This window comes from Vidua chalybeata, assembly GCF_026979565.1.
Source record: "Vidua chalybeata isolate OUT-0048 chromosome W unlocalized genomic scaffold, bVidCha1 merged haplotype SUPER_W_unloc_6, whole genome shotgun sequence".
Taxonomy (NCBI): Eukaryota; Metazoa; Chordata; class Aves; order Passeriformes; family Viduidae; genus Vidua; species Vidua chalybeata.
In genome coordinates this window covers 751,971-824,059 of record NW_026530341.1, presented here as the reverse complement: position 1 = coordinate 824,059, position 72,089 = coordinate 751,971, and positions in this window count along the sequence as shown.

The window sequence follows — 72,089 nt, the reverse complement described above, 5'->3', positions numbered from 1 at the left end:
TCTCGGGTCTGGTCTATTACGGCTTGGTGGTCCCCGGGGGTCCGTCTGGCCCCCAGGGCAGCAGCTGCCGTAGGTGTCCCGGATAGCACTGTGCTGATGAGGCGCAGCCTGTCTGGGCCCTTGGGCTAGCTCCGAACCGCTGGCTACCTTGCGAGCACTTGTGGAGTGATTTCAGCTCTTAGTGATTTCAACTCTGTGCTCGCAAAGTGCCTCAGCAGAAGCAGGGAAGGAGAGAGGTGAAGGCTGTGTGGAGTTCTGCGGAGATGTCTTTATTGGCAGCTTCTGCAAAGGGTTCCAGTGACAGCTCTTCCGTCTGAACTGGGCAATGGTATGGTTTTATATAGGCTGTTGAGGGATCAGGATTTGTCCTATGGCTGAGGTCGAGGAGAATACAACCTATAGCCTTACAGAGAGATAACAGGGGTCTGAGTGCAGAAGAGGGGCAGCTCTGTTCCACTCATCATGACTCTGCATTTCTTATCTTAGGCTAGTGACCGCCATGGAGGCCTTGCAAGGCCTCTGACTGCTACAACTCCACTTTCTGTATTTAGTAAAAATGCATGTCCTATAGTTTTTTTGAAACAGTGGACAAGGCATGAGAACATAGTTAACACAATGACAGTTACAACAAAAATCCACAAAATTCCCTTAACCAAAGATGCAACCCATCCTGTTAATCCCCATTGACCGAAAAGGTCATTGACCCAGTCTGGGTTGTTTTCTACTTTTAAGTCCTTCACAAGTTCCTTCAGTTTCTGGATGTTTGCGTGGATGGATTCCGAGCATGAAGAGAGGTTGAAACAACACATCCCTTCAAAGTCTTCGCAGCCATGTCCGTGGGCTAGCAGTAGGAAGTCGATCGCTGCTCGATTTTGAAGTGATGCATGTCTCGTGGTTTCTTCTTCCTTTAAAAGATCGCTTAGGGCTGGCAGAGGTAGCATTGGCTTGCTTGCTGAGCCAGCACCCTAAGTGATTTATTTCCCCAAGAGATTTAGCTGCAGCTACCCAGGGTAGGAATAGGGAGACTGCAATCTTTTTTGTTTTGTTCCAATTGTATGATTTTGGATCATAATTTTCATCAAATTCTGTGTAGGATCTTTTGTGGTGTTTTAATTAGCTTTCTTTTTTCCAATTATGTAACAAAATATTTGGAGTGAGGGTGGAAAGTTTTCCAAGGCTACAGGGACCTCCCTGAAGGCAGGAGGAAATCCCAGCCCATACTCTGTCACCACAGATGAGAAACGTTCCCTTGGGTAATACTTTGGGGTGGAGAGAGGATACAGAGATCACCCGAGCGGTGTAATTGCACCAATCCGGATAGTTATAGGCTTTGTTAATGGGTGATACATCCTTTCTGTATGTGTTTTTTGTCTTGTCAATTTCTGGCCAATTGCTCTTTGGACGTCTAAAGTAAAATTTGACGCAGTATGTTGCCTTGGAGGACCCCAACAGGTCCAATTCTTGGGGTTCCTCTTGAGCATTGGGCAACATTTTTGTCCACTCGTCCCAAGTATCTACCATGTTGGGTCTCTTACCTGTGGTGTGGAGAAGCTCTGAATTGTAGGCGGGCCAATCGTCTGCTACGAATGGAATCCCTACTAAACATGTGGAAAGTGGGTTATCAATGCTTCCCATGGATAAGCACATGTTATCCTGTTTTAATGTTTTCGCTAAGGTTACCCAAACATTGTGGCTAGGCTGTGGGCTAATCCAGCTGAAGGCATACGGTATGTTGAAGAACATCCAGGCAGCGGTGAGGACAGCACCGATGGAGATAATTTTCATCTTTGGATAAGGATGGGGCTTCTGATAGGGAATATAAGCAACATTTGTTATCTTTATGGTGGTAGGAGAAGGTTTTCTCCCTTGTTCCTTTCCTCCTTTCCTTCCCTCCCCCCTTTTTTTTTTTTTTTTTTTTTTCTTTCTATAAGCTAAGGATGGGGGAGTGGGTGTAAGGTTAGAGGTTTTTGGTAAGAGTTAACATGTTAGGAAGGGAAAGCAATAGGGATTTTTAGGGTAAACAAAGGGTAATAACATATCATTCAGAGAACAATTTGTGTTCAGGCTGTTTCTAGCTTATGGCTTAACTACTACAGCAGAATGTTTTTCCACTTTCTGTTTTGTCTGCTGTCGCGTAATGGGATGGTCTTTTCTTCTGTATGTGGACATTCGGCGACATCTTCGTCTCCAGGCAGAGCTTGTCTGATTTTGAGGAGGTCTTGTATTTGACTCCGGGGGATTCTTGTCACTGCTTGTGGGAGTAGTGTTTGCAGTGCCTAGGTATGGTTTTATGTTTTTTCCTGGGTACCATCTTGGACCAGATGGTAGTAGAACACGCACATACCCTCTACCCCAAGTAATCAACTGGAAAGGCCCAGAAATTTGATGTGTTTCCGGGTCCTTCACTAGCACTGGTAGTTTCTCAGTGAGCTTTGCTTGGATGGTATTTGCAAAATGGCGAAGTATTGGCGGGTCAGGCTCTGATGTTGTGCAATTTAGGAAACTGATGACGTAGAGAGCCTTGCAAAGTCTCTCAACTGGAGATATGATTTTTGTCTCTCTTTGCTGCTGATTGAGGACTCTTTTGAGGGTTTGATGTGTCCTTTCCACGATCGATTGTCCTGTGGGATTTGCTGGTATACCTCTCTTGTGTTCTATTCCCCATTCACTGAAAAACTCTCTTAATTTTCGAGAGGTATAGGCAGGTCCATTGTCCGTTCTGATTTGTTTCGGTACTCCCAGGGTGGCTGTCATGGTTGGACACTGGTGCAATGCCAACGTCCCCATGAAAATGCACCTTCCCTAAATAAATGCCGTGAGATGTTATCAGGAACAGAGCAGAGCAGGCCCAAGCTTAATAACAAAGAAAAAAGAAACTTTATTAAACTACTACTAATACAGAAAACACATAAACTAAATCCAGGATGAAGACCTTTTAAAACACCCCTCCTCCTCCCAATTTCCAAAAACACCTAGCTATGAAACATCACCCGGGATTCTTGATCAAATTACCACCCTTCAGGTAATCCATACTCAAACTATCAAGAGAGACAGAAGTCTCTCTTGCACCACAGACCCCTCAGGAAACACAGCTGCCACCCTGTGTTTCCCTGTCACACATGGCAACCGCCCGGAAAAAAAAAATCTGCCAGTGTGACACTCTCCATTCCATGTCACAGTGCTCTCACCACTGTGCATGGACAGACTGCTCATAGGGCTCCTTTAAGGATGCTTTGCCATGGACCCAAAGATACAACAGTTCAGTTTCTCATCCTGGGACTACAGTCCCCCCCATTTTCCCCTGGGGCCGAGGGGTCCAAAACCAGGACTCATCTTCTTCCCGAAGACAGAGGGTATCACCATTCCCTCCTCAGCTTTCTTTGGTTCTTGCCACTCCTGTGCTGCTTGAAGCTCAAACAGGTCTCCCTGGGTGGTGTTTCCGCCCAGTCTGGGTCACCACTGCATCCCCCTAAAATGCAGTCTCTATTGCAGGAGATTTTGGTTCAGTCTATGGCTAACAAGAAAAGTCCAGCCAAAAGCTACTTCATCATCGTCTCCCACCTAAATATTTCTTCTTCTAACATCTCAGGTCCCGGACCATCTCTCTTCCACTACAAATCAAGGAGGGGTAATACTTTTAAAAAGCCCTCATTTCTTGGAAAGGGTTAAACGTTCAGACTCCCTGGACGGCTGATATGTCGGTCCGGTGTTCCGTCTCCCATGCTGGACATTCCCCCCCCCCTTCTCCTTCTCTTCTGCCGGCAAATTTCCAGGTGCTGCCAGGCTCTCTGTCTCTTTCCCTCTTGGGGGGGGAAGGGGGGGGGGCAAAGGTATCTCCACTTCTCTCCACCCTTCTGTCCAGGAGCTGGCTTGGTTCCAGACCCTCAGCCCCCTTGGCCTACCTGGACAAGGCCGCGTGGCTTCCCCTCCCCCACCCAGCCTAAGGCTGGGCAGGGGAGCGTCTGCACTCTCTGACGACCGGAACCAAAAGAGACAGTTCCCCTGGGAGTTCTTGCTTTTAACCCCCTGTGTTCTCAGAGGCGTGTCCATACTTTCAGTGGTCACTCCAGGTGCCAATATCCAAACCTGACCACTGATTGGTTTGACCCAACTTCCTGGAAAAAATTCACTTCCATGTCAAACCACGACAGTGGTGAATGCAAGGAGGAAGTGCTTTATGGTGTGCTGTGTAGTTTCTCCTGGATGAGGTGATGCAAATATTGCTCCCGAAAACGTGTTGACCGATACATGCACGTATTTTGACCTTCCAAAAGGTGTGAAGTGAGTTACGTCCATCTGCCACAGCTGGCAGCTGTTCAGTCCTCGGGGGTTGACTCCTGTCCCCATCGAGGGTGTCTGGTAATTTTGACAGTTTGGACATGTGGCGACAATAGATTTTGCTTGACCTTTTGGAAGCTTGAACATTCTAATAAGGGCAGGTACATTTTGATGTTAGAATGCGTGTGACAACTTTGCCTGGGCAAAGATGTCAGGAACGTTAGCAGTTTCTATTGCCATGGCCAATGCGTCCGCTTTCCTATTCCCTTCTGTGATGAAACCTGGGAGATCAGTGTGCGACCTCACATGCATTATATGGTAAGGCTTCTTTCTGTGAGAGATTAAACGTGTTAATGCCAAAATCATATGATGTAACTTTGGATAGGAAACCTCTTTGAGAAGAGCATGTTCTGCTCTCATAGCTATACCTGCAACATATGCAGAATCTGTGACCAGAATAAAAGGTTCGTCTTTGAATTTCTCAAAGGCTCTGACAACTGCAGCTAATTCTGCAATCTGTGGAGATCCCTCCACTATTTGGATATCAGACTCCCAATTTTGAGTCTTAGGGTCCTTCCAAGTCAATACAGATTTATGGGATGACCCTGAGCCATCTGTAAAGATTGTTAGAGCTTTGAGAGGTGTTTTACTTTGGACTAATTTTGGGGTCAGATTAAAGACTGCATTAAAAAGTTTGTGTTTTGGGATATGGATGGAAATTTGGCCTGTATAGCTGTCTAGGGCAAATTGGAGGTTTTCATTGGTCTGGAGCAAATGTTCCAGGTCGCCAGTTGTTAGTGGCAAATATATGCATGTGAACTCACACCCAGCAAGGGAGCAGAGGCGAGTTCTGGCCTTTTTTATTAAATGTCCCATGATTTCCAGGAAGGTGGTAATTGTCTTTGAAGGTTGGTTGTTTGTAAAGATCAATTCCAGTATCAATAAAGGGTCTCGGAGTTGAAGATCCCATTGAAAGATCAGTCCATAGAACCGAGGTGCTTTTCTGAGGATGACGAACTGGAAAGGCAGCTTGGGCTCAAAGCGATGGGCTTGGCGTGAAGACAGGGCATCTTGGACCTTGGCAATGATGTCTTGGGCTTCTGTTGTAAGCATGCGTGGAGAATCTAGATCCTCATTGCCACGGAGAAGGTTGAACAGGGGAGCGAGGTCCTCTGTTGTAATTCCTAGCAAGGGGCGTACCCAGTTGATGGATCCGCATAGATTGTGTAAGTCTCTCAAGGTTTTTGTGTCATCTCGGATAGCAAGCTGCTGGGGTACGATTGTCCTTTCTCGGATCAGGAATCCAAGATAAGTCCATGGGTTGGTGTATTGTATTTTGTCCTCACGGATCTCGAACCCTGCTTTTTCTATCGTTTAGATTGTCCCTTTAACTGCTTTTTCTAAGTAGTTTTTTTCTGATGCACAGACCAGGATATCATCCATATAGTGGTAGATGATTGCATCTGGAAATAGGTTCCAAACAGGAGACAGGATGTGAGAGACATACCACTGGCATATGGTGGGTGAGACTTTTAGTCCTTGGGGGAGATACAACCAATGGTATCTTTTGAGTGGACCCTCTCTGTTAAGAGAGGGAATGGAAAAAGTGAACCGTGAAGTGTCCTGGGGGTGCAACGGAATGCTGAAGAAGCAGTCCTTAATGTCTATGATGGCAAGTGTCCAGTCTCGGGGCAGCATCGATGGTGAAGGCAGGACAGGCTGGAGGGCACCCATATCCTCAATGACCTCACTGATTTTGCGAAGGTCATGGAGAAGCCTCCACCTGTGCGCCCCAGGTTTTTGCAGTACGAAGACTGGAGAATTCCAAGGGCTGGTGGTCTCGACGATGTGACCTTTGGCGAGCTGTTCTTCCACAAGGGCTTGTAGTGCGCGCAGTTTTACTTTAGAGAGGGGCCACTGTTCAGTCCAGATTGGATCTTGGCATTTCCAGGTGAGCCGAGGGGTATCTGGTAGTGCGCGCTCCTCAGTGGCCCCAGTCAGAAATCCTGACTGGGAATACGTAGGGAGGCCCCCCATTGGGATAGAACATCCCTTCCCCAAAGGGTGATGGGGGCTCTTACCAGGAATGGGCGGACGGTTGCCAGCTTGCCTTCAGGCCCTTCGACGAGGATGTTGTGCTTGCTTCGCATGGATACTGTGGCTCCACCGATCCCTGATATCATTCCTGCTACCGGTTGTAGTCCCCAGTGTGCTGGCCATTCCGAGTGAGCGATGATGGTCACGTCCGCACCGGTGTCCAGCATCCCTGGTAGGTGGAACTTTTCTCCTCTGTAGGATAGACCGCACTCGATGGTAGGTTTACTTGATCCCACTACTTGTGCCCACATTACTGTCAGATTGAGAGGAAGCTGTTCCCTGTGATTTTTTGTGAGTAGAAAGGCTTGTGCGATAGGAGTTCCCTTTGAAAGAAAAAATGGTAAGTCCGTGCAACACAGCTGAACAGAGATTTCTTGTCCTGGGTGCACTGTTTGTACCTCTGGAATGACCAAGATTTCCTCTGGGCCATGGAGAGTGTCCCCTATAATTAAGATGTCAAAAGGACCACCTTTTGGCCCATGCTTGCCTGTGGGAACACGATAGACAGCCTTATTCTTAAAGTCAATAGATAAAGCAGTTACCAACTGGCACCGGGTTCCCATCTGTATCGCTCTGTGTGTTGGATCCTCTTCATGTGGCCTGGAATCTGCTGGGATGATGCGTGACTGGATCTGGGTGGCTTTTGATTTGCTGTCTTTGCGCGGGGCCTGGCCGTGCTCTGCTGGAAGTTTCCCGAACGCTGCTGGTATCGCTGCTGGTTCTGGGGTCTTTGGTAGGTGTTACGGGTGTTTCGGGTCGGTGACCTGTCTGGGCAGTCCTTCATGAAATGTCCAAATTCCCCACAGTAATAGCAGTAGTCCTGGTCTGTCGAAGTTACTACTGCATACGCACCAGAAACTCCTTCTGCAATTCCCTTAGAGACTTCTTGGGCCACTGTGTTTTCAGTGGACAGATGACGTGTGCAGCTTTCCACCATTTGCTCTATGGTGGGTTCTGTATCCAAGGGTAAGGCCCTCAGAATTGTTTTACATTGTTCGTTTGCATTTGACAAAGCAAGCTTGCACAACAGTTCTTTTCTTGCTTCTGTGCTCTCTATCTGTTTTTCCAGAGCATCTTTAATTCTGTCTATGAACTTGATAAAACTTTCATCTATTCCTTGTTTAATACTAGAGAAGTGCTGGGTAGGAATAGAGTCATCTGGGGTAAGAAGCAATGAGGTTTTTGCTGCAATAGCCAAATCTTGTAGTGCTGCCTTAGGTAAGGTGTTAGCTTGGTCAGTGGGTTTCTGTAAATCCCCTTCTCCGGCCAGCTGTTGGACTGTAAAATCTGGCTTTTTTGCATCTTGAGTATAGGTGTCTGATAATGTTTTTAATTGCCTTTTCCATTGTCTTTCCCATAGCATATATTCTGCCGGGGAAAGAAGGCAGTTGGCAATGTTTTTAAGGTCATGAGGGACCAGAATATGCGCCGAAAAAAGCGCTTCAAGGAAATTTCTGAAAATATGTAAACTTCTAGCATGTTCTTTGGCTATATTTCGTAGTTGCATCAATTCTTTATTTGTGTTAGGTTCCCACGTTGTTCTAGTAGTGCCCCTCCCTCTTTTCCCCTTTATATAATTTACTGGGAAGGCAGTAATTCTCTGAGCTAGTTCCCAATCTCCTGCCTGAGTCGCTTCCATTTTAATTAAAGGCCATGGATCAATTTTGTCTGTGTCAGATTCAGACTCACTGTCCTCTGATGAGGTGTGGTCAGGAGGTGCTCTATGCTTTTTTGGGCGTGTTAGAGCGACCTTTTGCAGGGGTGTGGGAAACTGGACAGAGTGTGGGCGGTTGCCGTTAGGTGGGCATTGAGGGTGGGTGGGTGGATGCATCGCTTCGGAATGCAGGCAGGGGAGAAGCGGGGGAGAGGAGGCGGTGGGGGGGGGGTGGCTGCTGCTGCGGCTGGCACCACGGCAGGCAGGCAGGTAGGGATGGTTGCGGCAGCAGGGAGAGTCGCGGCAGCAGGGGGGAGAGGAGGGGGCGCGGTGGGCTGCGCGGCGGGCTGCAGGGCGGTGTTGGGGCAGGGCGGGGCTGACCCGATCGAGACCGACGCAATTGTACCCGAGTGTGAGGAGGGGGTGCAGTGCCAGCACCGTGCTGTGCATTGCGTGACCGAAGGAGCTGAGTTCTGGCTTGCCGCATCCGGAATGGGGGCGGAGGGATGGGAGATGGAGGGACGGGTGGGCTCTGCGGACCCCGCGGGTGCAGGGAGGGTGGGTGGGAGCGGCGCGGTTCCCCTGTTCCCCATCTCAGGAAGAAGTGAGCGGACAGAGAGAGGACTGTTATCTGAGAGATTAGAATTTGGAGGATCTGCTGTAGGAGATAAGTTTGGAATTTCCTCAGCTGCTGTTAAGCTGCTTGTGTTAGCTTTTTCCACCGCTTTTGTGATATAGTGAAAGAAAGGCAGAAATTTAGTAACAGAAAAGTCTTCCTTGGTTTGGAAAATATATAGTTTTGTCCCCACTGAATCCCAAAAGGGGTCTGAATTAATCATGCTTATGTTAGCATCTGGAAACTGAGAAAGGATCCATATTATAAATTTTTTCAAGTTAGTTTTTGAAATATTGCCTTTTCAGAAAGAAAAGTTGTTAGCATTTAGGATTTCTAGGATTTGTAAATATGTATATCTCTCATTCTGGGATTGTTTTAATTTACTAGAGTTTGATCCCATTAATGTAAGTTCCCTCCCTCCCCCCCCCCCCCCAATGAAAAAGAGAAAAAAAGGAAAAAAAACCAAAAAGAGGACCCAAGTTAAAAGCGCGCAGAAAGGCTGTTTTAAACTTACACTTTTTTCAGCTGAAACTGGGTCAGAGACTGCTGGGTGGGTGGTCTGCTCTGTCCAACTCCTGAGGACTTTCGTCCCAGATAGCTTCTTCTATAACGGAGAAGTTACCCTCAGAGGGTCATGGCGGGCCCAGACAGTAACGATCCCCGAAGGATGCTGCTCTCAGGAGTACCAGGATGTCCGTTGTCCCATTCAGGCTGCTACGTATTACAGCTTGGTGGACCCCGGGGGTCCGTCTGGCCCCCAGGGCAGCAGCTGCCGTAGGTGTCCCGGATAGCACTGTGCTGATGAGGCGCAGCCTGTCTGGGCCCTTGGGCTAGCTCCGAGCCGCTGGCTACCTTGCGAGCACTTGTGGAGTGATTTCAGCTCTTAGTGATTTCAGCTCTGTGCTCGCAAAGTGCCTCAGCAGACGCAGGGAAGGAGAGAGGTGAAGGCTGTGTGGAGTTCTGCGGAGATGTCTTTATTGGAAGCTTCTGCAAAGGGTTCCAGTGACAGCTCTTCGGTCTGAACTGGGCAATGGTATGGGTTTATATAGGCTGTTGAGGGATCAGGATTTGTCCTATGGCTGAGGTCGAGGAGAATACAACCTATAGCCTTACAGAGAGATAACCGGGGTCTGATGTGCGGAAGAGGGGTAGCTCTGGTCCACTCATCATGACTCTGCATTTCTTATCTTAGGCTAGTGACCGCCATGGAGGCCTTGCAGGGCCTCTGACTGCTACATATAGTCATATTCCGTGATTATGTGTTCCTGAACACTAACACCTCTACTATCAACTTGTGTCCTTGGTCCCCGGCCTTTTCTCATTTTGGTAGCACTTTTGAAATTTGCCACTGACTAGTTCCTAATGCTAATAAAGATGACTGCAGGGGTTGTTTTAGTTTTGTCAGATCACTTGCTGCAGTGGCCAACTCGTTCATTAATATTTCTGAGTCAATTTCATTTAAAACTCCCAATCCTATTCCTAATATCTCAGTTAAAGTCCTTTTTATTCTGTTCCTGAGGTGTATTTGTCTTTGTAACCACGTTGTCATATACCTGACTTTCATGTATTACCACAGTTGATAGGTTTAAATCTTTTACATCAGAATGTTTTCCCATGGATCTAGTGTACTGAATAAAAGCCTGGGACCAAGGCTATTTAGCATCATTTTGGATAGAGGTACCTTCTAATTCTAAGACTTCAATTGCAATTACACACAGAACAATTCTGCAAATGAAATTACTGACTACTCCCAGCCGCAATATACTCATTTTGCCCAAGTAAGTTTTAGTTTCAGTTATTTGTCTTCCGGTGTCACTTTCCATGGGCTTCTGGGGCCTTCTTCACTCGAGCGTGGTGGATCCAGGCCCTCTGCTCCTTGATCTTAATTGTGAAAGTGGTGAAAAGCACCTGGAATGGACCTTCCTACCATGGTTCCAAAGTCTTTTCTGTAAGAGACTTAACATGTACATAATCTCCTGGCTGTATGTTATGTACTGGTCCATCTAACTCCCTGCTCCAAGTTCCAGCCACATGTTTTTAAATTTTACTTAAAGCCACCATGTGTGTGGCCAGTGTCACCTCTCCAATGTGGATGGACATCCCCTTTTTTATTCCATATGGTCTTCCATAAAGCATTTCAAAGGGACTCAACCTTTCTTTGGCTTTAGGTTTAGTTCAAATTCATAACAATGCTAGTGGAAGAGCTTGGGGCCAATTTGTTGTTTAATCAAATGGTTCATTTTCTCCACCTGGCCACTCGATTGGGGATGGTATGGAGTATGAAGTTCCCAGTCCATGTCTAGGTGGGTGCTAATTTGTTGCGCTATCCTGGAAATGAAATGTGATCCTCTATCTGAGAACATCATGGCTGGAACTCTGAAGCGTGCTATTATTTCTTGTAATAATACCCTGGTCACCTCTCGAGCCTTGGTAGTCCTGGTGAGGAATGCTTCTGGCCACCCTGAAAATGTATCTGTCAATACCAATAAATACCGATACCCCCCTTTTCTTGGGAGTTCTGAAAAGTCAATTTGCCACTGCTGTCCCAGTCCATGGCCCCTCTCAATCTGACCAAGTTTTGGCGTGGGGGTATTCTTTGGGTTAGTCTGGAGGCAAAGATCACACTGTCAGGTCACTTGAGTAATAGTTGCATATAAATTCCTAGCAACAATTCTTTCAATCAGATAGGTGTTCAGGGCATCAACTCCCCAGTGTGCTTTCTGGTGCTCCTCCCTTACTAGTGAGCACAACAAATGGAAAGGGATTCTTAGTTTCTTTTTAATAGTAACCCACTCCTCTTTGTCATATATCCCTTCCTGATCTTGGATTAACTTTCTGTCTTTATTCTGGCTTACTTTCAAGGGCCATCTGGAATTAGGGCTCCCTCAGTGGGAATCTCACCTTTTGCTGCATCTTTGGCCTCTCTGTTCGCCAGACCATTTCCTTCCTCCAGTTCTGAGCTCACTTTCTGGTATGTCTTGATATGCATTCTCAGGTAGCTGGACAGCTTCTAGCAGTTTAATTCTTTCTTGTGCATCTAAATCGTTCCGTGTGCATGCACAACCCCAGATGCATACCTTGAGTTTGCCAGTTTTCAGTCTTTTGTGCAGAGCTGTTTGTAGTCCAGGCTGTATTACTTCTCTGCAAGTGGTGACAGCATACCTAGCATGTCTCTTTCTGCTGATGACATAATTGCACCCATCGGTGAAACAGGTCTTTGCATTATCGAGGGGAGTATCCTTCAAATACGGACGGTTGGAGTAGGTGGTCTCGAGAGCTTCCAGGTAATCATGGATCACTGGTTGTCCTGTATCTCCCTGAGAAAAGAAGCTGGGTTCACAAAGTTAATGACTACAATCTCTACATCATCTTGTTCTACCATTATGGCTTGGTACTTCAGGAACCTTTGTGGGGAAAGCCAGTGTCTGCCTTTTACTTCCAGCACTGCAGACACTGTATGGGACTCTAGTAGAGTCATCTTCTGGCCTAGGGTGAACTTGTGTGCTTCCTTTCGGTCTTGTCTTAGAGTCCTTTTCCTAGCATTGATCTCATAATCCAGATAGGTGACTGTTGGCTTCACTATTTGAGCCTTTTTCTGAGGTACTTTATACCCTTGTAAACCCAAAAAAGTTCAGGAGGCTTACCGTCTAATCCACACATGCCTCCTGGGTTCAGGTAGCTATCAGGAGATTGTCTACATACTGCAGCAGCTGTCTTTCCTCTGATGGAGCTTCCCAGGACTCTAGATCTCTTGCAGGTTGTTGTTCTCTGAATATCCTGGGGCTGTTGTTAAACTTTGGGGCAATACCATCTATGTGAGCTGAGTCTTACGCTCATTCTTGGGATTCTTTCATTTGAAGGCAAAAATTTTCTGTCTGGTTTCATGGAGAGGGAGGCAAAAGAAGGCATCCTTCAAATCTAAAATGGTAAACCAGGTTAGTTCAAGTGTCAAACATGTTAGCAAGGTGTATGGGTTTGCCACCACTGGGTGCAGATTAGGTTTTTCCTACCTGACCCTAACTGGTTGTTTTCCTTAACTTGCACAGAAGGTGCATTCTTTGCCCTCCCTGGTATGTTAGAGGCCCATACCGCAGGAAACACCTGATCCATTAATTTCATCCTTATTTTCAATTTTGGTCTCACTAACTGTCAAAATTAAACTTAGTATGTTTACATATTGTTGCTCCTTTACCTCCAAAATAATCTCCCCATCTTTAAATGTGATCTTTGCTTCCAGCTGCTCCAACAAATCCCTACCCCACAGTGCCTTTGGAGAGGTGGGCATATACAAAAACCTATGAATGTTTTGATGGTTTGCAAAAATATACTTTTTCAGATTGGCCAGTTGCCCCCTTACCATAACATAATTATCTGTTATAGGCATCAAGGCTTTATTTAACACTGAGTATGTTGCCCCCATGTCTACTAAAAATTCCATTTTCTTAGTCCCTATTTTTATACTCCATCCCAACTCTGTCTTAATTCAAAAGTCTTGGGGTATAAAAAATAGGCTGAGCACACTCAGTTTTAATTATTTCTTCTGGGTTTCTTAAATTACTTGAAACTCTCTTTTCTAAGTCTTTTCCAGTTTTCTTCCCGCACAATCCAATCTTCAATTAAAGCATTGTTTCCACTGACACTCACTTTGCTGCCTTGCAAAAGGCTGTCCCTGTTACAGTAAAAAACTCTGATATGCCCCCAAACACAGACACCCCCCCCAATCTCAAATTCACGAGAGTCAAGGCTTAAGTTGCTACGGGAGTGGAATTCCTGGAATTCCTTTAATTCATTCTACTACAGTTAAACATAAATCACTATACTGTAGTTTTTCTGCATAAAATGCTACACTTGTTGCAAATAAAATCCTAAAATCGCCGCAAATGCAACCATAACAGTCCCGAGAATCAAATTACCACAATGCAGGGGAAGAACCTCACAAGCCCCCCGTACCTCAAATTCACGAGAGTCAACTATAGCAAGCCGTCTCTGTTACAGGTCTAACAGAGCAACTTTGTAAACTCCACAAGGAGAAGGATCACAAAGGCACCGTGTTACAGCCAAGTCTCGCAGGTAAAGGATCAGTTAATACCCGAACACAAAGCGTTGATGAGAGACTGCTTATACTCAAACACCAGGTCTCACAGGGAATACCGTTCCCTGCAATAGAAAGTTCACACACAAAAACTCACTGGGAAAGGGGTATCTCATCAATGCTTTGTGTTCGGGTATTAAGTGCCCACTTTTCTCAACACAACACAGCATACAACACATCAGCATTGTGAAAAACGCCAATCACTTGGTTTTTAAAATTTTTAAAGTTTAATAATAATAAAATAGTTATAAAAATAGTAATACAATTAGACTAATAAAAATTTAGAGTTAGGACAATTACAAGACAATAAAAAGCAAAGAATTACGGACGTCCAGATGCTCTTGGGCACTTAAGCCCGATAAGCATGCCTTGTGAACAAAGGAATAACCTTAAGAGCAATAGCCTGTTCCATATTCATACATCTCATACATGATGCATAAATTCCTTGCAAATTAAGAGCTTTTCTGGTTTTTGTCAACTTCTTCTCCTTAATCCTGGTGGTTCCATAAAGACGGAGAGAAGGTGGAAGAATGTTTGTCTTTTCCGATAAGAAGGCCGTAACTCTTTATGGGCCCCGTCACTGCCATCTCTGTGCGAAGAATTTCTTGATTATCTCATCTCTTTCTTGAGCTAGTTAAAAAGAATCTTACATAGTATAGTTTCTATTTTAACATTGTGTTATAACCTAAAAATACATTTAACACACTACTTGAGAGAATTAATACAGCATAACTTCCTAACATTACACATATAATATTCATTGTAATATTTGCGAAAAGCCCATCATAAAATATGCATTTTTCACAAGCATCCACCCATATTAGTTTCCTCTGGCCTTCACACACTCCGGACACAATCAAAATAACAGCACACAGTAAAATTATTAACTGGATCTAGTGATTTACTGGATTCACAAATTCTTAGGGGCCAAGCTTGACTCACTGAGGCAGTAGAATCCCCTCAGTTCATCTAGTCATGGTTAAAACATGAACGATCTACACAAACATGTTAAAACACACCAGGTATCCTCACTTACACTTCTCCGCTTGCTCTGCTTCTCTCCAGCTGCCTCCCTGCAGGACGCTATCTGCCCCCACAGCCTTCCAGCTCGTGCACCCCAGCCGCCTCCCTGGGGCCCGCTTGGCCGCTTCAGATGCGGGTAGAACTCTCCCCCCCCCCCGCCCCTGTGATACCTTGGGTTTTAGCTTTCTATTTTTTTCTTTTTTTGATTTTGTGGGTCTGGGTTTCATATAAGGGGATAGTAAAGTGTGGGTTTTCATATATGGGGATAGTAAGCTCTCTTCATAGAGTAGGTAGACACAACAATTCCTTCTCTTGCCGGGGACCCAAGGACAGCTGATCCGGATCTCAGGCCTAAGAGTATAAACAACGTGGACTGAAGAGAGAAAAAACAAGAAAGATGGGACTTCATGGGCTGGGGTTGTAATTGGACAATTAGCTCCAATATGCTAATGGACCAAAACTTATAAAAATGTGAGATCTTGTGACCAAGCCCTCTTTTGCTTCCATCTTGGAGCCATCTGGGCAGAGCCAAAGCCATGGCTCTGGTACTGCCAGGGTGTGGCCTTTGAAGGCCCTTCAATAAATATCCTTTTATTCCCCTTAACTCTGTCTAGCCTCTGTTCCAGCCGTTTAAGACAGCAGTTTTGGCACCCCAGATGGGACCGTGAGGCATCTGGAAAACCCTTGGACCCAGCATTCTGGGGGAGGCCCAGCTGAGGTCCAGAGGTATCAGAGCCAAGAACCCTTGGAACGGAGGCATGTGAGTGATTGAATAAAGGGATATTCTGTTTAGCATCTGGCTTAGGTGCTAAGAGGTATTGGTAAATTGTAATTTTGTTCGGCTAACCCTAGGGTCCTGGGTGCAGCTGTTTTGCTTGTTACCCTCAGGTAAGAAGGGATGCCCTCTGAAAAGCAGAGGTTTAAATTGTAGTAGGGTTGGCCTGAAGCCAAACCGTGGTGCAACTGAGTAGCTTCTGCGCTGTGGCTCTGAAGGTTTTGAGTTCTAATCTCGATTTGGATTTGTTTGTTTGTGCCACTTTGCTTTTTATTTCTGGGCATCAGAATGGGCTGTGTATCCTCTTGTGAATATGAGAACAGTAGTATTCCAAGACATAGCCCTCTGGGGTTAATACTGAAGAACTGGGCAAATTTAACCGGAGAAGAGTCTATGTAAAAAAGACAGTTGCTTTGGGTTGGTCTCTCACGCAGTGGCCTCTTCTCCCAGCTTCTGCTGCTGCGACTGCGGTGACTGCTTTGCAGATGGAGAGGGCCTGGAGATGATGCTGGAGCTGGTTTTTCTCTGGGTCTTTGGGGATAGGGGAACTGGGGCAACAACTTTATTATAAACATGTGGACTGGGGACATAACTGGACTGAGGTAGTTGTATAGAGAATGCTATTTAGGGAGATGCCGAGTCCCTTTCCTCTCTGCGGCGCCTGCGATTGGATGCAACCCCTTGGTTGGTGGGATCATTGGTTGCATCCACTGGCACTGTATTGCTCCCACTCACTGACTGTCCTGGAATGTAAGGTTTAACGTGCCTCCTGGGGATCCACCTGACTCCTGAGGGCATGGATACGCAGGCATATCCCCGTCCCCAGGTCAAAAGTGGGAATGGACCCCGGATTTCTTTAGAGTCCGGATCCCTCACTAGTACTGGAGGCCTCTCCTCTGGCTGGAGCTCCTGATGTTGTTTGAAATGTCTCAGGGCTGGCGGTTCTGGTCTGTCAAAAGAGCAGTTTAGGAAATTGATGGTAAATAATTCCTTGCAGAGCCTCTCGTGCAGTGACAGCACCCGCACATCTCCCCGCTGTTTCTGGAGGACCTGCTTCGGCATCTGGTGTGTTCTTTCTATTATGGCCTGGCCGGTGGGGGAGTGAGGAATCCCGGTTTTATGCTGGACCCCCCATTCCTGCAAGAAGTTGCAGAACACCCTGGAAGTATAAGCTGGACCACTGTCAATTTTAATTGCGGCTGGGACCCCTAAGGTGGCAAAGGCGTGTATAAGGTGTTTTCTCACGTCTGAGGCCCTTTCCCCTATGTGGGCTGAGGCAAAAACTGCTCCCGAGAAGGTGTCCACGGTTACATGGACATTCCTGAGTTTCCCAAATTCGGGGACTTTGGTGACATCCATCTGCCATACCTCACAACTGCGGAGACCTCTGGGATTCACACCTGCTCCCAGTGTTGGTAAAGATGCCTCCTGACAGTTGGGGCATGAGGCCACAATTTCCCTGGCTTGGTCACGCCGCAGATGGAATTGGCGCACCAGACCTGGGGCATTTTGATGGAACTGCTGATGGCTAAGCCTGGCCTGCTTGACTATATTCGGCTGGCCTCCCAGCTGTACTGGGGCTGCCAGGGCGTCTGCTCTGCGGTTCCCTTCGGCAATAAAGCCTGGGAGATCCGTGTGTGATCTCACATGTACCACATAAAAGGGATGCTCACGGTTAGAAACCAGGTGTACCAATTTTGTGAGCAACCTGAAGATGACCTGATTTGGGACCTCTTTGATGACCGCATGTTCAGCTCTAGACACTGCTCCTGCTATATACGCAGAATCCATCACCAGATTAAAAGGTTGATCGAATTTTTCAAAAGCCCTCACGAGAGCACCCAACTCAGATACCTGTGGGGAACCTTCCACTACCTTAATGTCAGATTCCCACAACTGAGTCTCTGGGTCCTTCCAAGTCACCACTGACTTGTGGGACTTCCCTGACCCATCTGTGAACACTGTTAGTGCTCTGAGTGGCTTTTTACTTTGTAATTCTTTTGGCAGCAATTTGAACTCTGTGTTGAACAGATGGTGGCCAGGATGTCCAATTTGAATTTGGCCTGAGAAGCTGTCTAGAGCAAACTGCAAATTTTCATTCTGTCTTAAAAGGTGTTCAAAGGTCTCCTTTGTCATTTTCCCCGTGGATGTTTTGATGGGGAGGTGGATACATGTGAAGTCACATCCTGCTAGTACTTGCAGACGAGCCCTGGCCCCGTATTATGACCTGCGCCATCAGCTCTTGTGGCCTGGTGATGCTCTTGGACTGTCTATGGCCAAGGACTACCCACTCTATTATCAAGAGGGGGTCCCGTTGGCCCTTGTCCCACTGAAATATCATACCGTATAAATGGGATAACTCACCCAGGATGATGAAGCAGAAAGGCAGCCCTGGTTGACAGCGATGGGCTTGCCTGCATGCAATGGTGGTTTGGACCTTCTCGAGTGCGGCTCTGGCCTCCCGGGTCAGGACTCTCGGGGAACTTAAACCTTCATCCCCCTCCGTTTCTGCTAATAAGTCAAAAAGAGGGGATAGTTCCCTCATGGTGAGTCCCAGCCATGGCCTGATCCAATTTAACGATCCGCACAAGCGCTGGATGTCATTCAGCGTCTTGGGGTTGTTACTTATCTGAATTTGTTGAGGCCTAATTGTTCGGTTGTTAATTTCTAGGCCCAGGTACTTCCAGGGTGGTAGCAACTGTACCTTCTCCTTTTGCAACTCAAATCTGGCCACCGACAAGGCCCTAACAGTGTCTTCCAGAGCTTTTTGCAGGACCTCGCTGTCAGGGGCACAAATCAGCACGTCATCCATGTAGTGATAGAAAACACATGATGTCCACTTGGCACGCATTGGGGACAGAACCCTGGCGACATACCACTGGCATGTAGTGGGGGAACATTTAAGCCCCTGAGGTAGTACCATCCAGTACTAGCGCTTCATGGGGTCTTCTCTGTTGATGGAGGGTACAGAGAAGGCAAAACGGGGAGCATCATCCAGATGGAGCGGGATTTGGAAGAAGCAATCCTTAATATCAATTACGGCCAAATTATAATTTTGGGGTAGCATAGATGGAGATGGCATACCCGGTTGGAGAGAGCCCATATCTTCCACAGCTTCGTTAATTTTTCTTAAATTGTGGAGGAGTCGCCACCTGTCCTTCCCCAGTTTTTTAATTACAAACACCGGAGAGTTCCAGGGGCTGTTAGTCTCTACTATATGTCCCTTTGCCAATTCTTCCTCCACTAATTCTGTGATCGCCTGCAGTTTCTGCTTACTCAGCGGCCACTGCTCCACCCAGACAGGCTTATCTGTGAGCCATGTTAATTTCTGTGTGGGGCACTCCTCAGTGGCCGCACCTAAAAATTCTGGGGGACTGAAAATTGCAATTTGGCCCCCCACTGGGACATGGCATCTCTTCCCCAAAATGTGAATTTACAATCGATCGCGAACGGACGTACTGAGGCCAGCAGCCCGTTCGGACCCTTAATTTGGATAATATTCTTGGATTGTTTCGCTGGCTGGGGCCTGCCTAGTCCTAAGACTGGTGTGGCCACGCTTTGCAGCTCCCAGTGTGACGGCCACTTGTGTGGTGGGATGACCGTCACGTCTGCCCCTGTGTCCAACATCCCCTGAAGATATGCAGAACGCCCCTCGCACTTGAGTTTACACCATACGAGGGGTTTCTCCTCTCCCAACTTCCCAGCATAAAAGACTGAGAGTTCCAAGTCATTGCACAGAGCACGAGGAATAGGAATTGCCTGTGCAATAACTTGGCCCTTAGGTAGGAAGAGGGGGGGTGGACACAGCATGCCACGAGATAGAAGAGCCTCAGATTAAGGGTGGAAATTACCGGAGGAACCTCTATCTCTAGTGGGGTGCTCTTTGTGTCTCCGACAATGAGGTACCTGCAGTTTAGAAGGTCTTTCTTCTTCCTGGTTTCACAGCAGCAGATGTGCGATAGAAGCTCTGCATCTGCTATGAAGATCTGCCAGTCCTGGAAACGAAAGTGGACAGAATCGGTGACTCGGAGCCGATAAGGCTCCCTGATGTCAGTAGTTGAGAGGCAGCCGCTTACAGATGGGACTAGATGGTGTATCATGGCTCCTCTTGCAGCACCGCGACTTGCCTCATTTTTATCAACACGTGAGGCAAGTGCGCGTTCCTTCCCTTGTTTTGAAATGGTGGGGTTCCCGTCCCCCCTCCCTCCTCCCGCAGCCCTGGGTGGTGTAGTCTTTAGAAGTGGGCAGTGATCCTGAAAAGGTCCCTCCTGATGGCAGTGGAAGCACCGGCACGTGGATGGAAACGGCCTTGAGCTGAGTTCCTTGGAGGAGCAGCAGCTGATGCGACCAACTTGTCTTTTGGTCTCCTTGGGGCCTCCTCCTCCATCAGGTGTGCTTTCAGGGAGCACTCCTCGATGATCTAGTTGAGGGTCAGCGGTGGTGAGGCCGGCAGTGATAGGATGATTCTTTTGCACATTGAGTTGGCGTTCATGTGCACCACTTCTAGGACTAGTCCCTCTCGGTGTTCTGGTCTCTCCACCCGTCTTTCGACTGCTGCCCGGACTCTGTCTACAAAATCTACAAAAGGGTCCGCAACACCTTGTTTAATTGCAGTGTAGGGCACCACCGGATCCTTGGTGGGCATGCCCAGGAACGCACGCTCTGCTGCACCCCTGGGCATGTCCAGCATGGCCGTTGGAATTCCCCGAGCCTGTAGTTGCCCCTCACTCCATTCTCCTTCACCGACAAGATGGTCTAAAGTGATTGGTTCCTCCGCAAAATCCATGCTGTAAGGCCCTTCTTAGATTTCGGGAAGCAGGTCTGCTGCCAGTTTTTTCCACCTCCTCTCCCACAGGCTGTATTCTGATGGGAGAAGCAGGCAGCTAAACAGACGCTTAAGGTCTGCTGGCACTATGGTTCTAGATGTTAAAGTCACTTTTAGAATGCCCTTACAGAACGAGCTTGCCCTGCCGAATTCGCACAATGTTTTGCAGACCTCTTTCTTTGATTCATAGGGAAGGGGTGCCCATGTAGGGTTCTCCCCTCCCCTGGCATAGGCGGCTGGAGTGCGGAGCGACTGCTCGATTTCATAGACTGGGCCTCGTCCCCTCCCCTCCCCCCTCCCCTCCCCCGGGTATCCGAGGACCAGGAGGACGTGGGGGCGGGGTGCAAGGGACAGGGCAGACAGGGTGGGGAGAATCTTCTCCCTGGGACAATGGGGCAGAGATGACAGAGGCCTCCCTGTCGGGGGAGGGTGGAGCTGATGTTGCGGCAGGCAGGACGTGAAAGGAGGGAACGCCCACCCGAGGGGGAACAGGGGGAGGGGTGGCAACCCGATGCCTTGAGTGGGCAGTGCCCACGCCTACAGGGAAGCAAGAGGGGGTGGGGTCAAAGGAAGGGACAAAGGAGAGAAAGGGGTTGTGGGAAGGAGAAACCCCTCCATGGGCCGTCCTCCATCTTGGGAAGACAAAGACCCCGACCACGTGGCCGCAGCCTCCTCAGGGGAACAAAGAAAAGGGTTCAAGGAAACAGAACTGCGTGGGGTAGCGCCAGAACTGGGATTTCTGACTGGGAAAAAGGGATTGGAAATGGGGTTCGGGGTCGGTTCCTCAGCGAAGTAGCTAGTTTCGCCAAGGCGGGGATGGCGGGGGGCCTTGAGGAAGCCAGAAGCACGGTCCACGTTTGTGGAGCTGCCCTGTGCCTTAGGGCGGCAGAGTACCCCCCCTGCCTACCCGGGTTAGGGGAAGAAGGGGTAGGAGAGGAGGATGGGGAAACGGTTTCAGGGGAAGCAACAGTTTTTCTCAATGGCTTTTTTCCTTTCCGGCTCGTGTTCCGCGCGGACTCTGTTTTTACTACTTCCGATATTAACAGATGGAGCTTGGAAAAGCAGTCTTTTACACAGGGATCCCTGTCGATCCCCTCCCCTAGCCTGGCTCCTACCCGCTCCCAGAATTCTGCTTTGTGAACATCCTCCGCGGTTACGAGGGGGAAGGAAAAGCACAGCCACCATACAAACTGTTTGACCGAACTTTTGGGGTAGGTGTTATAAATTGAGGCGAATAATTTGTTCAGCCTTTCGAGAGTCAATCAGAAATTTATTGATTACAGCAAGCGATGACAAGCAAACAGCGCTGGGTGCAGCCAGGGAGTCCCCGCTCCGCCAACGGCTCACACCATTTTCCCCTTCCCAGAGTCTTTTTATACTCTCTTCCTTCCGTGTCTGCTGTATCTCTGGGTGTACTCTGCGCTTGCGCCCTCTGTTGCTAGGGGGTCTTCTTTTACTCTCTGGTGGTCGTTTGAGGAAGGCTCCTCTCTTCTTCCTCTGTGAAAGTCCACGGCCCTGTAATGGTCTTTTCTATATAAGGTTATATGTTATATGCGCCTAAGCTCAAGTCCTGTTATCTACACAAGGTTTCCCCTTTGGATTCCTGTTATTTACACAAGGCTTCCCCTTTGGTTTTCTGTTATCTACACAAGGCTTCCCCTTTTTGTCTTGATGAACAAAGAGTCTTTTCTAACTTATCACAGTAGGGGCCCTTTACCCATAAAATTCCCTTAATTTGGGTATAGAATTCCCTTTTTTGGGTAGATAGCACAGTTCCCATGCTATTTCTACCCACAACTTCACTCCTGGTGCAGAAAAAGCGGAAAAAAACCCCCAAAAACACGAAAGACCCTGGCGGCCGCCGCTTCATGCTGTGTTTTCCGTACCCTCGGAAGCACGGCAAAGCCCACCCAAGTGAAGGAGACTATAGCCTGGGTACCCTTCCACCGCTAAGTACTCACCAACATGAAATCTTCGCAAATAAAAGCTGCTACCAGGATTTTCTTTCCCGGGAAGTGTCCGTTATTCGGCTTTCCGTGGTTATGCTTCCAGTCCCATGTGGGAAAACACAGCGTGTTTCCCTGTGGGTGGCGGAGACGTCACTGACTTACTTCAGGGGGGCTCTGCTGCCCTTTTCAGTCCAGCACAGAGCACTTTTCCCACAGATCGCAACCCTGCAGTGGTGGTGGGTTTCCGCGCGGACCGCGCTCGCTCGTCTCAGCAGTGGGGCTCGCTGGTCGTCAGCGCGGTTTCATGGCGGCGGTGGCTCTCTCTGCGTGGCTCCCGGGTGCTCCGCGGTGAGTCTCTGCCTGCGCTACAACTCTGTGCTGGCCATGGCCCAACTGTTGGGCACCACTAGCGGCTATGTGTTACTTTTCCCGGCCCCGGTTGGCTCCCGAGCACCCGGCTTGGGCACCTCGGCTTCTAGTTGGGGTCGGTGCTTGCCGCTACTTCTGGGCACTTCTGCCGCTGTGCCCCGGGGTGGGCTGGCCGCGTGTTACTGTTGGCGCAAGGGAAGAAACGAAAAGACAGGGAATTCGTCCAAATCTGTCCATGTGGCAGCTGGATGCTTTATTGGCTGCGAGAGCCATGATGTAGAAGCCGCAGCCCACTCCCAACCTCGCTTGGACGAATCTGGCCCCAAGGCTGGGGGGGAGCGGGATGATATAGGGGTGGGACAGGGAGAACAGGAACTATCCCCGCCCAATGAATACAGATGCCGTGGAGGTGACGTGTGCCACAGCGACCAGTGGGAACACGGCAGGGGTGGACACGGGGCTTCGGGGCCATTGGGATCGTGGGAATGGGGTGACGAGCACGAAATTCTCAAAAGTTGGCAGGAAGTGGTTACAAGAGTGACAGGGGCAAATTCCAATGGCAGGCAGCCTGGGGCTAGCTACCGTGGCGGGGTGGGGGGGGGAAACACAGGGGATGCACGAGGATACACAGAAACCGGCAAACTAACAAAGATCAGAACCCCTAATCTGAACCCAAACCCAGGATGCAACATCTATGCTTTTAAAATCAAAACTTATTAGACTCTCAGAGAAAATGTGGCCAATATATTGTGGAAAATGCATATTATATGATTGGCTCTTTGCAAAGATTAAAAGGAATACTATATGTGTTATGTTGGAAAGTTATGCTGTATGAATCTCTTTTAAGTAGTGCTGTATTAATATTTTTAAGTAGTGTGATAAATATAGTTTTTAGGCTATAGCATAATATTAAAATAGAAACTATGTGATGTAAGAAACTTTTTGTAACTGGCTTAAGGACTGGAAAAGATAATCAAGAAATTCTTCTCATTATCCTATTTCGATAGAGATAACAGCAACAAGACACCAAGATCTCAAGAGAAAGATTATTGCCTCCTTATCAAGACTATTCAGACTTCTTCCAGACTTCTAGGAGCCAAAGGAATTAATTTACAAGTTGGGGGGGGGCAGAAATTAAGCAGAAGACATCCTTTGTTTGAAAAGAATGCTCGCATCATGTATATGATATATGAATATGCAACAGGCTATTGCTTTTAAGGGTTAATCCTTTGTTAGCGAGGTGTGTTTCTAAGGCAGAGTGCTAGACACCCGGACGTCTGTAATTCTTTGCTTTTTATTGTCCTTTATTTTCTTAACTCTGATTGTCCAAATTCTTATTGCTCTAATTTTTATTACTATTTTTATAACTATTTTATTACTATTAAACTTCTAAAATGTTAACACAAGTGAATGGCGTTTTTCACAATATGAACTAGATAATGGAGAAATATGGCCTAAATTTGGAAGTTTAGACTGAAAATTAATATCAAGCTTAATATCCTGCATACACAGAGGCAGATATTTTGAAGAATTGCAGTATGCCAAGCTTTTTCTGGTGGTAGCATGTGAGCAAAGCCTAGATGAGAAGAAAGAAACATATATTGGTCTTAAAAGGTAAAAAGAAAGAGCTGACCTTCAGTAGCGAATATTAAAACTCAATAGAGACAGAGATAGACCTGATTGCACCAGCCATGAGGGCTGGGGGGCCCCGGCTGCATTTGCAGAGGGCGTGGGCTTGGGTTGGGACGTAGCCCTTCCCCCACCACCACCTCTGTCACCGCTGGGAAGGGGGGCCAGGGGAGGTGCAGCTCGGGCGGGGACCCCATCAGCAAAGGAGGAGAAAGGCAGGCCTTGGCAGCGATGGATGCTGTCCCTGCCACCGCCTCCCTTCACCACCCCGAGAGGAGGGGTGGGGAGGCAGGGCCTTTTACAAAGAGGGAGGAGAGGGAACATCTCATAGGGGGAATGGTGCCTCCTCTGTTCTCAAGCCTGTGAGTTACTACAGCGACCCCGAACGCCAGGGAGCTGCCTCAGGAGATGACATCATCAAGGATCGTAAACACACAACCCAGGAGCTGCATCGAAGTAGGTCCTGTGTGAAGCTTTTTAGGAGCGGGATTAGCTGAGCTAGACTACTGGCTACAACAGAGTCAGAGAGCTCTTGCTCAAACAGCTCTGAGGAGGAAGGGAAGGATGATGAAATGGATGAGATCATTGCTGCCCTAAACAGGTGAAGGAGGGGGAAAATAGCAAGAAAAGACATCAGAGAACGTAGCCCAGTTGCTCACCGTACTAGATCAAAAAGGGAAAAAGAAAGAGAACCAATTGTGCAAGCCCCATTATGACAAGCAGTTGGCAACCAGGGGCCAATATATGTGTGTTGTAAATAGAGACAAGCCAATCTGAATTAATAATTAATAACTAAATTTATTTGTGATCGCGTAACAATTTAGAGTTCGAATTTGCTCCGACCGCAGCTCGGTCGGGATTCGCCCACAGTCTACAGAGCAGCTCTGGGTGCAAACCGACAGAGTCAGTGCCCCCTTCGAGTTTGCACACCGTTGTATTTCTGCAGAGGGTTTTTATGCTTTTTATTTCACCTTTGGCTATAAGTCATTGTGGCAAGCTGCATATTCATGCAGTCTTCTTTCACGGAGAAGGCATTTTGGCCGCTAATGTAGTCTGAGCAGCAGATCATCAGCTAGTGATGGGTCCAGATATTCCCCTCCTTGTCTTTCCTCTTGGTGATGAGTCTGGGTCCTGGCCTAATAGCCAGCTTTTTGTGGTCATTGTTTTCTGATGGCTAGGGCTTTTAAAATGCTAATTAGGTGCCTGGCAACTCAATCTGCGAATTCCCTTTTGTCTTGGTTTTTCTAGTAGCTCTTAAACATTTTGTGGCTACGGTGTATAACATCTATAACTACAACCTATTACATACAACCCCAACTGCATGAATTATACATATATAACATGTGGAAGTTCCATACTCCCTTATAGAGTTAGAGCAGTGGAAAACTACTGTGGGGAAATATAAAGAGGACCCAGATAAAGTGGTAAAATTAGTAGAATGGGCTATTAGATTGCAAAATCCGGACTGGGCTGATCTGAAGTCTATGTTAGACACATTACTTGATCTCACTGAGAGATGAATGGTCAATAAAGCCATTACAACGTCAGTAGAGGGAAGCATAGCCAGTGGACTGCTTCAAGGCACTGTCACTCAGATATTCCCCCTTGAGAATCCTGGGTTGGATCCAAATATACCCGAGCATATGCAAGGTTAAAATAATACCAAAGTCTCCTGGTATATGGGTTGAAACATGGTGTCCCTAAAACTGTAAATTGGTCAAAGCTTTACGAAGTGAGGCAAAATTATGATGAATCACCCAATGATTTTTTTAAACAGGTTAAGAGAAATTGCCATCAAATATACTGATCTAGATCCTGAATCAGCTGATGGTAAAGCATATTTGGTTTTGTTGTTTATGGGTCAGGCTTCAAATTATATAAGAAGAAAGCTGCAAAAGATAGGAGTCCGAGATCTGAATAAACTGCTAGATGTTGCCTGGAAGGTGTTTCATGATAGGGGCCCAACTGAAAGTGTTAAGTCCCAACCTAGTAAGAAGGCAACTCAGGAAAATTCATCCAAGAAAGCTTACCCTACGGAGAAGGACCAGTGTGCATACTGTAAGAAATGGGGGCATTGGAAAAAGGACTGTCCAGTGTTGAAAGAAAAATCATCAGTCCCCCAACTTCCAGTAGTACAAACCTCAAGCAGCTCAGGCTCTGAGTGATGGGGACCGAGGACTACCTCCCCAGCAGACCCCGTTGGTTATAGCTAAGCTGGGGAAAGATGACACTGAGTTTCTGGTAGACACTGGAGCGGCATATTTGGTGTTAAATACTTTAGAAGGGAAACGAGTCATGTTGTTGGGGCAACCGGGATAAGCAAAACACAGCCTTTCTTTCAACCTTTAAAATTTAAACTGGGGAAGCACTGGATAACTCATCAATTCCTCTATATGCCTAACTGCCCTAAACCATTGATGGGAAGGGATTTGCTAGAAAAATTGGAAGCAGAAATTAAATTCAAAAAAGGGAAGGGTATATGAGTTGAAATTCCTGAATCTAAATTTGTCCAAGTTGCTGCACTTTTTATACAGGAAAAATGTGATGAAATCCCCACTGAAGTTGAAAATGTGGTCAATCCAATAGTGTGGGCCAGTGATATCCCAGTGTTATAAATAAATCAGTCAATTTAATAATTAAAGGAATTTATTAAAACAAATCAAGGTAAAATTGGAAAAGCCACAAGCAAATGAGCACCAAGCCAGGCGATCGGTGCTGGGTGAACTGGGTCCAGACTATGTAGCTCCATACCCTGGCAGTTCACAGGGTACTGATTTCACAGGGGCTTTTTTATACTGTTTCCAGACATAGCGGGATTCTTGGGGGGGGGGGGGGGGGTCCTCCTGTTTCCTTTTTTCCTTTCTCACATATTAATGCATGTTCTTTTCTTGTGGTGCTTCTAAACAGAGGTTTTCCTGAAATACTCTGATTGCTGAAATCCTGTTAGACGGCAATCCCTTCGAATATCTTGTTCTGGCAATGAATATTCATCTTATCGTTCAATGCATATCTTCTAGACAGGATAATCCTTCAGAATAACTATCTTTTGAGACAGGAATTCATCCTGTGTATATTGCTCTTTCCCATCACTTGGTTCCATTTAAAAGGATACTGTATTTTTTTTAGTCTTGAGCACGAATTTATTCTAAATCATATATTACAATCCCTCCCCTTTTATATTAATTTATTAATTCATGCTTTTTGTGACAAGTTTCACTTTGGCTTGTTCATTACACATTTTCAATTTCATTTCTAACATTTGTAAAATCTAACAACTACATTTCTTAAAATTAACAAATCTTTTATGTAATAGATTATTCTAATTTTCATAATTTTAAATATCTACTTCTGCATGTATCTTAGAATCCTAATTTTATTACGAGGTAGCTTCAGGTTTGCAATGGCTTTTTAATATGCAAGATATTGGTAAAAAACTCCACACACTTTATATGTCTGCTACAACTCATCTTTGTAGCTATCCTATGATACCTGTGCTTTACACATTTCATAATTCTCCTTGGCCTGACTTATCTGGGCTTCAAACCTAGCTAAAGCTTTAGTGGCTTGTCATGGTTTGACACTGGCGCAATACCAGCGCCTTCATGAAAATACACCTTCCCAACATAAACGCTGTGAGATGTTATCAGGAACAGAGCAGAGCAGGCCCAAGCTTAATAACAAATTAAAAAAAACTTTATTAAACTACTACTACTGTAAAAGACACACACACTAAATCCAGGATGAAGACACTCCAAACCATTCCTCCTCCCACCCAATTTCCAAAACAACCACAGTGAGACATCACCCGGGATTCCTGATCAAGTTGCCACCCTTCAGATAATCAATACTCAGTCCACCATGTGTTTCCATGTCACACATGGCAACCGCCCGGACAAAATCTGCCAATGTGACACTCTCCTTTCCATGTCACAGTGCTCTCACCACCATGCATGGACAGACTGCCTATAGGGCTCCTTTAAGGATGCTTTGCCATGGACCCAAAGAGACAACAGTTCAGCTTTTCATCTTGGGACTACAGTCCCCCCCCGCCAATTTCTTTTCCCCTGGGGCCAAGGGTCCAAGAACAGAGATCATCATCTTCCTGAAGACAGAGGGCATCACCATTCCCTCCTCAGCTTTTCTCTGTTCTTGCCATTCCAGTGCTGAAGCAGGTCTCTTTGGTTCACCATTGTATCCCCCTAAAAATGCAGTCTCTATTGCAGGAGAATTTGGTTCAGTCTATGGCTAGCAAGAAAGGTCCAGCCAAAAGCTACTCCATCATCTCCTCCCACCTAAAAATTTCTTCTTCTAACATCTCAGATCCCGGACTGTCTCTCTTCCTCTATAAATCGAGGAGGAGTAATATTTTACAAAGCCTTCATTTCCCAGGATAGGGTTAAAAGTTCAGACTCCCCGGACGGCTGAAATCTCTGCCCCGAACTAACTCCAACTCCAACGCTGGACATCTCCCCCCTCTTCTCCTTCTCCTCTGCTGGCAAATTTCAGATACCATCACACTCTCTGTCTCTTTCCCTCTGTGGGGGGGGAACAAAGGCATCTCCGTTTCTCTCCACCCTTCCGTCCGCAGGAGCTGGCTCGATTCCAGTCCTTCAGCCCCCTCGGCCTACCTCGACCACGCCACATGGCTTCCCCTCCCCCACCCAACCTGTGGCTGGGCAGGGGAGAGTCTGCACTTTCTGACGACCGGAACCAAAGAGTGACAGTTCCCTTGGGAGTTCTTGCTTTTAACCCCCTGTGTTCTCAGAGGCGTGTCCATACCTTCAGTGATCAGTCCAAATGCCAATATCCAAACCTGACCACTGACTGGTTTGACTACCAACTTCCTGAAAAAATTCACTTCCGTGTCAAACCACAACATGGCTCTACTTTTCCCATCTTCTTCTCTTAGTTTCATTATTCTAGATAACTTGGGCGCTTCCACTGATTCATGATCTACTGGCATTGCTGCTATTTGCATACTTTGGACAACAGAGTGGATTAACCAGATGAAACACGGTATTAGACAGGGTAAAAACAATAATCCAGCTATTGAACATAATATTAAAAACCCCACCTTCTTCCACCAAGCTCCTCCTCCTAACAATTGATCTCACCATGACACTTGGAGGATGGAATTCCACTTTTGGACTGGTACATACGCTACTTTCTTAATCTCTGCAGCAAGATTTTTGATAGTTTCCCCGTAGTCATCAATTTCTACACGGCATTCAGACTCATTAAATTTTCCACAAACCCCTCCTTCTTCGGCTAAAAAGTAGTCCAGAGCTATTCGGTTCTGGTCTACAAATGCTCGCACTTGGGAATGCTGTTTGGCTAATAATTCTAGAGCATCAGAGGTATAATTTGACATGACTTCTACTACTGCCTGGAGTCTTATTAATTGATTTAGTAAGTAAATTGGGGTCCTATATCCCCAGCTCCCATCTTGAGCCCAAGTTGCCGGACCATAGTACGCTATTATCCTCTCTGCAGGCAATTCGTCTTCTCCCCATTTTTGATCCCCTCCCGCTCTTGGAAATTCAAGTCTTAATTCTCTCTTTTCTCTGTCTAGGGTCTCATATAGTGGTGCCCCTAGCAGATTACTCTCAGACCTTGGTATCACAAAGAAGGAGGGCCTTATCATTCCTAAAGTGCAGGATCCTTTACACCTATGGGGTAGTTCGCTGTAATAAGCTTTTTCTCTGCAAATCCAGTATATTCCATTAGGAGCTTTATGGGTTGTTTACAGCCCCTGGTTTCTCCCGGTAATCTTTTATGACATCTAAGGATTGGTAAGGGTTAGCTTCAGGGATTTTATGCCAACATAATCCAATTTGGCTGTTCCATTCACAATTTGTTTCTCTAGTTCTACTCCAAAACCCAGTGGGAGCCTCCGTCTGCCAGGTCTTGGTGTTATCATTTGAATTCATTACTAAAGTAGACATACAAGGAGTATATCCCACTATTTCGGTATATCTTTTCCCTTTTCGGCTAATAAAAACTGTACCAATTACTCTGCGATTTAAAACCCACCCTTCAGGTCGTTTCAATGTTCTAGATATTTGAGTGTGATTCAATTTTAGAAGTTGTTCTAGAGTTAAATCTTTACCCTTCCATGGCCATTTCTCAGCTGATTTTAGGCCTCTACAAATCAATTAGATAACCCTAATTCTGTAGCGATTTCCTGCATCAGGTCTGCAAACAAATTCTTATTTGAGGTGGGTAGGCCCCAATTGTTATACTGTTGTTCTAACTGCTCATATTGCTCACTTAATGCTTTTAACTTTTCCTGCTCTATTCTTTTTTTTTTTTTTTTTGCTTCTGATTCTTGTTTTCTTAATTTTTGAGCTATTTGCTTCATTCTACTCTCCGAATCTATACCTTCTTCATCTTTTGTAAAACAAAAGGTTCTGCCGTATCGCAAGTAAACTTGTTCATAAGCTACCTTGCCATGTTTTGAATTTTCTCCAACCCAATATGTCCTTCCCTTCATAGTGCACATTTTTAATTGGCTGCGATCATAACATGCTGCATCAGCCTGGGAGTATGCTAAAAATGTTAGTTCCATCCTTTCTCTGATCCATACGGTATGGTTGAAGTCGTTACAGATGGGAATCATAGGTTCAGCAGCTTGTTTGTGTAACACATAGGTTACTATTTTTTTACTTTCTTGTATAGCCCGTACTTCTAACTACTGATTCTTAGGTGTTATCTTTGGGTCATGGCAGAATATTTCCCCTTCTAATTAGCACATTTTATATCAAGTGTTATTATATACACAGTTTCCTTTTTTGTTGCGAATTTTGCAGTCATAGTGGATATTGTATATCAAGGTTTTTGTAACTATTTGTCCCCTTCGAGTGATCTTAAAGCACTGCCCGCAGTCTTGGACTGGGCTTTGCTTCTCAATATCGAGGTAATTCTTGGTGAGCAGACTGGTCGTCCTGCTTACCATTAGACTCAGAACCATCAGGGCTCCCCACAAGTGTACCCCTCTGCCTGTGCCTACAGCCACAGGGTTGCTACCTGCAGTGAGGGAATTCATCTTCTCGGCAGCAGGAGTATTTTTCAGGGGACCCATGAGGGGAACGAGCTGCATACTTCTTCTTAAAAGCATCCCTCTTTGATATTCTGACCGCATCGGCACTACAAGGTACTTTGTTTGACTGTCGACACTCGATTGTGAGGACTTGTGCCTTCGATCCTAATTTGCCCCTTATTCCCCCTTGAAACAACCTATATCACTCTGGGGAGTCTATTTCTAATACGCCTATGTTAGTAGCCACCACTAAGGAATGGGTGATTAGAGTGGTTTCTTCCTCCCAACACGTTGGACAAAGCCCTTTAGGTTTATATCCTCGCCTACAGTGTATAACCCAGATTTCTTTACAATAGTAGCACTCAAAATGAACGAATGGATTACACTCATACCCAGGTACTGAGCAACTTATCCCCTTCAGTCATTTAGTATGCTGGTGCAGTCTTATCTTCAGGCTTCCTAGGGGAGATGTCACTTTCCATTCAGGTGTCTTTTCTTGGCGTTCAATCTTCTTAACCCGGGAAGCGTGTGTCCAGCCTTTTTTAGCCATTCATACTGCTGTATCTGTGGTTAGAAGCACAAGGAAATGACCCTCCCAATGAGGCGTGAGGGAAACTTCTCTCCAAGTGTTAATCAACACCTCATCTCTTGGTTGTATTTTATGTATTGCAAACCCTAAAGGGGTGTTTTGCATTATTAATCCTTTCTTTCTTAACCCTTGCAGATTCTTATTAATCACTACTAAATAAGGCTGAATTTGGCTGTCATCCAGCTTTGGATGTCCCACTGACATCCCATGTTCGTATGGCATCCCACAAAGCATTTCAAAGGGTGACAGCCCATTTTCAGACTGTGGCATAGTCCTTATGTTTAGCAGGGCTAGAGGCAGGCACTTAACCCACGACATTTTAGTTTCTAACATGAGTTTTGATAACTGGGCTTTTAATGTCTGATTCATCTTCTCTACTCATCCTGAACTCTGAGGATGTCACAGGGTGTGGTATTCCCAGTGGATGCCTAAAGCGTCAGTGTCCTAGTTTAGGGCAAATTTGGGAGAAAACCTCCAGGAGGAGCCCCAAGAAAGCAAACCCCCCACGGCCCCTCCCCCACCTAGTTCGGGAACAATTTCCTCAGAGAGAAGTAGAAAAAAAAAACCTGTTTATTTAACAAGCAAAATACTCCCCAATACAAAAAAAAACCCAACACCAGATGGCAAAACTCTTTCACCGCTCTGAAGAGATGACAAATTCAGAAAGTCTCTCCTGAGAGTGGTCGCCCAGTTATCGATGTCCGGCGCTGGGGATGGCTGCTGCAGATCACAAAATGCAGGCTCTCAGTGTTTCTTGGTGTCTCCCAGCTCCCAGTCCGGAGAAGGTTCAGATGATATTCACGAAAGGGAAAGGAAAAAAACCAGTCCAGGGTAAAAATTGAACTGCCTATCTAAAGTAAGTAATAAGCAGAAGCAAAAGCAAGGACAAAGCGAAAGCAAGCAAGCCAGCAAGCAAGCCAGCAAGCAAGCCAACCTAGCCTCTCCTAGACACAGACCATGGCGGGAGGTGAGCCGACTGATAACAAGACAAAACAAACCTTCACTTTTCAGAGTCAGTCCTGAAGGCACAGAACATAATATCAGGCATAAACAGAACACACAATTGGGGATACAAGCACCATAACGTCCCCCTAGGACATTCCAACCCTTATCCCCAAATTGTCAACATACTACCAAACATCATGTAAAAACTTCATCAAGTAAAACTTCCATCTTTCACTTACTCAGACACATTTCCTTCTATCTCACTTGCTCAAACCTTCGACACTTACACATTTCCTTCTATCTCACTTGCTCAAACCTTCGACACTTACACATTTCCTTCTATCTCATGTCTGTGTGGTTTAATGTACAAACAGTGGCAGTAACATCCAGCAAACAGTGATATTTGCATATGAGTCTCACCCCACAATCAGATCTCCCTGAGGTACGCATCGTGTTCTTCCATCTCTCTGCATTATCCACCATGTAAAACCTGGTCCCTGAACAAAGACAACCCCACGAATGGGTCTGTCTGTACTCGAGGCAGAATTGATCCACACTGTCTTCCCTAACAAACCTCTGACATGTGCCACTGGGACTTTATCTCTGTCTACTATATTCAGGGACTCAGACTGGGCAGGACCTGCTCAATTGGTGGAACCTCGGGTGTTAACTAACCAGGTGGCCTTTGCTAAATGCTGCTCCCAGTTTTTGAAAGATCCCCCACCCAATGCTTTCAAGGTGGTTTTTAACAGTCCATTGTACCTCTCCACTTTGCCTGCAGCTGGTGCATGGTGGGGGATATGGTACACCCACTCAGTGCCATGTTCCCTAGCCCAGGTGTTGATAAGGTTGTTCTTGAAATGAGTCCCATTGTCTGACTCAATCCTCTCAGGGGTGCCATGCCTCCAAAGGACCTGCTTTTCAAGGCCCAGGATTGCCACCGTGCCTGCCTGAAGCTCCCTGGCTTCACCTGCCCAGCCGAGGCACGGTCAGCAGCAGGGGACACTCCCCTGTTTCTTGACGAGATACGGGGAGAGGCTAAGACAAAGCGCTTCGCTGTTTGCCTTGTAAGGAGGAGAGGCGGCATCTGAGGAGGTAATGGGGGAGTCGACTCAAGGCTGAGGAAAAAGTCTCAGGTTTAATGCAAGCTCCGGGGAGCTCCGAATGCCATTGTCCTGGCGGCCAAAAGGGGCCTCAAGGCTCTTGCAATTGTCTTAAGTACCAGGGCGGTAACCAGAGGGAAGGGACACCCACCACCCAATGGGGGGATTCGGGGGAGTGGAAAGCAGAGGGACAGACAGACACACAAACCAATGGGGGAAGTTCAAGGGAGGGACCCCTGGCCCTCGTCCACTCACTCGATACCCAAGGTGGAAGATTCTGGGAGAGTGGGATGAGGAGCCAAGTGATGGACAGGGTACCAGAGAGGGGACAAGGGAATGACTGAGCATTTTTCAGGGAGATTGGCATTGAGGTAAAGGCGGGAAAGCTCAGGGTGGAACAATTGGGAGAAAATGGGGGTGAAGGGGCAAACCATTACAGAACTGTTACAGAGATATAAAAACACAATACAACACAGGATGGTGTTACGGGCTGTAGCATGAGACACAGAGTAGGTTTCCAGCCATCCCGTGGTGGCTCCCACCATGGTGAGCTCATAGCGCTTGCCTTGGCGTGTTTGGGACAGCGTGATGTAATCAATTTGCTAGGCCTTGCCATACCTGTACTTGGCCCACCATACCATAGGGGCTCTACTCGCTTGGCCTGCTTGATGGCAGCACATGTCTCATAGTAATGGAAAATCTGAGAAATACTGTCCATGGTTAAATCCACCCCTCGGTCTCGTGCCCACTTAAAAGTGGCATCTCTACCCTGGTGGCCTGAGGCATCATGGGCCCATCATGCTAGGAACAACTCCCCCTTGTGTTGCCAATCCAAGTCAATCTTTGGCACCCCTGTCTTTGCAGCCTGATCTACCTGCTGATTGTTTTGCTGCTCCTCATTAGCTCTACTCTTGGGGACATGGGCATCTACATGGCAAACCTTCACAGGTAGTTTCTCTACCCGGGTAGCAATGTCTTCCCATTCTTCAGCAGCCCAAATTAGTTTTCATCTAGGCTGCCAATTAGCCTCTTTCCATCTCTCCAGCCATCCCCACAGAGCATTGGCTACCATCCATGAATCAGTGTAGAGGTAGAGCTTTGGCCACTTCCCCCGTTTCTGCAATGTCTAGGGCCAGTTGTACAGCTTTGAGTTCAGCAAGTTGACTTTATCCACCTTCTCCTTCAGTGGCCTCTGCGACCCGTCATGTGGGGCTCCATACAGCTGCTTTCCACTTCCGATTCATCCCTATGATGCGACAGGAACCGTCAGTGAAAAGAGCATAGTGTGTTTCCTCTGCTGGCAATTGGTTGTGTGGTGGAGCTTCTTCAGCCCGTGTCACTGGTTTTGTTCTTCATCTGTGACACCAAAACTTTCACCTTCAGGCCAATTTGTAATTACTTCCAAAATCCCAGGGCGATTCAGTTTACCAATACAGGTGCGCTGCATGATGAGAGCAATCCACTTGCTCCATGTAGCACTGGTGGCATGGTGGGTAAAGGGAACCTTTCCTCTGAACATCCACCCCAGCACTGGTAGTCGGGGTGCCAGGAGGAGTTGTGCTTCTGTGCTAATCACCTCTGAGGCGGCTTGGACTCCTTCGTAGGTGGCCAAGATTTCCTTCTCTGTTGAGGTGTAGTTGGCTTCAGACCCTCTGTAGCTCCGACTCCAAAATCCTAATGGTGGGCCTCGAGTCTCACCAGGCACCTTCTGCCAAAGGCTCCAGGACAGACCATGACTCCTGGCTGCAGAGTAGAGCACATTCTTCACATCTGGTCCCGTCCTGACTGGGCCAAGATCTACTGCATGAGCAATTTCCTGCTTAATCTGGGCAAAAGCTTGTTGCTACTCAGGGCCCCAATGGAAATCGTTCTTCTTGCGGGTGACCAGGTAAAGAGGGCTCATAATCTGACTGTACTCAGGAATGTGAATTCTCCAAAAGCCTATGGCGCCTAAGAAAGCTTGTGTTTTCTTCTTATTGGTTGGTGGGGACATAGCTGTGATCTTGTTGATGACATCCATAGGAATCAGACGCCGTCCATCTTGCCACTTCACTCCCAGGAACTGGATCGCTCAAGCAGGTCCCTTAACTTTACTCTTCTTGATGGTGAAACCAGCTTCCAGGAGGATTCAGATGATTATCTCTCCTTTCTCAAACACTTCTGCTGCTGTGTTCCCCCACACAATGATATCATCAATATACTGTAAATGTTCTGGAGCCTCACCCTTTTCAAGTGCAGTCTGGATCAGTCCATGGCAGATGGTAGGACTGTGCTTCCACCCCTGGGGCGGTCGGTTCCAGGTGTACTGCACTCCCCTCCACGTAAAGGCAAACTGAGGCCTGCATTCTGCTGCCAGAGGAATGGAGAAAAACGTGTTAGCAATGTCAATAGTGGCGTACAACTTTGCTGCCTTGGACTCCAGCTCTTTCTGGAGTTCCAGCATGTCTGGCACAGCAGCACTCAGTGGTGGAGTCACTTCATTCAATGCACGGTAGTCCACTGTCAATCTCCATTCTCCTTCAGATTTACGCACAGGCCAAATGGGGCTGTTGAAGAGTGAGTGGGTTTTGCTGACCACCCCTTGGCTCTCCAGCTCTCGAATAATCTAATGGATGGGAACCACAGCAGTTGTTCTGTACTGTCTGTGATGCACTGTTGAAGTGGCAATTGGTACCTTTTGCTCTTCTCCCTTCAGCAGTCCTACTGTAGTTGGATTCTCAGACTGTCCAGGCAAGGTGTTCAATTGCTGGACGCCCTCTGTGAACTGCAGCTGCTATCCCAAATGCCCACCTGAGTAATTTTGGATCTTTAAAATACCCCCTTTGGAGGTAATCTATTCCCAAAATGCATGGGGCTTCTGGGCCAGTCACAATAGGGTGTTTTTTCCACTCATTTCCAGTCAGGCTCACCTCAGCTTCCACCAAGGTAAAGTCCTGTGATCCCCCTGTCACACCAGCAATGGAGACAGATTCTGCCCCCACATGTCTTGATGGGACTAATGTGCATTGCGCACCAGTATCGACCAAAGCCTTATATTTTTGTGGTTCTGATGTGCCAGGCCAACGAATCCACACCGTCCAAAAAACACAGTTTTCCCTAGCCTCTACCTGGCTAGAGACGGGGCCCCTCTAAGCCTGTTTATCTTTCTTTCCTTGGGCATATGTCTTAGAGGTTCCTTCAAGGGGATCAGACATGCCATCATCATCATCCTACCTGGAAGTTTGGCTACGGGCAACTGGAGCTTTTTCCTTTTGGTAGAACTTCCTCTCTGAGTCTTGCCTTCCTTCAATTCACTCACCCGTTGTGCCAGAGCAGCAGTAGATTTTCCATCCCACCTCCTCATGTTTTCTCCGCAATCACGCAAGAAGAACCACAGCTCAGCTCGTGGGGTGTACCTTCTCTCCCCATCTGGGGAATGTTTGCGTTGGATACCAGGGCCTCTAATTTGTACTGCCGAGATTTGGAGAAGGTCCTCTTTAATCTCCTCCCTGAGTTTCTTGTGTGATTCTCCTCTATCTTTTCCTCTAATTTCTGCGGATGTGTTTCCACTGCTGCGATTCTGGCATGTGTCGGGCCATGCACAGCATCTCCATATGCTCAGAGCTTCTTTGAGGTATCGAGCACGGTCTCATCCCTCTCATCCCGCTTCATTACTGCTAAAGCCGTACAAGTTTTTGCCACATCACAGATGTACATTGTACCAAGTCTGGATTCCTAGTCATTTCATCTGAGAAGATAATCTCTGCCAGTGCCATTTCTCTCAGGCGTTGGATCCCTTGTTCTCTAGTCTTCCACTGGGTCTGCTGCATATAAAGATCATCTGCACACAGGTATTTTTGTGCTACACTTTCCAGGACTCCTGCCCAGAGACTGTGAGGGATAGCCCCCCTCATCATTCCTTGGTTGATGACAGGATCATGTGACAGGGATCCCAAATGCCTCGCTTCAGTATCGCAGCCTGAAGTCCCGGGGATCTGTCTGGCCCCTGGGGCAGCAGCCGCCGTAGGTGTCCTGGATAGCACTGTGCTGATGAGGCGCAGCCTGTCTGGGCCCTCAGGCTAGCTTCAAGCCGCGGGCATCTTTAGTGAGCACTTGTGGAGTGATTTCAGCTCTAGTGATTTCAGCTCTTAGTGATTTCAGCTCTGTGCTCACAAAGTGCCTCGGCAGACGCAGGGATGGAGAGAGGTGAAGGCTGTGTGGAGTTCTGCGGAGATGTCTTTATTGGCAGCTTCTGCAAAGGGTTCCAGTGACAGCTCTTCCGCTGAACTGGGCAGAGGTGAGGGTTTAAGTATGGTACTAGGAGACTGGAAATTGTCCAATGGCTGGGGTCGAGGAGAATACGACCTATAGCCTTACAGAGAGATAACGGGTCTGAGTGCGGAAGAGGGGCAGCTCTGGTCCACTCATCATGACTCTGCATTTCTTATCTTAGGCTAGTGACCGCCATGGAGGCCTTGCAGGGCCTCTGACTGCTACACTTCAGTGCTGTCCAGAATTGTAGCCTCGCCTGCAGCATCCCAAAGACGGACTAACCAACTAACTATAGATCCATCAGGTCATCGAGTGTAATCCTTTCTTAGGCCACGGAGGTCCTTCAGGGAAAAGGACTCCATATTGCCTTTCGATCTTGTGCCAGTTGCTTTGACTCCTGATTTTATGTCAGGAGGCATTGAGGGTCCTTCTCCTGCATCATCATCCTCATCATCATCCACTGGTCAATCGGTCTTGTTTGTGCACTTTCTGCTTCTCTTGCTACTAGCAACAACCATTGGTTGAGGTTTACTGTCTGGTTTAGCTGCTGGCTTAGGCTCACTGTCTGGTTTAGCTACTAGCTTCATAACTGGGGTGTTGGCTGCAGCCTGAGTGACTGGGATAGCTTTTGATTTATCTCCCTTCCCCCCTTCTTCTGTCTGCTGCCCTATAGTATCTAGCAGTGTGCAATAAGCATACGCCAGGGCCCAGCTTACTGCAATGATCCTTTTCTCCTTGTCTCATGACACTTCTCTTTCAGGTATTTCCTCAGCACAGCTGGGTTCTGAATTTGTTCACATGGAAAGTCCCAGACTATAGGGTCAGAAAATGCCTTCAGGATTTGGCCCATATCCTCCCATTTCCCACACCACTCAGGATTTCTCACACCTGGGTCTACTACTGGGTCAGGGGTCTCATCAGCCCCTCTAGAAATCTCAGCCCTCATTCTAGAGAAACTGCAGACTGTATAGAGAAAGCTTACCAGTTATCGGTGTCCGGCGCTGGGGATGACTGCTGCAGATCACAAAATGCAGGCTCTCAGTGTTTCTTGGTGTCTCCCAGCTCCCAGTCCGGAGAAGGTTCAGATGATATTCACGAAAGGGAAAGGAAAAAAAAACCAGTCCAGGGTAAAAATTGAACTGCCTATCTAAAGTAAGTAATAAGCAGAAGCAAAAGCAAGGACAAAGCGAAAGCAAGCAAGCAAGCCAGCAAGCAAGCCAACCTAGCCTCTCTTAGACACAGACCATGGGGGGAGGTGAGCCAACTGATAACAAGACAAAACAAACCTTCACTTTTCAGAGTCAGTCCTGAAGGCACAGAACATAATATCAGGCATAAACAGAACACACAATTGGGGATACAAGCACCATAACGTCACCCTAGGACAGTCGTCCAATTGCTTAATGATTTTTGAAGTAAAATGCGTCCTTTGATCTGAATCTATATAGTCTATTATACCATATCGAGGTATAATCTCTTCTAACAGGTTTTGTTGTTGTTTTTTTTTTTTGACACTGTCTGGGCCGTAGCCCTGGTACTGGGAAATGCTTCTACCCAATGTGTTAATTGATCTACCATTACTAACAAGTATTTATACTTCCCCACTTTAGGTAGTTCAGTGAAATCTATCTGAATCTTTTCTAATGGTCGATATGCTAAAGGACAGCCTCCTAATGGAGTTTGCTGTGCTTTGGCCCAGTTTATCTTCTGGCATGACATACACCCTTGTACCTCCTGTTTAGCTAACTCATAAATTCCCTTACATCTAAAAAATTTCAAAAACTGTTCGGCAAGTGCCTGTGCTCCCCAATGGGTCTGTTGATGATGCCTATTTAAAACCTTCTTTGTATACTCTTTAGAAAATTCCCTTCTGTCAGGCAGCTTCCATTTGCCTTCTTTCTACTTGCCTCTTAATGTTTTATATCTTTCAATCTCCTTTTCCCTTCTATGATTCTTGAGGACCTATCCACAAACCATTTTTCCACGTCCTCTAATTCCTCTTCTTGGTCTAGTAGTATTACATCTTTCCAGTGCCTTTCTTTTAACTTCCTAAATCCTTTTGATTTACTAAAATATGAATATTGATCTAATATCGATATCCAACTGAGACGGACAAAAACTCTCTAACAGTTTAAAGTTAGAAAGTGTATGTTTATTGCAACGGCCGGGCAGTACGTGGGATAATTCCCTAATGTGCACTGCAAAAATCACAAGTATTACAAAGCCCTTTTATGTACAGAAGTCTTGAATACACAAAATATGAATGCATATTCATATCCCTGTCACTTCCTCTGCTCCACTTCATATGCTAATTGGCAAAAAGGCTATTAAGCATGTGTAGTTTTGTTCCCTGAAATGAATCGGGGGTCCATTTTAGGGAGGGGTCTCCAAAATGAGGAAGTAAAATAACTCTTCCTCATTCTGACTTTTCTACCTTTTCAATGCATACATGACAAATGAATCCTTGTAGTTTTCCCGTGTTCAATGGATTCCTCAAGTATGGGAAGTCTGTGACTGTTTTCATGTCCCTGAAATCTGTTTAGCACATTCTGTTTTTCATGATAAGCACAGCTATCCAAACATAAAGTTGACAAGCAATGAGTTACTAGTGTGAAAAATGCCAATCACTTGGTTTTTAAATTTTTAAAAGTTTAATAATAATAAAATAGTTATAAAAATAGTAATACAATTAGAGTAATAAAAATTTAAAAACTGTGGTATATTAATTTGTTCATCTACTGGAAAAAAAAAAAAAAAAGGAAAAAAAAGGCGAGGAAAAGAGTACAAAGGGTACAGAAGATCAGAAGATTCCCAGGCAGACAGGAAAACGGAGGCATCCGGCCTAACAAGGCCAGTTGCAGAACTACGCCGATATCGCTGGCTTAAGCAGATTTGTGTGACCATATATGTAAAGTTACTTCTCAGGGCACCCGCAGAATCAGAGGAAAAGGAGGTACCTTCGTCCCAGCGACCACCGGAGACCAGAACGACGACCCCCTAGCAACAGACTGCACAGACACCGAGCAACTCAGACCCCCTAGCAACAGGCTGCGCAGACGCAGAGCAACTCAGAACCCCTAGCAACAGGCTGCGCAGACGCAGAGCAACTCAGAGCCGACACGTCTGCCGGACCATTGGCGAGTAATAACTCCCTGGCCATCCAGCGCTGTTTTGCCCGCTGTCACTTGCTTTTAATAAATTAATCTGATCCAATTGTCACTGTGATCCATTATTGTCGCTCCAAACTTATAACAAATTTGGTGCTGTGACTCGGATCAGGGCAACCTGGTGGTAGCCCCTTTTGGGGAGGCACCCCGCTGCTTAGGCAGTGGCCCCGCTTGGGCGCTATCCTCCAGGACCCTGACCGACGAACCCTACATTGGCAGCGAGCAAAAGAAAAGCCGGCAACCCCGTTATCTTTGTGCACAAAACCCCGGACGAAGGCACAGGAGTGCCTAAGTATAGGTTGGGAATCCGTCTGGTTGGAGCTGGATATCCCGGAGTGTGCTGTGTGAGACACCCTAAGTCAGGGCAAGGCAAGTGCGGCCCTCATAGTAGTGCGGTTTCCAGATCCCACGAGGGGCTGGGCCACGAACGGGGGGCAGTGTGTGTGTGTGTGTGAGAAGGCATGCCGGAAGATGGGACAGAGGAAAAGTAGGCCCTCTGATCCCATGGGTGGGGGGACCCAAGTAAAACTCCCCCATATACTGCCAGATAGCCCACTGGGATTGATGATTGCAAATTGGCATGCCTTTCCATCTAGAAATGGGAAGGATAAAGTAAAAATGATACATTATTGTATGGAAGTATGGGGTGGAAAGCAGATTGGAGGAGATCACCTTTATTGGCCGGTCTTCGGATCTTTCGAGGATTGGATCTGTCAGGCCCTAAATATATATGTGAATTCTAAGGAACCCTTCAGTCTGGAGGAAAGCGAGTATGCCGCCCTCTGGATAGTAACTGAAACCAGGGTGAATCTCTTTGCTCTCAATACTCAGGAAAGAAAAAAGAAGTCTAATCATGAGGCAGAATTACCAGGTACACCTTTCCCACAATACATACCACCTCCTCCACTGCCCCCTCCTTTACCTCCACCACCACCTAACCCCTCAGCACCTGTGGCTGACCCCCAGGGGGAAGGGGGTTTGGAATCTGGCTGTCCGGAGGTAGATCGCTGGATAACTAGGAGCCAGTCCAGAAGGAGGCAGGAAGAACAAGTGCTGTTTCCCCTCAGGGAGGTGGGAATGGGAATGGTCCTGAACCCGAATGTGGGGCAACAGACAGTCGGCCCAGATCCCGGGGATAGGGTATGTGGTGATTCCCCTGAACTCGGGAGACGTTCGGGAATTCAAGAAAGAGATGGGGCATCTCTTGGAAGACCCCTTAGGGGTGGCAGAGAGAGTAGATCAGTTTTTAGGGCCCAACATACATACCTGGGATGAAATGCAGTCTATCTTAAGTATCTTGTCTACATCAGAAGAAAGGAGGATGATCAGGACAGCAGGGATGAGAATATGGGATGGTGATCACCAGGCAGGTCCCTTAGCTGACACTAAGTGGCCTTTACAACACCCTAATTGGGATAACCAGACCCCAGAACACAGGGCTCACATGACAGACCTAAGAACCATCATAATCCAAGGGATAAGGGAGTCTGTACCCAGAGGTCAGAATACTAATAAGGCATTTTGTGAGCAACAGCAAAAAGATGAGGACCCCACAGAGTGGTTGGGGAGACTCAGAAGGAGCTTTCAACTGTATTCAGGAGTTGACCCCGACACCCCTGTGGGGCAGGCATTGTTGAAAACTCAGTTTGTGGCCAGACCATGGGTAGACATTCGAAAGAAGTTGGAAAAATTGGAAGACTGGCAGGGTAGGGGCCTGGATGAGTTGTTGAGGGAAGCGCAGAAGGTGTACGTTCGGAGGGAGGACGAGAGTCATAAGAGACAGGTGAAGATGATGGTTGCGGCAGTCCAGGAAAGACAGAGAATGGGGCCCTCACAGAAGGGAAGCAGTATGAAAAGAGAGAATAATTGGGGAGGAGAGGCATCGAGAAGAGAAAAGGAGGGAAGGGTGGTGTGCTTTTACTGTGGGAAAAGGTGGCATATAAGGAAGGAGTGCAGGAAAAGGATGGCAGACGAGAAATTGTTCCAAGAAGATTAGGGGGGTGAGGGGCCCTATATATTGGGGACACAGGAAAGAACAGAGCCCCTGGTAAAACTTAAAGTAGGTCCCCAGCAACAGGAGATTGAGTTCCTAGTGGACTCAGGGGCAGAAAGATCAACTGTCCAAGCCCTACCCCAAGGGTGTAAAGTCTCAACAGAAAAGGTGCAGGTAGTTGGGGCAAAGGGGGAACACCTGTAATAAAGAATGTACTAATTGAAACCGATTCTAAGGTGGGATTGGGATCCTTATTGCTAGTCCCGGAGGCTGAATACAATCTCCTGGGACGGGATTTGATAATTGAGTTGGGAATTGGAGTAGAGGTGGTAGAAAATAGGCTAAACATCAAATTATGCCCCCTGTGTACTATAGATGAGGAGAAAATAAACCCTGAAGTATGGTACACCCCTGACACCGTGGGAAAGTTAAATATTGAGCCATTCGAGGTAACAACTAGAAATCCAGAAACCCCTGTCAGAATTAAACAATGCCCTCTACCCAAGGAGGGAAGACAGGGTTTGAAACCTGAAATTGATAGGTTGCTGAGACAAAGGTTGCTCGAACCCTGTATGTCCCCATTTAATACCCCCATCTTACCCATAAGAAAGGCTGATGGGAATTATAGATTAGTGCATGATTTAAGGGAGATTAACAAAAGAACAATAGAAAGATTCCCTGTAGTCGCAAACCCACACACGTTATTAAGTCAATTAGGGCCAGAGAACCAATGGTACAGTGTAATAGATTTAAAGGATGCATTCTGGGCATGCCCCCTGAAGGAGACCTGCAGAGATTATTTGCCTTCGAAAGGGAAGACCCAGATACCCACAGGAAGCAGCAATTGAGGTGGACGGTGCTCCCACAGGGCTTTACAGAATCCCCTAACCTATTCGGGCAGGCCCTAGAACAAATTTTGCGAGATTATCATTTGGGGGAAGGGGCAACATTGATACAGTATGTGGATGATTTATTAATAGCTGGGATGAGTGAGGAAGTAGTTAGACAAGAGAGTATAAAGCTGCTAAACTTTTTAAGTTTGAAAGGACTAAAGTTCTCCAAATCTAAATTGCAGTTCATGGAAAAGAAGGTGAAATACTTGGGACATAGGTTGAACCAAGGGACCAAGAAATTGGACCCTGAGAGAGTGAAGGGAATACTCTCAATCCCAGCCCCCAAAACTAAAAGACAGGTGAGACAATTATTGGGGTTGTTTGGATATTGCAGGCAGTGGATTGAAAACTTTAGTGGAAGGGTCAAATTTCTGTATGATAAATTATCCAAAGAGGGCTTGGTGAAATGGTCCCGGGAGGATGAGGAACAATTACAAATCCTAAAAGCAGAATTAGTGAACACGCCAGTGCTTAGTTTACTGGATTTAAAGAGGCCCTTTTTCTTGTTTGTTAATGCAGAAGGAGGAACAGTATATGGGGATCTGGCCAAGGACTGGGCTGGGAGTAAAAAGCCTGTAGCATATATATCTAAATTCCTAGACCCCGTCAGTCGGGGATGGCCTACTTGCTTGCAGGCAATAGTAGCAGCAGCCCTTCTAGTAGAGGAGGCGGTTAAAATCACTTTTGGAGGCGAGTTAAAAGTTATGTCTCCACATAACATTAGAGGGGTATTGCAACAAAAAGCAGAAAAATGGATTACTGATGCTCGGCTTGTGAAGTATGAAGGGATTTTGATATCATCCCCTAAACTATCACTGGAAACAACAACCTTGCAGAACCCCGCTCAGTTTTTATATGGGGAACCCAGTGAGGAATTGACCCATGATTGCCTCCGACATATAGAAGAACAAACAAAGATCAGACCCGACTTGGAGGAAGAGGAATTGGAAACGGGAGACAGACTTTTTGTAGATGGATCCTCTCGAGTATTAGAAGGAAAGAGGAAATCTGAGTATGTTATTGTAGATGGAAAAACCCTTAAGGTAATAGAATCTGGCCCTCTAAGCCCGAGTTGGTCGGCCCAGGCATGTGAACTGTATGCATTATTAAGGGCTCTGAAACTATTGAACAGAAAGGTAGTGTCCTGGTTCAGGGCAAGTCTGGGGAAAGAATTCCCCTCCCCCCCCACAAAAGGGTTCCTTTAGGAAAGCAGAGTCAATTGGCCCCTCCCCCCAGCCGGTTCGGGAGAAAATACCTCTGGAGGAAAAAAGTGGAAAAAACCTGTTTATTACACAAGAGAACTTAGACAATATTAAACAATAAGACTTCTTGCCACTCCAAGAGAGACAAATTCAGAGCAAATCCCCCCCGGGCTGCAGCTCAGCTCACTCAGTCTCTGACCAGTCTTTCCGGCGCTGGCAATGCCGCGGCCCAGGCCCGGCCCGCTGGGCCACAGATGTGAGCTGCTGATGCTCTTCTGGTGTTCAGTCCAGAGCAGGTCCAGAGAAAGGGAAAAAAACCACAGTCCAGGGAACTTCTCTGCCTCAGCTAGCTAAAACTAACTAGAAAAGCAAAGGAGAGCTCTGTCTCGCTGTCCGTCCATCTGCAGACAACACCATCCCGGAGCCGGAATGTGGAGGAGGGAGTGAGTTTTTTGAAAACAAACCCTGAGCTTCTTCCCTCCTCCTTTCACTCTTGGAACAAGACTTCAACATAAACAGGGCAGACGATTGGGGATAAAGGCATCATACAGCCACCCTAGGACAGGTAGGGACAATATACACAGATTCAAAATATGCTTATGGGATAGTGCACACCTTTGGAAAAATTTGGGAAGAAAGGGGTTTGATAAGTTCCCAAGGGAAGGGATTAATTCATGAGGAGCTAATAAAGCAGATTTTGCAGGCTATAAGACACGCAAAGGGAATAGCTGTTGTACATGTGCAGGGGCACCAAACTGGAATGAGTCCTATTGTAAGGGGGAACAATCTGTCCGATCAGGAAGCTGAGAGAGCAGCTTTATTGACTCTGCAAGGCAGGGCCGTTTGGACTAAGAGGGAGGACGACTCGACCTGTGGGGGTGATTTGGAGAGTGAACCATCCTCTGCTACCACCTGCTGGAAGAACTTGGGAATAGAGGGGGTACGATGTGCCTGCGAAAACCCCAATAAAAGACACTGCTGTTTACATGGCCCAATACACATTTTGACATTCACTTTGCAAGAACAAGCCTAACTAGCTCAAATGGGAATACAGAAAATGGGCGAGGGGAAATGGGAATTACCGGATGGCAGAGAGGTCCTTCCGAAAGCACTCACCCTAAGAATATTACAGGCAATTCATGGAAAGACCCACTGGGGAACTCAGGCACTAGTGGATCAATTTGCCATCAAATACATGTGTATTGGAGTATATAATTTGGCCAAACAAATAACCCACCACTGTTTAATCTGCCAAAAGGTTAATAAACATCAACAGAGGGAATGGGTATTGGGAGGAAGAGAGCTAGCCCATAGACCCTTCTCCCATACACAAATAGATTTCACTGAATTGCCAAAGGTGGGGAGGTATAAGTATTTGCTGGTACTGGTGGACCACCTTACTCATTATGTAGAGGCATTCCCCACTGCAAGGGCAACCACCCAAACCATGGTGAAGGTATTGTTAGAAGAGATAATCCCGAGATATGGAATATTGGAAGTAATAGACTCAGACAGAGGCCCTCATTTTGTATGTAAAGTGGCTAAAGAAGTTTTCTCAGCCTTAGGGACCCAGTGGCAGTATCATACTCCTTGGCATCCTCAGAGTTCAGGAAAAGTAGAAAGAGTGAACAGGGAAATTAAGAAGCAATTAACTAAATTAATGTTGGAAACAAAAACGTCATGGGTGAAATGTCTCCCCTTGGCCTTGTTAAATATTAGAACACAACCCTGAACGGACGTAGGAATCTCCCCTTTTGAAATGTTGTATGGGATGCCCTATGATATGGAGGCACCCATCGATCACCCATGCCTGGAGAATTCCCAAATAAAAACATACATAATGCAGATGATGGTCAGGAGAAAGGAGTTGTGGAATAAGGGCCTCTTTGTGCAACGACCGCCCTTAGATATAGCCATCCATAAGATCAAACCTGGGGATAAGGTATTAATTAAAACCTGGAAAGAGGCATCACCTTGTTGGGAAGGACCCTATGTAGTTTTGCTCACTACAGAAACAGCCATAAGAACTGCTGAAAAGGGATGGACACATGCTAGTTGAGTGAAGGGGCGTATCACGACAGAAGTCGAGAAACTCTGGAAGGTGACCAGCCCGCCTGGAGACTTAAGGGTTACCCTTAAGAAAACTTGATGCACTCAGTGCAAGGGATCCAAGAAACCTGACACGGTGGTATAGCAGGACAAGGTTATCCAATTACCAGCAACTACAGGGTTTATTGTGGGAATAAGGGGTGTGATTGTTACCTTTTTGTCTGTTTTATTTGTAAAGTCTGCCAGGAACAGTGGTGGGTCCATTGCCATAGGGGAAAACCTCTAAGAGGGATCTGCAGAGAGCGTTATCAAATAGAGAGGGAATTGACCGAAACGGTCTTAAGAATAGGGGAGGAGACGGGAGAATTTTCAAGGCACTCTCCAAAGTGGTGGGAAATATTCACAAAAGGGGTCAGGCCAGAAAACTGCTGCTTTCATTCTAACGAACCAATCCCATTGATATCTCAACTTGTGAAAGGGTGCTGCCAAAGGACTCTAAGTGGAATCCAGTGTAATTCACCACTGGTGAAAGATAAGAACTGGGAGTCATATAAGAGAAGGGAAAAAGGGAGGGTGATGGCAGGCCTCCTGAAGAATACCCCTGCTGCCGAGAAGATGGAACACCTAGCGGCTCGCAGCAACCGAGTCGGCGAGCGAGGCAGAGAGGTAAGAAACTGTGGAGGAGAGAGCCAAGCAACTGGGACAATGCAAAAATGTTCCAAGAAATGCCTTATGGATATTGACTCCCTTAAGACGGCTGAATTAGGCCAAACAAGAGTCCTAAAAGGCAGACACCAGACAAATGGGGAACAACTTAGAACTAGAGTTATAGTAAACAGGCTGGGACTCCATCCTTACTGGCAGACTATCTTTATCTTGGGTATGTTCTGTAAACTATCACAAGGAGAAAATATTCACCAGCCATTTAATTGGACCCTGACCAGAATAGACAAAGGGAAGGTTGTTAAGTATAATGCTACAACTGGAGCTCCCACCTTTTTTGTTATTAATGAGGAGTTGGTAAACTCTTTGGAGGGATGGAGTAAACCTGACCACCTCGCCACCTACTGGTGTCCTAGTTCCAATCCTGGGAGGGGATATTGTAATTATCCTGGGGAGTATTTTTGTGGGTATTGGGGCTGTGAAACCATAGCAACTGCCTGGACTGTCACCCATCCAGATAAATCTTTAAGGGTGCAAAACTCCGTGGTATGGCACTCAAGGAGAAATCCTGTATAAGGGGGACTGTAAGTCCCTGAGAATACAAGTGCTTAATCCCCTGGACCCGGGATGGCTGACAGGAAAAACTTGGGGAGTAAGATGTTGGGAACCAGATAGGGATCGGGGGGGGGGTATCTCCAAATAAGAAAGGAACCCCTACCCCATGACCCTCAGGCAATCGGACCCAATCCTGTAGTTACTGAAATGGAATTATTGAAGGAAGGTGAAACTCCCCTTGAGACTAATGATACCTTAGCCCCCGGAAATGGGACTTTCACTTTCCCAACTGTTGGCCCTCAATGAAGTACCCTTTGGAAACGAATGCAGGTGGCTTATCAAGTCCTCAATGTAACGAACCCTAAATTTACAGAAAATTGTTGGCTCTGTGTTGATATCAGGCCCCCTTTTTATGAGGCCATTGGACTAGCTGAGAAATTTAGACGAGTTAATGGGAGCAACCCCCCTCAATGCAGTTGGAAGGATACCCAAACTCAGGGAATAACCCTGGCAGCAATAACAGGAAAAGGCCGGTGTGTTGGGAACGTCCCGAAGCATAAGGAAAATCTGTGTGGGACAATAGTTAAGGCTAAACGAGAGGACAATCCAGCAAAACGGCTAATCCCTGCCAAAAATACCAAGTGGATATGTTCCAGAGGGGGACTCACTCCATGCATTGCCCTTGATTTGTTCAATGAAACCTCTGATTTTTGCATACAGGTACTGATAGTCCCTAAAATTGTTTACCACTCTGAGGAATACATATACAGCACTCAGACTACTTTGACACATCACCTACTAAAAAGGGAGCCCTTCACAACCTTAACAGTAGCTACCTTAATGATTATAGGAGGAACGGGGGTGGGCACAGGAGTGGTGTCCCTGGTGAAACAGAATCAGGAATTTAACTCCCTAAGGGTGGCTGTAGATGAAGACTTAGCTCGTATTGAGCAATCCATATCAGCTCTTGAGAAATCTGTGAGGTCTTTATCAGAAGTAGTCTTGCAGAACTGGAGAGGATTAGACTTAATATTTTTATAGCAAGGTGGACTATGTGCTACCCTTAAGGAAGAATGTTGTGTATATGCCGACCACACAGGTGTTGCAGTGTGCAGCTACGCAAACGGAGCAAAAAGGCTTTGTGAATTTGAGATGGGAGTTTCTGTTTCCTAAACCTAAAGCTGGAGTTTCTATTCTGTATTTTTATGTGTATTCATCCTTCCCCCTGGAGTTATTCCCATTGGATTTTACCTATAATGTATTCACACTGGGCATTGTTCCATTGGTTTCACCTTATCTCTTATTTTCCCCTATAAAACCTGTGTCTGGACCCCAGATCATTGTCACTTGTACGTGCGGCGATCGGGCAAATACAACCTACTTTGGACTGCACAACAAGTGTCCAATCTCTTGAGTCTCTTTATCCCAGTCTTGATCGCGCTCTCTAAACAGCTCTGTCCATATCAAACGAACCCACAAAGGTGTTTGTTGCCTCTCTCTCTCCGGCTGCTCCTGGAAGCGCCTGGCCAGCGCCCCGGCAAAGCAGAACGGGCGAAAACAAGGAAGTCGGAGAGAGAAGAAAAGAACGAAAAGCAACACACGGGAATAGTAAGGGATACAATGACCAAATTAAGAGAGGGACTAGGGCGAAGAAAAAGGGAAAGAGAAGCACAGCAAAACTGGTATGAAACCTGGTTTAATAGCTCCCCCTGGCTTACCACACTCCTGTCTACCATTACAGGCCCTGTAATCTTGTTAGTATTAGGATTGACCTTTGGACCATGTATTTTTAATAAAGTTATAGACATAGTAAAAGGAAGATTAGAAGCAGCGCACCTGATGCTTATTAGAGCTAAGTATGATGTATTACCTGATGACCCGGAAGTAGGTGAAACACTTGCTTTGAGCCATCGGGAATTACGTTTTGATGAACAAAATGGAAAGAAGAGAAAAGGAGGGTTTGTGGTATATTGATATTTTCATCTACTAGAAAAAAAAAAAAAAAAAAAGAAAAAAAAGTACAAAGGGTACAGAAGATTCCCAGGCAGACAAGAAACCGGAGGCATCCGGCCTAACAAGGCCAGTTGCAGAACTACGCCGATATCGCTTGCTTAAGCAGATTTGTGTGACCATATATGTAAAGTTGCTTCTCAGGGCACCCGCAGAATCCGAGGAAAAGGAGGTACCTTCGTCCCAGCGACCACTGGAGAGTAGAACGACAACCCCCTAGCAACAGACTGCACAGACACAGAGCAACTCAGACCCCCTAGCAACAGGCTGCGCAGACACAAAGCAACTCAGAGCCGACATGTCTGCCGGAAACAGAGAAGCAATAAAAACCTAAGGATTGTTAAGAAGAAATGCGGACCATTGGCGAGTAATAACTCCCTGGCCATCCAGTGCTGTTTTGCCCGCTGTCGCTTGCTTTTAATAAATTAATCTGATCCAATTGTCACTGTGATCCATTATTGTCGCTCCAAACTTATAACAAAAACCATACACTGTTGCATATTCATGCATACTTCATGGTTATGCATACATTCTATTTAAAATAAGAAACTGTCTGGAATATGTCAACTCCTTCTAATCCCCATGGCGTCTTCAAGTCTCAGCAAGGCCTGAAGAAATTAGCTTCTTCTGATAAGAGAACCATAAATTCCTCTTCTCTGGAAGATTTAGGTGTTTTGGGATTGTTCTCTCAAAGCGAGTATCTCATTCTTTTTAAAAAAACCCACATACATAGTTCCTATTTGAACTACAAAACTACATTTACCATTCTATTAAAATGTTAATACAGCACTTCTAATCAATATAACATAATACATATAGTATGCAATTTAATATTTGTGAAAAGCCAATCATAAAATAGGCCTTTTTCACACTAGATCCTGGATATCTTATCTCAGATGCGGCTACTGTTAACTATTAACAAAGCCTATCTATCTACTTCCGCTAACTCAGCAACATGTAATTTAACTATCATCTGAACTTTTCTAAAATTCTTAATCCTTCAAAATTAACATCTCACTTCTGCTTTTCCTCATCTCTTCTCATATAAACTTTTTGTGCTTCTCTCAATAATTCCTGTAATCCCTTCTCTTGCCAGTTTTCTAATTTCTCGAGTTTTTTCCATGTATCTCCCCAAGATTTCGCTACAAATTGTGTTTTTAATAATACTTCCCCTACTGGTGAATTTGAATCAACCCCTGAATACATTTGCAAACCCTTTCTTAATCTTTCTAACCACTCTGTAGGAGATTCCTCTCTCCCCTAGCACTTTCTAAATACTTTGCTAATGTTTTGCCCTCAGGGCACTGCTTCTCGAATTCCTTGTATTATAGTGTTCCTTAAACCGACTACATTTCGCTGACCCTCTTCTGTTTGAGCATTCCACACGGGTCTTTGGTTTGGCCACTTCTGATCTCCAGGTAGATCTTGGGGATTTTGGTGTTCCCATTCCCGGATGCCAGCTTGCCTTATCATCTCTCTTTCTTCAATAGCAAACAAAGTTCTCAATCTGGCTTGTATGTCAACCCATGTATAAACACTGGTTCCCAGAAACTGGTTTAACTGGTCTGCCACCCCTAGGGGATCATCTATTAAGCTACCCATCTCTTTTCTGAAGGCTCTGACGTCCCTGTGTTAAGTGGCACATTTACATATCCAATCACTCCCCAAGGGGTTGGTATTTCTCTCAACTGGAGAAGATTATGCCCCCTTTTCCCCTCTTCATCACCCCCACCCCCTGTTTTACTCCTTGTTCCTCCCTCAGGAGGAGAAAAACAACCCCGGGGGGAGGAGGCAGCCGATCCCGCAGCCTCCGAAGGCTGGGGTGGAGGCTGGGGCCGCTGCACCTGCACGGGCTGGGACGGGGGCACAGGGACTGGACTTGAGGCCCGAGGCTGCAGCGCCCGCGCTGGCGGGGGCAGGGTCGGGGGGGAGGGGCCGGGACCTTACACGGGGGTGGCAAATAGTCTAAGGGGTTCCAAGCCTTACCCCTGGTTCTACCTCCCTCTCTGATCTCCACTGTGAACAGCTGAACTGCTGATCCCACCCATATCTTAGCATAGTCACTCTCTTCCTGATTCTGTGGTTCCCTGCCATCTACATAAGTTTTCAGGGTTTGACATGTTCACTCCTCAAATGTCCCGAATACAGGCCAAATCAAATGATTCTTAATCTCTTCTTCCCCCCCCCCCCCCCCATCTATACAAAAATGAATCATTTTTTCCTTTGATTTTTCCCTTTCCTCTAGGGACATTTTTTCCAGTTTTCCAGCAAAAAAACTAGTGGGCTTTCTGGTGGAATTTCTGGTATGTCTGTTTGTTTTTCCCCCAAGGGGTTTTCCTGGGTGCTTCCCTGGTTTTTACTCTTCCTTTGTCCCATTTCACCAAGTGTTGTAATTCTGACTCCTAATCACTTTTCTCCTCACAACTGAGTTTCACACTTACACACTTGTTTTTAATTTTAGCTGGCATGTATTGTGCTTAACTAATTTTTTATCACCACTCTACTAACCAATGGAGGACCGTCCTGCAGCATTTGATTTGGTAATGTGCTCCCTTTTTTATTTCCTCCTGCTTTCTTTCTCCCGGACCCTGGTCCTAGACTAAAAAGGGCTTACCCTTCCCCCCGATTCTTTGAGAGTGTACTGTTATATGTAACAGGTATAATTCGCGCCATTTTTTTGCATGATATATATATAATATTAAATAGTTGTTAGAATGTACCCTTTGGCATTAGAAGCCCCCCCTTCTCAGGCAAAACCAGGTGTGTGTTGAAACCCAATTTACAAGCAAAAGGATGTGGCTTGCCAGGAGATGGGCCTTATCTGAAGCGATATGGAGACACTCAGGCGCTGATCATCGCGTGAACGACCAGAGATGGGCATCAGGAACATCCCCCGGGCTGATACATGTGAATACCGTGTTGCCGTAAATTTCATCAAGAGTTTCAATGGCTCCGGACTTCGAATTGTTCTACCTTGTCACCGAGAAGGAAATCTCATCAACTTATGGGACTGAATGCCGAAATCCTGGCTTCAGGCAAAATTTTCCCTATAAAGATCGCTTGTACCAGGATGGTGGTGTGGGAGCATAGGGGGAAACCTCTGCTGAGGCTGATCTCTGTGTCTCGCACCCAGTGCCGATCCCGGGCTCGGCACTGTCCTTTTCCTTGTGGCTGGCTAAGTTAGATCTCTATTGCTAAAATAAATTCTTTTTATTTTTTTTAATTCGGCTGGATCATTTTTCATTTATAACAGTACCTTTCCCTTTTTAGCCTTCTCGTGGCTAATGTCCGAACCCGAGTTTTCGGATTTTACGTAAGTAATGAGTCCCCCCCTTTTAGATTCGCTTCCCCCCTTTGCCGACCGGTCCCCTGGCAGGAAATGCCAGAACTGCGGTTTATCGGGGGTCTGCACTCAGGTCGAGATACTTATCACGTCTCAAGCATACGCTCAGCCACACTTTACTCAGCCCGCGGTACTTACGGCCTCTTTCTTTTTCTGTGTGGATCTTTGTGCACGTAGAATTACGAATATTTAAATACCGCGTTTCAGAGGATCCCCCTGTGGGTCCTCTATAAACGTCTGGGAGCTCTGAGCTCGTTTCTCCCTTTGCAAGTGGTTTCCACTTCAATTTGTTCAAAATCCAACAGGCTCTGCTGGACCCCCCCCCCCCCCCCAACAGCCAGACCGCTTAATAGCAGGGCGCCTTCCGATCGGAGGAGAGGACCGCAGATCCAAAATTGGATCACCAAATTGTTATAAATGAATCAGTCAATTTAATAATTAAAGGAATTTATTAAAACAAATCAAAGTAAAATTGGAAAAGCCACAAGCAAATCAGCACCAAGCCAGGCGATTGGTGCTGGGTGAACTGGGTCCGGACTATGTAGCTCCATACCCTGGCAGTTCACAGGGTACTGATTTCACAGGGGCTTTTTTATACTGTTTCCAGACTTAGCGGGATTCTGGGGGGGGGGAGGGTTCTCCTGTTTCCTTTTGTCCTTTTTCACATATTAATGCATGTTCTTTTCTTGTGGTGCTTCTAAACAGAGGTTTTCCTGGAATACTCTGATTGCTGAAATCCTGTTAGACGGTAATCCCCTCAAATATCTTGTTCTGGCGATGAATATTCATCTTATCATTCAATGCATATCTTCTAGACAAAATAATCCTTCAGAATAACTATCTTTTGAGACAGGAATTCATCCTGTGTATATTGCTCTTTCCCATCACTTGGTTCCATTTAAAAGGATACTGTATTTTTTTTAGTCCTGAGCATGAATTTATTCTAAATTATATATTACACCAGGAGGATCTAAACGAGCAGAACCAGTGAGTATTATACTCAAACCAGGAGCCACAGTGGTAAGGCAAAAACAATACCCTTTGAAATTACAGAGCCATAAGGAATTAGTGTCTATAGTTGAAAATTTTCTACAACATGGTTTATTAGTGCATTGTGAATCTAAATTCAACATCTCAATTTTAGATGTTAAAAAAGCAGATGGCAAGAGTTATTGATTAGTACAGGACTTGAGAGTAATTAACAAAATTACAGAGGATATACATCCAGTAGTAGCCAATCCCTACACCCTTTTGATCACACTGACAGATGAATTAGGGTGGTTTACTGTTGTAGACCCGAAGGATACCTTTTTCTGCATTCCTGTGCACAAAAACAGCCAAGTGCTTTTTGCTTTTGAGTGGGAAAATCCTGAGACAGGAAGAAAGAGTCAACTTACATGGGCAGTTTTACCTCAAGGGTTCAAAAACAGCCCTACAATATTTGTGAACCAGCTAGCAAAGGAATTAGAGGATTGGAAAAGACAGGAGCCAGGAGTTGTTCTTCAGCATGTGGATGACATCTCGATTGCAGCCAGAACCAGAGATGACTGTATACAACTCACTGTAAGTCTATTAAACTTTTTGGGACTGAGTGGGTACAGAGTTTCTAGAGACAAAGCACAGATTACTTAGGAAACAGTAGTTTACTTGGGGCTTGAGATCTTCTGTGGACACTGACAGCTCAGCAAAGAACGGAAAGAAGCCATCTGCCATCTTCCAGAGCCCCACACCGTGAGAGAGATGCAAGCTTTCCTGGGAATGGTAGGTTGGTGTCATTTGTGGATAGCAAATTATGGACTGCTGGTAAAACCCCTATATGCAGCATTAAAAGCAGCTGAAAAGGGAATTATCTTATGGACTGAAAACACCAGAGCAGCTTTTAAACAGCTGAAACACTCTCTGATGTCAGCTCCAGCACTGAGACAACCAGACTTAACTAAATCTTTTGAACTTGTCACACACGAGAGATTGAATGTGGCTTTGAGGATACGAGCACAGCGCCTCGGGAACCAACAAAGGGCTGTGGCATATTTTTCTAAACAGATAGACAATGTTGCCCAAGGCTCACCAGGGTTCCTCAAGGCTGTGGCAGCCACTGTCATCTTGATCCAGGAGGCCCAAAAACTCACCCTGGGGTGACACCTTGTAGTGTATGTACCCCATGTAGTAGTGGCTGTACTTGAACAAAAGGGGGAACATTGGTTATCTGGTAATCAGATGCTTAAATATCAAGCACTGTTATTAGAGCAGGATGATGTTACCTTGAAAACCACTTCTGTTGTTAACCCTGCCATGTTTTTGTCCTCCACCTTAATTGATGGTGAGCCTGAACATGACTGTTTACAGACTATCAAAGAAATCTATTCCAGCCGACCAGACCTGAAAGACGTGCCCCTGGAGAATCCAGATTGGGAACTTTTTACAGATGGGAACAGTTTCATGAAAAATGGCAAAAAGATGACAGGCTATGCAGTGACTACACAGGACAAGGTGATCGAGGCAAAGGCCCTGCCAGCAGATGCATCATCACAGAAAGCTCAGCTGATTGCACTGACGAGAGCCCTAGACCCGAGCAAAGGAAAGAAGGTAAATATATGGACAGACTCTAAATATGCATTTAGTGTTTTCCATGTCCATGGAGCCATCTGGAAGGAGAGAGGACTTCTGAACGCTCAAGGTAATCAAATCAAACATGCTGAACAAATATTTGCCCTCTTAAAGAGCATTAAAAAAACTGCAGAAGTAGCTATCATGCATTGTAGAGGTCACCAAAAAGGGAAAACCACTCCAGAATTGGGAAACCGCTTTGCTGATAAAGCAGCAAGAGGGATTGCAAAAAAAAGGGATTCTCGCAGTAATTCTACAAAAAAAGTTTGATTTGTCAGAGTTCATCCCAAAATATGACCAAGCAGACTACAAAATAATTAAGTTTTTTAAGGCTGAGATCACAGAAAGTGGATGGGCTGTCACACCAGAAAATCAGGTTGTAGTCTCACCTCTGATCCTTCGAGAGCTAGCCCAGAGGGAACATGAAAGCAACCACAAGCTTAAGACCTGATTGTGACAATCACGTAGAGTTTTGGGGCGCTCCAGCACGAATAATAGCATCATTCCTTACTCCAGGTGTTGCTGCTGCTCAAGCTTTGGCTACGCGTAACAAGCTGGGATGCTGGACAGCCAAACAATTAAACATAACTTCAGCTATTTTAAGTCAGATGCTCACTGATGTAGATAGTATTAGACACGGCACACTGCAAAATAGAGCAGCTATGGATTTTTTGCTATTAGCACATGGGTGCAGGTGTGAGGATTTTGAAGGAATGTATTGTATGAACCTCTCCGACCATTCTGCATCCATTCACAAGAAATTCAAGCAATTACAGGATAACATGAGGAAATTGACTGTGAATGACTGGGGTTTGGATGAGTGGTTTGAGGGATGGGGAATAACTGGATGGTTGAAAGATATCATAAAGGGAGCTTTGTTATTACTATTAGTCATTATTATACTGCTTTGTATTATTCCATGCATAATAAAATTGGTGACCTGCTTGGTGGAAAATGCAGTAAAAAGGGTTTGGCTGGTGCAAGAAGAAGAAGGAGGAATTGTAACAATGTATTTGCACAGCTTAGGCCACAGTGTGCTCCAGCCAAACCACTTTTAGTTTTTCTCATCAGAGCTCTCTGGAATTCGTCAAGGTTACTAAGACATTAATTGTGCTAAATTGAGAAAGAAGAGGCTGAGAAAAAAAATGCGAAGGCCACAAGAACTAGATAAAGGAGGGAGGTGAAGCACCTGGACTGTAACCAATCACATATCCTGAAAAGTACATGCAGAGCGCGTGGACAAGATAGAGGCAACAATCAATAAATGTGTGATTGGCGAGTGCAGTAGTGTTAGAATGTATAAATAGACCATAATGTAAACAATAAAGTGGCTTCTGCTTAATCATATTGGTTTGTTGTCCAGGAGTCCTGATCTCCCATCTCCCGCACTCCCCTATTTCCTTCCCGAGCCCAAACTTTTTTTTTTAAATCTTTGCCTCATCTTCTTGGCCAAGTTTTAACACTTTAGCTGTCATCTACCCTTCTTCTGGTATGATCCCTATTCCTAATTGCACCTGTAAGTCTCTCCCCAATAAGTTGCTACCTGTTCCAGGAACTAATAAAACTTCTCCCATTCCTATTCTGCTTTCCCCTTCAATTAGTACATCTTTAATGTCAGGGACTTTAAACCCTTCTCCTTTTGGTCCCGTTACCTTCACAGTGTCATTGCTCACATCACATCCTCTAGGAATATTTACTACACAAGTTCTCTCTGCCCCAGTATCAACTATAAATTCTAATACCTCCTCTTGGAAGCCTACTTGTAAAGTTATCAAAGGCTCTAGATGGTACTTTTCCCCCAGAAAATAGAGTCCATGACCTCCCTATTCTTCTTCTGGGTGTATCTCTTGGAATATTTTCCGATCCTCTTTTAGGTGAAGGCATTCCCTCTTATAGTATCCCTCTTCCCCTCAATAGAAACAGGCATTTTTAATTTGATCCTGGGATTTTTATTGTGCTGGGGTTCTGTTTCTTCCCTTTTCCTTGTCTCTAAAACCCAAATGTTTGGGAGTGGTACTTGGGCACTTCAGATTCCTCTGGAAGTTACTTTGTTGCATAGTGGCTATCATAATTTTTGCATCTACTTTGGCTTTTTCTTCATCTCTCCGTTCATAAACCCTTTGAGATTCTTTTAACAGGTCATTTAATTATTTATCATGCCAGCCTTCCATATTTTCTATCTTTTTTCTAATATTTGGCCAGTCATGAGTGACAAAATTAACTTGCAATAGGGCTTGCCCTGCTAGTCTCAGGGTCGATTCCAGAGTATTGTTTCATATTCTTTCAGAGCCTCTCTAACCACTCACTTGGGGTCTCTTCTTTTCCCTGTTGTCCCTTGAAAACTTTTCTGACATTTTGCCTTCAGGGTGCTGCCTCTTTTATTCTTCTGATTATCAGATTATGGTAATCATTCATATGTCCTCACCCTGCCTCTTCAGTTTGGTTCCAGTTAGGAGATGCTGTTGGCATTTTCTGGTCCCCTGGTGGACCTTGTTGATTCTCCCTTTCCCAAATTCTCATTCCAGCAGCTCTAATCATCTGCCTCTCTTCTTGGGAAAATATTATTTTCATTATTGACTGAATTTCTTCCCAAGTAAAAATGTTGGGACCTAAGAATTGATCTAATTGTTCAGCTGTACCTATGGGATCTTCCAATAATCCTTTAATCTCTTTTAAAAAAATTCTGATTTTTGAAGAAGTCAGGGGGGTGTTTACAAATCCTGTCCCCCCTTGAACCCCTCCCATAGGTACTTCTTGTAATGGGAATAAACTAACTTCTTTATCCTAACCTTTTTGGTCTTCATTCTTTATAACCCTTTTTCCTTGTTTTGGAGTAGTGATAGGAGAAGGATTATCAAGCTGCTTTTGGGTTTTAACTGAGCTCCTAGTATTTTGGTATGGTGCCCCTCCACTCAGAAGGGGGTTCATTTGGACAACGAGAGCCGGAATCTCCAAGGGAACAGAGGCGGGGGTGGGAGTCGGCAGTGAAGCCGGAACTGCCAATAGGGCAGAGGTGGGGGCGGGAACCAAGGTGCTGGGTATGGATGGGGGAGGCGGGGCCCCTGGCCCGGGAGGAGGGGGAGCTCCCAGCACAAACAGGGGAGGTAGAGCTCCTGGCATGGACGGAGGAGGCGGGGGAAGGGGGGGGCGGCTCTGGGCACAGGCAGGAGTGCTGGAGCTCCGGGGACAGGCGGGGGAGCTGGAGCTCCAGGCACAGGCGGGGGAGGCACTATTTCCAGGGGATCCCAGCCCTTTTCTTTCTTTTCTTCGCCTTGCTCTGTCTCTGGGGTTTTTGATACCTTAAAAACTTTTACCCCTAGGGGTTCTGTGTCTCCTGTCCAACAAGAGGCATATTCTTTTTCTTCTGGATCACATGGTTCTTTTGAATTTACAACTATATTTAAGGCTTGGCAAATCCAAGCTTCAAAAGACCCCTATCTTAACCAATAGACATGGTTGGGTCTTATTCCCTTTTTTGTCCATTCTGTCATACAATACTGAATCATCTTTACTTTATCCTTTTCCTTCATAAAAGGATCAATATCCCAGTTAGCTAGCTTAATCCCCAAATTACTGTCTTGGGGTATGTCTGCTGGCACCTTTTTGATCCCTTTTTTCCTTGAACCTGACTTACTAGTTCCTTGTCCCATTTTCCCAGGATTTTACTTGTTCATCCCTGGCCTCTGTTTCCCTGCTCCAATGCACTCTGATGATTTGAACACCTCCCACCCTTCACAGCACAGAAAATCCTTCTTCTCCAATAATACAATCCACCTCCTTCCAGAAAATAAAGTTAAACTTTAAATCAACAATCTATATTACATATACTTTCATTCATTCATTCATACATGTTATGAACAGTTTCCACGTGTTCCCCAGAGATGCGGGCAGGGCCTTCCTAGTTCCCATGGCAACACTAACAGAAACTACTAACTCTAGCTAAGTACCCATATTGAAATGCTAATTAGCTAATTGCTCTGTTTGTTTTCTCTAAACTACCTGGAGATAACTGGCCTCCCACCCCTCTACGCTGCCATTCTGGGACTAACATGCAAATAAAAACCCTTAGGATCATGGGAGTATTTTTAGGAAATAAAAAGGAATAAAAATCAAAAACTGAACACAGTAGAGGAGTCTAGACAAATGCTCTAGCTGAGGAAGAGGGAAACACATCCCCTGATTGACTTTTAACCGTCGCCATCACCTAAGAAAGAACAGACTATATTAGGCTCTGAGAAGCAGGGCGATAGAGAGAGAGAGAGCCCTGGTGATGCCACCACGGAAGGAGCGGGGACAGCTTTTGTTCTGGACTTCAGCAACAGACTCTGCACACCACGCCTCCTCATCCTCGGGCCACCGCTGCTGCTCGGGACTCCAGTGACAGAGTCTGCACGCCTTCTTCCTCTTGGCTGCCTGGGAAAGCTATGACCACGGGGGCGAGCTCTGCGTCGAGCCCCCTCCCAGCTGATCTTTTTAATAAAGAGCTGAACATTAATAGAGGCATTAGCCCTGTTCATTTCACTACCTACCCCAGGAACCAATAAGACATCCCCATCTAAATTTTAGTTTTCTCCCTCAATTACCACATCTTTAATGACAGGAACTGTGAAACTCTCTCCTTTTGCCCCTGTTACCTTTACAGTTTCTTTGCTCACACTATAACCTTTTGGTATATTTAACAGGCAGGTTCTTTCTGCCCCTATGTCTACCACAACTACTAAATCTTCTTCTTGGGGACCCACTTTTAAAGTTATCACCGGCTCCAGATTGTATTTGTCCCATAAAATATATAGCTTATGACTTCTCTATTCCTCTTCTGTGCCCATGTCTCGGAATATTTTCAGATCTTTTACCTGATTAGTACAATTTCTCTTATAATGTCCTGAATCCGTCTAACTATTCAGTTGGAGTTTCTTCTTTCTCTCTTAAAAGCTGTCCCTAAAAAGCCTTTTTTTTTTTTTTTTTTGAATTTCGCCTTCGGGATGCCGTCTCTTTTATTCCCTTGATTTTTAAATTACGATAATTATTCTTGTGTTTCCTCCCCTCCTCCTCATTTTAACCCCACTCAGGGGGTGCTTCCTCTAGAGAGAGTTTCCCTGAACAGCCGGAGTTGTGGTTACCGAGGGAACGGAACACAGGGCAGGAGGGGGGTTTAGGGGAGGGATCCAGGCCGAGGCTTAATCCTCCAAGGCGCAGGCGGGGTCCGCTGCCGGAACCACCAAAGGGGGATCTTTGGTGGAGACCGAGCCGCAGATGGCTGATGGCGGCTGATTCGGCAGCTCCCGGCAAAGACAAAGCAGGGGGGTAGCCCCGGCAGCAGCGGCGGCGCCCAGCACCGCCGGCACGGGCAGGGCAGCCGGGGATGGGACAGCCGGGACCGACGGGACCTCCCCCGGCGTGGTCAGCTCGGCGACCCCAGACCACGCGGCAGGACGGACCCCGGCACGGCCGGCGGAGCGGACGCGGGCCAGGCGGCCAGGACCGGGGCAGACAAATTCACCGGCGGGGCCGGAGCCGGGATGGGGGCGGGGACCGGCGGTGCAGCCGCAGGCGGCGGGGGGGCGAGTGGGAACAGAGGAGACAGCACTTGCAAAGGATCCCAATCTTTTTCTTTCCTCCCTTCCTCCTGTTCCCAGCCATTTTCTTTCCCCCTTTTTTTCTTTTCTTGCGTTGTCTCGGTGGTTTCTGATACTTTAAAGGTTTTTATTCTCCCAAAATCTCCCGTCCAGCATATGGCATATTCTTTCTTCTGGATTGAACAGTTCTTTTGAATCTATAAATAAATTTTAGAGCCTAACAAATCTAAACTTCTACTTGGATACTTTGAAATGGTCGAAGAGCTAACTCATGACCTCCTAATGTTGTTTTTCTCATCACCCTTTTATTTATCCTTTGGCAAGTTATACATCTTTCAGTCGCATTGCTACTCCAAAAAAATCCCAGTGCATCCATAGCTCCTTTCTTGTGTGTTACACATTCCAGTGCTCTTTTTAGAGCATCTAATTGACAAGTTTGAGCTTACCAGTTTAAGGTTAATTTCCCTTTTTCAATAGTTTGTGTAATGAACAGTTTCCAGGTGTTCCCCAGAGACACGGGCAGGGCTTTCCTAGTTCCCATGGCAACACTAAAAGAAAACTACTAACTCTAGCTAAGTACCGATATTGAAATGCTAATTAGCTAATTGCTCTGTTTGTTTTCTCTAAACTACCTGGCCTCCCACCCCTCCACGCTGCCATTCTGGGACTAACATGCAAATAAAAACCCCTTAGGATCATGGGAGTATTTTTAGGAGATAAAATGAATATAAATCAAAAACTGAACACAATAGAGGAGTCTAGATAAATGCCCTAGCTGAGGAAGAGGGAAACACATCCCCTGACTGGCTTTTAACCGTCGCCATCACCTAAGAGAGAACAGACTATATTAGGCTCTGAGAAGCAGGGAGATAGAGACAGAGAGCCCTGGCGCTGCCACCACGGAAGGAGCGGGGACAGCTTTTGTTCTGGACTTCAGCAACAGACTCTGCACACCACGCCTCCTCATCCTCGGGCCACCGGTGTGCCACAAGGAAAGGAGAAAGGACAGCTGCTGCTCGGGACTCCAGTGACCGACTCTGCACGCCGCCTTCCTTCCGGCTGCCTGGGAAAGCTACAACCGCGGGGGCGAGCTCTGCGTCGAGCCCCCTGCCCAGCTGATCTTTTTAATAAAGAGCTGAACATTAATAAAGGCATTAGGCCTGTTCATTTCAATTTGGGGGCTCGTCCGGGATAGCCACGCCCAAAGAGGACCCCCGGACAGCTGGACAGCTCGACCACCTGCTTCGAGGGACCCTCGGGAGTTGCTGGCTACCTTCGGACCCTAGGATCAGCGTGAGACGAGCAACGCAGAGGAGCATCGGATGGGTAAGAAAAACCGGGAGACGAGCGAATGAGTGAGTGAGTGAGACGGGGGCCGGCAGCTCGGACCCCCGAAGTGAGAGGGACCCGCTAGTACCGCGTTTCCAGACTCCTGCGAAGGGGCCGGCCGGGAACGGGGGGAAGCGAATGGAATAGAGGAGCGACTGAGGCGTCTCCTTAGAAGTAAAGCAGGCCCTCCTCTGAGCGTGTGGAGGTGCCCTATGGGCAAAGTAAGTCCCTGGCAATCAGGGCAAGGGGACTATCCCCAGCAGGGCAGGTGGGATGTGGAGGTCCCAGAGGACATGTCCCCGGTGCCGGCAGGATGGGATAGGATGGCAGGTGGGATGTCCCTGGCAGGTAGGGCGAGGTGTCCTAGCAGTCAGGAGTGGCATGTACCTGGCAGGTAGAGGGCATGTACCTGGCAGACAGAGAGCATGTCCCCGCCAGGCAAACGGCATGTCCCCGCCAGGCAGGACAGGAAAACACGGCAGGTGGGATGTCCAAGCAGGCAGGAGCGTCATGTCCCCACCGGGCAGAGGGCATGTCCCCGCCAGGCAGGACAGGATAACAGGGCATGTAGGGCAGGATGTCCTAGCAAGCAGGAGCAGCAAGTCCCGCCAGGCAGAGGGCATGTCCCCAGCAGGCAGGACAGGATAACAGGGGAGGTAGGATGTCCATGGCAGGCATGGATGGAGGTCCCTATCAGAGCAGATAGGGGAATGTCCCTGGAAGGCAGGGCAGGATGTCCCCGTCAGAGCAGGCATTAACCTGAGTAAGCAGAAAGGCAGGAAGGCAAGCAAGCTAAGCCTAGTAGGAGAGTCAGGCAAAGGGGACTTGGCCGGAGTTCGAGTGTAAGGCTCGGCAGGACGTTCGACCTTACCTCGGCAGGGAGACCAAGCTTCCCAAGCCTAGTAGGAGAGTCAGGCAAGGGGACTTGGCCGGAGTTCGAGTGTAAGGCTCGGCAGGACGTTCGACCTTACCTCGGCAGGGAGACCAAGCTTCCCAAGCCTAGTAGGAGAGTCAGGCAAGGGGACTTGGTCGGAGTTCGAGTGTAAGGCTTGGCAGGACGTTCGACCTTACCTCGGCAGGGATACCAAGCTTCCCAAGCCTAGTAGGAGAGTCAGGCAAGGGGACTTGGCCGGAGTTCGAGTGTAAGGCTCGGCAGGACGTTCGACCTTACCTCGGCAGGGAGACCAAGCTTCCCAAGCCTAGTAGGGTCAGGCAAGGGGGCTTGGCCGGAGTTCGAGTGTAAGGCTCGGCAGGACGTTCGACCTTACCTCGGCAGGGAGACCAAGCTTCCCAAGCCTAGTAGGGTCAGGCAAGGGGGCTTGGCCGAAGTTCGAGTGTAAGGCTCGGCAGGATGTTCGACCTTACCTCGGCAGGGAGACCAAGCTCCAGGCAAGGGGACTTGGCCGGAGTTCTAGTGTAAGGCTCGGCAGGACGTTCGACCTTACCTCGGCAGGGAGACCAAGCTTCCCAAGCCTAGTAAGAAGGTTAGGCAAAAGGCCAAGTAAGGGTTTGGGCAGGACTTATCAGGGGTACAAGCCTAGAAAGTCCATCAAGAAGTTCAAAACTTAGGCCAAAGAGAAAAAGAACAGAAGGCAATAGATGAGAGTGTGACTAGTGATTGTCCTGGCCAAGAGACAATGTAAAGTGCCAAGAGGGTAGGACCAAGAGTGGGAATTTAGTTAAAAGAGATTAAGTTTAGTCAAGTGATTCAAAATACGAAGTTGGGAGGGGCCAGATGCGCTTTAGCTGCCTGTCAGTATATTCCATTTTAGATAGAAGCACCATTTAACGTATATATTTTTTGTTTTTCTTTTTGAGGCCTGAAAATGGGAAGAGGTTATAGTAAAGGAGCAAATCCTTCCAAAGAAAAGAGAATTCCCCCTAACAGCCCCTTGGGGCAACTGTTAGACTAATGGGATTCTTGGGAGACTATGAAGGGTCTAGACAAGAGTAAGATGATACATTACAGTATAGGAAGTATGGCCGAAGTTAGAATTACAGGGAGAGTGGCCGTGGTATGGAACCCAAGATCAGTGGATGTTTAATCAGTTAAACCAACACAAAAAAAAAAAAAAAAGAAAAAAAAAAAAAAAAAAAAAAAACCACAACTGAGAGGGCCTTGATATAGAACAACTATCTCATGCAGCTTGCTGGCTGGAGAATTCTATAAATAATGAGACTGTGAGAATATGCAAGTTACAAAGAAATGGAGAGGAAGACAAAAGGGAATAGAGAGGGGGAGACTAGAAAAATAAAGGAATGAGACCCCCTCGATTGCCTGTCCCCTTCTGCTCCTGTTACTTCCCCAACAGTTTCCCCAGTTGGTCCTTCAGCCCCTCCTATTGAGTCCCTGATTCCTTTCCCCCGTTTTCCCACCTCTGTTTCATCGCCCCTTCCCTTAGTTTCCTCAACCATCTCCCCAACTCCCTCTTCCCCTTCTCCAGCTGGAGTTTCCTTGCCTCCTCCCACCTGGGAGCTGAGGCCACCTTTGCCCAGGGTTGGTTCATCACCTGGCATGCCCCCTGGCCTCCAGTGTCTGTCTCCACTACTATTTCCCTGCCTGGTGTCTTAGAAAAAGGGCCGTATTGTGGCACCCAATCCAAAGCACCAAGGGTGGAGGGGCTCTTTCCCGTTAGAGGGGTTCCTGTGGGTAGAGCAGCTGGGGGAGTTAGGTTTGTGGATGCACCTTTGGCAGTTTCCAAAGTCCGGGGATTTGGGAAAGAGCTAAGAAATTTAGTGGAAGACCCCGTTGGAATATCTAGCCAGTTGGACCAATTTCTAGGGCTGAGTATTTGTACCTGGGGAGACCTGAGCTATTCTAAGCATTCTGTTCTTTCTGAGAAAGGTCCAGATGATCTGAGCGGCAGGGGTGAAGATATGGGAAAGAGAGGGTGGATTGGGGCCCCCAGGGAACCAGGGGATGCCTTGGTGGACCCCAACTGGAGTCCCAGCCAACAAGAAGGTAGGCAAAACATGAGAGACTATAGGTCCCTCATGATAAGAGGGATCAAAGAGTACCCATAGGGGAAGCAACACGAAATTGGCCTTTGATGGTACTCAGGAGAAGGATGAGACCCCGGCAATTTGGCTTAACCAACTAAAACGAAATTTCCAGTTATATTCACATATAGACCCAGATAGCCCAGAGGGTCAAGTCCTCTTAAAGGTCTAGTTTGCCACCAAATCCTGACCCGATATTAGACAAAAAACAGAAAAGATAGAGGACTGGCAAGCAAAGAACATCAATGAGTTGCTCAAAGAAGCCCTAAGAATGTATTTAAGTGGGAAAGTAATCGCAGCAGCAGCAGCTATCCTGATAAAAGAAGCCCAAAAGTTGATCCTGCAAGGGAAAATTAAAGTACAAACATATACTAGTGATCATAGATCACCTCACTCACTGGGTGGAGGCTTTCCCAACCAAAAAGGAAACTGCAGGAAGTTGCAAGAATAATCTTAGAAAACATCATACCACGATATGGGCTAGTCAATAACATTGACTTGGACCAAGGTCCACCTTTTGTCGCTCAAACTTTACATCAAGTAACAAAAGCCCTGGGGATAAGGTGGAGGTTGCACACCCCATGGCATCCTCAAAGCTCTAGAAGGGTGGAAAGGATGAATAGAACTCTTAAAAATGTGTTAACTAAATTAATTGAAGAAACAAAGATGAATTGGCTCAGGTGTTTACCTCTCGCTCTCTTGTGCATCAGAACCAGACCTTGGTCTGACACAGGGGTCTCTCCCTATGAAATAATGTTTGGACTCCCTTTTTTTGTTTTTAATCACCCCTTTCAGTACAGCAGATTATCTGGAAGGGGAGGCAGCAACTCAGAAATATTTAGAGGTCATAGGAAAATCCCTAGAAGGCCTCCGAAAGAAGGGGTATCTCTCCCAAACTTCCCCTCTAGACACCAATGCGCACATCAGTCCTGGGAATTGGGTGTTGATAAAGTCCTGGTACACTACCACTCTATTAACCCCCAAATTCAAAGGACCTTTCCAGGTACTACTCACCACACACACTGCGGTACGGACCCAAGAAAAAGGCTGGACCCACGTCACCAGAGTTAAAGGACCAGTGCCACCCCCAGACGCCAGACCAGACCCAACAGTGTCACCCCCCTCCTCTTGTGCATGGACAGTAATTAAGAAACCAGAGGACTTAAAATTAACTTTAAAGTAGACTTGCTAGAGGCTGATATACAGTAAGGTGTTAATAACTGTTTCTGAGTTAAAGTACCATAGAAAAGGTTTAAGTACTTGGTAATTGTTTAATAAGACTAAGTGTCCTTTAGCCAAAGGAGTTACCAAAAAAAAAAAAAAACCAAAAAAAAACCAAAAAAAACTTGGTTTCTAAAGAACACTAGAATTACCCTCAGGCCTGAGTAAAAGCATACAAATGCCAAAAGAAGTTAGCCCTCAAAAGCCAAAGACTGTAAGTTGATGCGGGCTTAAGCCCGATCAAAGAAGTAGAGGAGGGATTTGTTATGAACAGTTTCCAGGTGTTCCCAGAGACGCGGGCAGGGCTTTCCTAGTTCCCATGGCAACACTAAAAGAAAACTACTAACTCTAGCTAAGTACCGATATTGAAATGCTAATTAGCTAATTGCTCTGTTTGTTTTCTCTAAACTACCTGGCCTCCCACCCCTCCACGCTGCCATTCTGGGACTAACATGCAAATAAAAACCCCTTAGGATCATGGGAGTATTTTTAGGAGATAAAAATGAATATAAATCAAAAACTGAACACAATAGAGGAGTCTAGATAAATGCCCTAGCTGAGGAAGAGGGAAACACATCCCCTGACTGGCTTTTAACCGTCGCCATCACCTAAGAGAGGACAGACTATATTAGGCTCTGAGAAGCAGGGAGATAGAGACAGAGAGCCCTGGCGCTGCCACCACGGAAGGAGCGGGGACAGCTGTTGTTCTGGACTTCAGCAACAGACTCTGCACACCACGCCTCCTCATCCTCGGGCCACCGGTGTGCCACAAGGAAAGGAGAAAGGACAGCTGCTGCTCGGGACTCCAGTGACCGACTCTGCACGCCGCCTTCCTTCCGGCTGCCTGGGAAAGCTACGACCGCGGGGGCGGGCTCTGCATCGAGCCCCCTGCCCAGCTGATCTTTTTAATAAAGAGCTGAACATTAATAAAGGCATTAGCCCTGTTCATTTCAGTTTGCATGTTTTTCCCATCAACTACTGCATACCCTCTATTTTCTCTTTGTACAGGAATTTGTATCTCTGTTAGCTAACATAACTCCCCAAAGGGCTATCTTGGGGTATCTCTGCTGGTACCCTTTTACTCCCTTTTTCATTTTCTTTTTTTTTTTTTTCCTGGTTTTGTGTCCCATTTTTTCAGGATCTTATCTATTCTTCCGGTGCCTCTGTTTCCCACTTTCTCTAACAAACTGAATACCACCTTCTTCCCACTGCACACGCAAAAAATCCTTTTTCTCCCAATACTATTCAACACAATACACCTCCCTCCAAGGAGATAAAGTAAAGCTCAAAATAAACAATCTACATTACATATACTTCCATTCCTCTACATTTACTTACCTTTATTTCTCACTCACTCTCACACACATTCACACCCTCAGGCCTATTCATTCATACTTGTCGACTTCTGCCTGGTCGAGTTTTTTTTTTTGTATCTTGCCCACCTGGACTGTGCAAGGTTTTATACAGACAGGCATGGGCATGGGGATCCTGGGAGTATACCTCGCAAACCTGGCGCTCCCCAGGTGTGTTTTACCCCCCAGAACCTTAAGTACTGATACCCTTAAGTTTCCCATTGACTTAGGTTCAGCACTTCATACATTTCCCTTAATTTTATTGCACAGAGGAAGGAAACATTAGCAAACCTCTTAGACTTACACAAAGGGATTTCTGTTGCCAGAGAATCACAGATTGTGTAAGCCCCCACCCTGACCCCTTCCACCTCCCCGAGGTTTGGTTATCCCTCTTCCCTAGAGATAGCCTCAGAGTCCGGGGTTCGGACCTCCGTACCTTGCCCGATCTGGACTCCCCACCCCCCACCCCCGGGAATGGGTTACACGACTACCCTGTCCAGCCACGGTGCTAAAAGGTCCTACAGTACTGTGCCATCCTTGCTTTGGGGTCAGCCTCTCTGGGCTTCAGTACCGCCAGGCCTCCAGGAAGTGCCCTGAATTTGGTTGCCTCTGGTGCCAGTTCACCTTTGAGGCTGTCTGCACATGACTCACACCTTGTAGTCACAGCTTCCCCCTCACGCCCGGGGGAACAAGGCTTGTTTTGCAGGTTTTGCCTCAGCCCCTACTCACAGGGGAAATGGCTTGTTGGTGCGGGACTCACCCTCACACACACAGCAAGACAACAAGGTACCTGTTACTTTCAATTCACCTATTACACTTTCAGGTGTTACTGGTCAGTCCCAGAGCTCTTGGATATCCCTCAATCCATCTGTGTTGTCCAACCCCAGTTGCTCTTGGGCATTTTTATCCCTCAGTCAAACTGTGTTGTCCAACCCTGGGTGCTCTTGGGCATATCCTCAATCCAGCAGAATTTTGCTCAACCCTGGATGCTCTCGGAATGTTAATCCCTCAGCTCAGCAGGTTTGAATCCTGAATGCTCTTGGGCACTCTTATCCCTCAATCCAGCAGAATTTTTAGGGACCCCTTCCACACTATTCCTTCTTTTTTTTTTTTTTCTTTTTTAATTTTTTTTCAGTGGATTATGCCAGGAAAACCCTCTGCTTCTTCTCTCCACAGGGTTCCACTTCTTCCCTAAGACCCAGTCCCACTTTCCCCGGGGGGAGGGGGGGGATTGTCTCACTCTTTTTCACTCACTTTGTCTCTTTACTGTCCACTTTTCTCACAAAAAAGATGGGAAGGCAACATGGGAGACTACCCCATTCACTTGGCAGGTCTGGGATAACCAGCCCGCCTCTCATTCACACACATTCAGCCCCCCCTTATCCGCCCTGTCTATACAAATACTTACCTATTCTTTGTCCTTGGGTCTTTGTTCTTCGTGTACACTTTAGTCTTAGGGGCCAATTACTGCGGTTTTAGGGAATCCCTTCCCTTTTCTTTGTTTTATTGCTCCCTTTTGCCCATCAGATCGTAACCTGCATCTGTCGGTCACACCAGGGGAACAGAGCGAGGCTGCCTAACAGGGCAGGCCGCATCTTTCTCACCCTGACTCTCCTAAGGCACTGGCAGAGAGGTCTTAGAAACCATCCTCTGCTACCATAATCGTGAAAAACACCATTCACTTGGTTTTTAAAATTTTTAAAGTTTATTAGTAAAAAAATAGTCATAAAAAATAGTAATAAAATTGGAGTAATAAAAATTTGGACAATGATGATTAGGACACTACGAGACAATAAAAAGCAAGGAATTATGGACGTCTGGATGTTTTTGGGCACTAAGCTGCCAAAAATATGCCTTGTGAACAAAGGAATAACCCTTAAAAGCAATAGCCTGTTGCATATTCATATATCTCATACATGATGCATAAATTCCTTGCAAATTAAGAATTTTTCTGGTTTTTGTCAGCTTCTTCCCCTTAATCCTGGTGGTTCCATAAAGACGGAGAGAAGGTGGAAGAATGTTTATCTTTTCTTATAAGGAGGCCGTAACTCTTTAGATTTCCTGTTGCTGTTATCTCTGTGCAAAGAGTTTCTTGATTATCTTATCCCTTTTCTTGAGCTAGTAAAAAATATCTTACATCGCATAGTTTCTATTTTAACATCATGTTATAACCTAAAACTATATTTAACACACTACTTAAGAGAAGTAATACAGCATAACTTTCTAACATTGCACATATGATATTCATTTTAATATTTTCGAAGAGCCAATCATAAAATATGCATTTTTCACATTGATCAGTCCTAAGTACCATCCTAGACATCCAAAATTATCTTGCTATGTGTGGTTTGTATTGTCATGCATCGGTGAACAAGAAAAAAAAATGATTTTAGGATGGCTGTATCAATCTCCCTCCTTTTTGGTTTTGCACCATTTAACTATTTAGCATTTAACTCCCATTTTGTCTTCCTAGTTGATTTTATGTATTATGCAAATTGTTTGTTTAAATTCTGATTATTTTCTTATCGTATAGATGAAAGTAGATGAGGGGCTAATGAAACGCCGATGAAAAATCAAAACCCCACAATTCCTATAAAGATTTGTAGGGACGGTACGTTTATTGCAGCGCTGGACACATGTGGGGGATCGTTCCCCTTCAAAAGACATGCGTGCCCCTGAGAACTCCTGATCCCTTTTTATTCTTCCTCACTAGTTTGCATATGCATAGAATTTCACAATAGGTTCATGCATATTCATTCTGCTGATTCCATGCTACACTTACAGCTAGTTTACACTTGTAGATAATTTTTATTAGAAAGTACGGAAAGAACTCCTGGGTCACTCTGCCCTGTCTGTTTCAAGGTTCAAGGAGTCTCTCTTATCTCTTTAGCTTGG